Source organism: Crocuta crocuta, unplaced genomic scaffold, assembly GCF_008692635.1.
Source record: "Crocuta crocuta isolate KB4526 unplaced genomic scaffold, BGI_CrCroc_1.0 scaffold205, whole genome shotgun sequence".
Classification (NCBI taxonomy): domain Eukaryota; kingdom Metazoa; phylum Chordata; class Mammalia; order Carnivora; family Hyaenidae; genus Crocuta; species Crocuta crocuta.
In genome coordinates, this window is record NW_027530644.1 from 354,700 (window position 1) to 426,788 (window position 72,089).

At 35.8% G+C, this 72,089-nt stretch overlaps 1 protein-coding gene and 1 non-coding gene across 2 annotated transcripts in view; both read left to right on the forward strand.

The window, feature by feature from the left end:
* Nucleotides 1-34,405: 34,405 nt before the first annotated feature.
* LOC144235565 (U6 spliceosomal RNA) lies at nucleotides 34,406-34,512 on the forward strand. The gene has a single exon (XR_013336254.1). It is a non-coding gene; the product is annotated as a U6 spliceosomal RNA (small nuclear RNA).
* Nucleotides 34,513-63,915: 29,403 nt separating this feature from the next.
* HCRTR2 (hypocretin receptor 2) overlaps nucleotides 63,916-72,089 on the forward strand; it is a 107,523-nt gene continuing 99,349 nt past the window's right edge. The window contains exon 1 of the mRNA XM_077769094.1: nucleotides 63,916-64,138. Coding sequence (XP_077625220.1) covers nucleotides 63,916-64,138 — 223 coding nt within the window. The remainder of the gene's footprint in view (nucleotides 64,139-72,089) is intronic.

Below are 72,089 nucleotides of genomic sequence, written 5' to 3' on the forward strand. Positions count from 1 at the left end.
GGTTTGCTTTCTATTACTCTAAATTATTTACCGTTTCTAGAGTTTCATGTAAATGGAATCCTACAGAATCCTACTGTTTTGTGTTGGACTTCTTTTAGTCTGCATAATATTATTGTTTTCATCCATGTTGTCCATCAGAAATTTGTTCTTTGAGGGACTTCTGGGTGGCTCTGTCAATTAAGTGTTCAACTCTTGGTTTTGTCTCAGGCCATGATCTCATGGGTTTGGGGGATCAAGTTCTGCATTGGGCTCTGTGTAGAGTGTGGAGGCTGCTCTCTCCCTCTCTCTTTGCCCCCCTCTTAAATAAATAAGCTTAAAAAAAGTTTATTCTTGGGGCGCCTGGGTGGCTTAGTCGTTTAAGCGTCCGACTTTCGCTTAGGTCATGATCTCGCGGTTCGTGGGTTCGAGCCCCGCGTCGGGCTCTGTGCTGACTGCCAGCTCAGAGCCTGGAGCCTGTTTCAGAGTCTGTGACTCCCTCTCTCTCTGACCCTCCCCTGCTCACGCTGTCTCTCTCTCTCCTAGAAATAAATGAAACATTTTTAAAAAATTTTAAAAAAAAGTTTATTCTTTGATACTGGTAAATATAGTCCATTGCATTGATATGCTACATTTTAAAAACCCAGTCTAGTTTTTGGTTATTATGAATAAAGCTTTTATAGACATTTGTGTTCAAGTCTTTTCATGAGCATACTTCCTCATTTCTTTTGAGTAAAAAATCTAGAAGTGAATTGCTGGGACATAAGCTAAGTAGATTTTTAATTTTATAAGTTTTTGCCTACTATAGTTATTTTATGGTTTCTTCACAAGTTTTACTTTTTAAGTTACAGCATATAGGTTTATAATCCACATGGTGTAGTTTTGGCATAATGGTATGAGGTAAGTGTTGTGGTTTCATTTTTTTCATTTGGAAATCCAGTTATTCTAGCATCATTTGTTGAAGACTGTCACTTGACATACAATTACCTTTGCAACTTTGTTAAAAAATTAATTGACCATATATGTGTGGGTGCATTTCTGAACTATTCTTCCCATTGTTTCCTTATGTCTAATCTTAAATCACTTTATACTGTCTTGATTACTGTAGCATTGTAATAAATCTTGAAGTCAAGTAGTTCAAATCTTCTAAGTTGATTCTTGTCAAAGTTTTTGGCTCTTCATGTCCCCCTACATTTTTATATACATTTTATAAGCAGTTTGTGTATGAGGAAACAAACAAACTGCTTGCTTTTGAATGGGTTTATACTGAATCTGGAGAGGAAATTTAACATCTTAACAGTTTGAAGTGTCTGATCCATGAATATTCATTAAGTCTTCTTTATTTTTCACAGCAGTGTTCTTTTGCTTTCAGTGGATAATAATTACATCTATCTTGTTAAATTTTCCTAAATTTTCATGAATATGAAGATTCTGTGACAGTTAAGTTCAATTTTTAACTGCTATTACTAGTATATATATGATTTTTTACATTATTCTTGGATCATATGACCTTTGAAACTCCACTTAATTGTAGTAGCTTTTTAAAAACTTACTTAGGATCTTCTATATACATAGTCATGTCATGTTTGAATAAAGACAGATTTTAGTTCTGTCTTTTCAAGTTATATGTGTTTCATTTCTTCTTCTTGCCTTAATGTACTGGTGAAGTCCTTCAAAAAATTTTGGATCCAAATGAGGAGACTTTATATTGCTGTGCCTTGTCCACAGTCTTAAGGAAAAATGAATTCTGTGTTTCACCATGTAATGTTTTTTCTTGTAATGTCTTTGCCTGATTTTGTTATCAGGGTAATACTGGCGTAGTAAAAAGTATTGGGAAGTGTTTCTACCCTTTTGTTACTGAAAGAGTTTGTAGAGGCTCAGCATGAGTTATTTCTTACATGTTTGAAAGAATTCTCCAATGGAACAGTCTGATGGTAATTAATTCATCATAGGAAGATGTTCCCATGATGAATTAAATTACCTTTATTGATGTAGATGTACAGATTTTTCTATTTTTCTTGAACTGACTTTGATAGTTTGTGTATTTCATATAATTTGCTCATCTCATCTTATATGTAAAATTTATGGCATAAAGTTCATAATATTTCTTTATTATCCCTTTAATAACTTTAGAATGTGTAGCAATATACTGATAATTTCTTTCTTCCTTTATATTGGTAATTTGTGCTTCTGGTTTTTTTTTTTTTTTTCTCATTTTCAATGAACAATCTTTCCAACAGTTGATCAATTTTAATGATCTTTTCTGAAAACCAGTTTTCAGTTTCATTAGTTTTCTCTAGTATTTTTGTTTTCCATTTCATTGATTTCTCCTCTTAACTATATTATTTACTTCCTTCTGCATACCTTGTGTTTACTATGCTCTGACTTCTTAACACTGAAGTTGAAGGCATTGATGTTCTTTTTGAAGTAGTTATTTGAAACTATAAATTTTTCTTTAAACACTGCTTTAGCTGTATACCACATTTTTGTATGTTTTTCATCTATATTTAAAGTATTTTCTTATTTTCCTTAGGATTCCTCTTTAACCCAGTTGCTATTTTGAAGTACACTGTTTCATGTCTGTATATTTTGGGCTTTTTTCCAGATATGTTTATGCTATTCATTTCTAATTTAGTTTCACTTGGGTGGCAAAAATATCAATATGATTGCAGTTGTTATTAAGTTTATTAAAACTTGTTTATGGCCTAGGATATGGTATGTTTTGGTGAATGTTCTGTATGAACTAGAGCACAGTGTGCATCCTTCTAGTGCTGGGCTTTGCTATAAATGTCATCTGGGTCAAGTTAGCTGAAGGAGATTACTAAGGTCTATATCCTTACAAAATTTTTGTCCACTTGTATACTAAATGCGTCTATACACATACACATGTGTCCATACAGCTTCATGGATTTATATATTTCTCCTTTCCCTTCTGGCAGTTTTTGCTTTATGTATTTAGAAGCTTTTTTATTTATTGTATACTCATTTCAGATTACTTTCTGTTAATAAATTGGTATTGCAATAATTATGAAATCTTCTTTCTTATTCTTGGTAATATTTTTTGATTTGGAAATCTATTTTGTTGATATAATCCTGCTTAGGATTAGTGTTTGCATGTTACATACTTTTCTTTTCCTCAACATCTATCATTATGTTTAGAGGAGATTTCTTATAGACAGATATAGTTTTGTATCTGTGAGTTCATAAATTGTATCAAATTTGGTAAGTATTTGTTGCTTTTTCAATTTCTTTTCTACTTAAATCCTACTTTTCTTTTTTTAAATGTTTATTTACTTATTTTTGAGAGAGAGAGAGAACAAGAAGCAGAGGAACAGGAAGAGAGGGAGTGAGCAGGCTCTGCACTCCCGAGGTAGGGCTTGAAGATATGAACCACAAAATCATGACCTGAGCAGAAACCAGGAGTCAGAGCTTAACCGACTGAGCCACCCAGGTGCTGCATCACACCCTACTTTTTGATCTCCAATTACAAATACGTTAGATCACTTGAGACTGTTCTGTAAGTCACTATTACTATCTTTAAATCATTTTTCTTGTGTTTCATTTTTAACAGTTGATATTACTATGTTTAAAGTTCATTAGCCTTTTCTTCCCCAAGTAACATCCTATCTGTTGTTAATCTTACCCAATGAATTTTTGTGTCTGCTATTATCTGTGCCATCCTAGAAATTACATTTTTATCTTTTATATCTTTCATTTCTGTCCTCACTGTGTCCATGCTTTCTTTCTATACTTAAACATGGTTATAATAGCTGTGTTAACAACTTTCTACATTAATTTCATCACTTTTGTTATTTCTGCATCTGTTTTTATAACTTTTCTCTTGTGTATGGATCACATTTTTAAAAAGTATTTATTTGTTTTAGAGAGAGAGAGAGAGCACAGGAAGGGGAGGGGCAGAGAAAGAAAGGGAGACACAAAATCCAAAGCAGGCTCCAAGCTCTAAGCTGTCAGCACAGAGCCTGACATGGGGCTTAAACTCATGAGCTATGAGATCATGATCTGATGATCTCAAGTTAGATGCTTAACCAACAGAGCCACCCAGGTGCCTCTGGATCCCATTTTTATGCTTCTTACTATGCACATTCGTCTTGATTGAATTCTGGGCTTTACAGATTTTATGCTATTGTCTGGTTTTGTGATCTTATTTTCAGAGAATTGGCCTATTATCTGGTTGATTATTTGCTGTTTGGTTTGAACCTTTTGGATCCTATTTTAAACTTTTGTTCAGAGTAGGTCTAGAGTAGGTTTTTGCACCAGGAATAGGTTAGATGCACTGATAGGTGTCCTCTGAGTGCACAGAATTGTTTCAATTTAGCTTGATGGGAATTCAACCCGTATAGAATTAAACCCACATATGTTTACCTTTTTGATACAACAAGAATTCTGCTATGGGATTCCATGATGATTTGTGGAGTTAAATTTTTGTTTAACTCCCTCTAGTCTGGAATTCAGTTTTGCAATTTTCAGCTGCTTTATGCTTCCTGAAATCTGATCTGCATCCACTCTATTTAGTGAGACCAACATGTTCTGCAGTGTGAAATTTACTTTCAGGCAGAAAGTTGGAGTGATTCTAGGTCTGTGTTTATTTTCCTTCTTTTAGAGATCACATTTCTGCATCAGTTGTTATCTAACAGATAAAAACTGTTATTTCACTGATTTTGTCTAGTTTCCTGATTAAGATGAGACAGTAAATTCATTCCTTTTTATCTCATAATGGCTGGAGGTAGAAGACTCTAGTGTCTTTATTGCAGATTCTCAACTTTTCTTTCTTTCTTTAACTTTTGCTGTACATTTTTCAAATTCTACAGCTGTTTAATTATGTCTTCTTTTATCTCTGAGTTTTCATCTTCTTTGAACTTCTGTTTTCTTCAGAAAATCTTTCACTGAAACATATTTATCTGTCTATTATTATTTCTTTCTATCTTTTTTTGGTGAAGGGGAAGGTAAATGGCATAGTATTTAAGCTTTTATTTTATATCAAATGTTTCTGCTTGTAATTAATAAAAGATAAAAGATCCTGTTTGGAACACCTATTTTTTTAAATGCATACTTGTATAATGATGATAAGAGATATGACTTGGGATAGCAATGAACTTGGCTATTTAGTCTTGAAACAACATTTTTATTAAATTTCTCATATTCTCTGGTTTGGGGTTCACTTCTTGCTGCATGTGGCCACATTTCACTTTATGTGTTATGATGTATGTGTTAGCAGATCTCGCAGGTAGTAAGTTTGCAGTGAAACTTATGTCTTACAAGGTACAGGTGTTTAATTTGCATTTTATTCATTTCTTTCCAGCCCACATTGATCATTAGTGGCAAAGCTAATTTCCTCTCATTTTGATTCTCCACCCATTTCATAGGCATCCAGCTTATCTGATTTACCTATTCAGACTGAAAAACATATTCAGCAAAATGGTAAGATAAAGACTTAATCTCCTTTTCCTGTCCTCCTTCATTCTTCCTTGCCATAGATTCTTCAATCAGGTAACTTATTCATTTTTCCAATGGATTACTTGTTATATGTCCTTTTACCCTGAATTAAAAGATTATTGCTTGGGGTTCTCAATAACCGCTTGCTTCATTAATAAAAGCTAGATCCTATTGAGATTTGGAGAGGTAAGTACAAATTTTTCTGTCCTTTTTCATTTTACTCACATAGTTGGAAGTCTTTATTTTTGTGGCCTGTAGATATATATATGTATCTTGATATAATCCTGAGGGCTGTGTGCATGCATATATATATATATTCTGTAAATATAGAATTAGATATTTACAGTTAGATATTATAATGTAATACAGATATAATGATATATCTATAGAAATAAAATTTTAAATTTTTGTTTGCTTGCTTTGGATTGTATCTTTTAATCTCTGACATTTATTCCATGTTAGGACAAATGTGAGATTATATGTTTGTACCACAAACTGCAGTATATATAACAGATGAGAAAAATCAAGCTAGATATAAAATATCTTTAAAATACAACTTATTTTACTTTTATCAGATAATCTTTTCTGAGTCATATAAATTGGTAGACACATGCAGAAAGTGAAATTAACTGCTTTTCTTGATTTTGCGATATTATCTTAACAAAGTTAAAGCTGTACTTTTATTTATTTAAGATTTTTAGTGTTTATTATTGAGAGAGAGAGAGAGAGAGAGAATGAGTGGGGCAGGGGCAGAGAGAGAGGGAGACACAAAATCTGAAACAGGCTCCAGGCTCTGAGCTAGCTGTCAGCACAGAGCCCAATGCCGGGCTCGAACCCATGAACTGTGAGATCATGACCTGAGCCAAAGCTGGACATTTAACTGACTGAGCCACGCAGGTGCTCCAAAGCTATACATTTAAATGAAGACTGTATTTGTGTGTGCATGTATAAGAATAAGAGGGGTGCCTGGGCAGATCAATCTGTTAAGCATCTGTTTCCTGGTTTTGGCTCAGGTCATGATCTTGCAGTCATGGGTTTGAGCCCCACATGGGGTTCTGCACTGACAGTGTGTTGCCTGCTCGGGATTCTAGCTCTCCTTGTCTCTCTGTCTCTTCCACACTTGTGCTCTCTCAAAATAAATAAGTAAACATTTTAAAAATGAATAGGAAGCCAGGGATAGAAATTGCCTCAACTACATTAGGGAAGATGTGTGTAGAACTACCCTTGAAGGCCTGTGGTTCTTATTTGTAGTATCATCACAGGCTGTGAATCCACTCTGATATGTTCTTTTGAGACACGACAGAGTCACGTTATCTGTGGTATACTGCAACTTTTTAACCTCTTTAGCATTTATTAAGAATGCTGCCTCTGGCTAGGAGGACTGAATTCCTTGAACCCTCAATTCTTGGGACCTCTTCAAAGAATATCATGTGACTCAAAGGTTATTTAGGTGTCAGGATCTTAGGACTATTTATCATCCAACAGAATATCCCCATGCCCTGGTTGTGGGGATATGTTCTGATCTGGCATTATTAACCTCCAAGGGACTGTTTTTTATTATTTCTGAAAAGGTCATGGTCAGCCACCGTGGTGACTATACGTCACATATCTCAAATCATAAATTACCTAGATTCTGTAGTTGAAGTAAGAAAAGCTTCTATTCTTCTATTCCATTTATACCTTTGTTCCCAAGAGAAGCTAAATGGTCTCTAATTGGTCTCTTCTTTAAATGGAAGTTTTGTAATGCAAGTTGTTGGGTAAACAAAGAGAACTGAAAACCAGAGAATATCCATTATGCTAATACCTAGCAGTGCATAGGTGCAGCCCACATTAAGGATCCTGAGCAAAGGCTGGAGGAAGCGAGTTGGAAAGAGATTTTGCTAGTGTTTGAGTTCGCTTCCAATTTTGTTTTAACTTTCAGTGTATTCACATTTACTATCAGGCCTAGGTTTAGAGTGAACAAAATTTAAATGACCTCTTACTAGTTTTCCACAGTTATATGCAAGTGATGGATTAACAATGGGTGATTTATGTTTGGATGTAAAACTGAATGTAATATAGAATGTAGAAAGGGGTTCAAGGAAAGAAAGAAAACACCAAAGATGGAAATGTAGAGGGACAAGATTCTCATCTTCCACAGGAGGATTGAGCAATTACTGATTAAAGTTGATTTATTAGGGGTCCTTGGGTGGCTCAGTCATTTAAGTGTCTGACTCTTGGTCTAGGTTCAGGTCATGATCTCATGGTCATGAGATTGAGCCCCATGTGGGGTTCTGCACTGTGTGTGGAGCCTGCTTGGGATTCTTTCTCTCCGTCTCTCTCTGCACCTCCCCTGCTCATGTGCATGCATGCATGCTTTCTGTATCTCTGTGTCCCTATCTCAAAATAAATAAATATTTGGGGAAAAAAAGTTGGGACACCTGGGTGGGTCAGTTGGTTAAGTGTCAGACTTCTGCTCAGGTCATGATCTCATGGTTTGTGAGTTTGAGCTTTTTATTGGGTTCTGTGTTGACAGTGTGGACCCTGTTTGGGATTCTCTCTCTCTCCCCCACTTGTGCTGTCTCTCTAAAAATAAATAAATAAACTTAAAAGAATAAAGTTGATAGAACAAAAATAGAACCATCAGAATATAATTTAAATATAGTTAAAAGAATAGCTATATACAGCACTCTCAACAATAGGCAAAACGTGGAAAGAGCCTAAGTGTCCATCAACGGACGAATGGATCAAGAAGATATGGTTTATCTATACCATGGAATACTACATGGCAATGAGAAACAATGAAATCTGGCCATGTGTAGCAACATGGATGGACCTTGAGGGTGTTATGCTTAGTGAAATAAGTCAGGCAGAGAAGGACAAATACCGTATGTTTGCACGTATAGGAAGATTGAGAGGAACTTAACTGAGGAACAAGGGGAAGAAGAAGGGGGGAAATGGTGGGGGAAAGGGAGAGAGGCAAACCATGAGAGACTCTTGAATGCTGACAAAAACTGAGAACTGATGGATGTAGGGGGGAGGGGGGATGGGCATGGAGGAGGGCACTCGTGGGGATGAGCACTGGGTGTTATGTGGAAACTAATTTGACAATAAACTGTTTGTAAAAAAAAAAAAAGAATAGCTGTATATATTATAGATATATAATCTCTATGTACCTGGAGAATGATAGATTAAGAATGTAGTAAAAGAAATTCCTCATCTTTTCTAATGGAGAGCCAATGACCTTTTATAATTTGATGACTTAAGACACACACACACACACACATACACATACTTAAATGATGGGACCAATTGTTTTGGCCTCTGAGAGTGGGGTTTTTATAAGCTTGGTGACATTTTGTTTTTTAACCTTGTTAATATATTATTTTAATAAAACTTATAAATTGTGATTTTACACTTTCAACAGTAATGTGTGCTATTTGTAAAGCTGGCATTTTAAGTCATATATGAAAATGGAAAAAGATATAGTTCCTACCTCTATATTAAGAATATGTATTTTATAAATATATGCATCAAAATATTTACCATCAAAGGTGTCAAATGTAAAGTGAAGAATTAGATGATTTTGTCAATATAATTTTACCAGATGGAGAAAAAAAATATTTTGTAAAGTTGAAAGCAAAGCAAAATAATGAGTCATTGCTGCTAATATGTTAGATTGCTGTTCTGTAAATCCATGCAAAAGGAATAAGCTAAGTCATGAAGAAGCCTTAGCAAGTCTCCAGTGTGCACTTTATTTTGAAATATTAAATATCTCTCTTTGCTTTCATGAGTACATTTATTTAAGCACAGGTTGCAGTGATTAACTTCAGCCTCACAGCTTTTGATGTAAAAGTTAGAAACTATGAGATCAGAATAGATCAAAATATATTTGTAGAATTTTATAAACCCAATGGCCCCCTTAAGAGAGAAAACATATGTAGCACATTGCCTGGAATATGTTTCATTTATTAGGATCTAGGCTTGATGTTATAGAAATAGTGTAGGTGATGGATTAAACTGATTTGAGTTCAACTACTGATTGAAATAGTTGGTATAGAGACCTCATGGTATCATCATGAGGATTAAAGGAGATGTTTCATTTAAATGTCTGGCTTGGTATCACAAAGAAGGTAGCAATTAATATTAGACCTCACTGGAATACAAAGCAGCACATAGTAAAGAAACCTCGTTGGACGAGAATCTCTCATTTAAATGCAGATAAAAATAAATTGCATAAGCTACTGGTGATCAACTTTGGAAAATGTTGGTATATTAATATTTAGCTATGATACAAAAGCAATTATGAAAAATGCAAACACTTAAGTTAATAAAAACAAGGTGAGAGGAAAATAAGAGGTGCATCTTTTTCTCTTTTTCTGAAATACAATATAATATGAATGAAGATGTCTACTTGAATATATTTTATTGCTTTTTATGAAAAATTTTATATAAAAATTTAAGAAAATAAAATATTGAAATACACTCCATTTTGTTTTTAGTATTCAAATTATATTTTGTGTGCATTTTACTTTATTTGAAGAATTACATCTCAAGGCACAGTTGGAAAGAAATTTGATTTTTTTTACTTTGAGGATGTTGAGTTCAACATGATGGATGGATATATTTGCGAGGTTTCTTTTGACAGAAATAGGAAACTGAACCAAAGTCAGGGAGAACTAGGTGGGGAGTGAAGTATCCACAACTTTGAATAGAACCTTGTGGCTCATAGAACCTGAAGGGGGAATAAATGGAGATATGAAGTGTCAGCAGTGCAGGAGAAACAGAAAAGCTTAGGGTCATAGAAACTGCTGGGAGGGGCGCCTGGATAGCTCAGTAGGTTGGGCTTCTGACTTGAACTCAGATCATGATCTCACAGTTGGCATCAGGCTCTGTGCTGACAGCTTGCTCAGAGCCTGGAACCTGCTTCAAATTCTGTGTCTCCGTCTCTCTCTGCTCCTTCCCCATTTGTGCTATCTCTCTCTGTCTCTCAATAATAAATAAATGTAAAAAAAATAAAATGAAAAGAAAGAAACTGAAGGGAGAAAATATTTCTCCAAGTGTTAGAATGTGAATGTGCGATTCAGGAGCCCAATAGCAAAGTCTATAGTTAATAGGCAGTCACAAATCCCTTAGAAAAGTTCTTTCACTGTGGAGACTGTGAGACTTAATCCAGTAAATCACACTTTACTAATGTGTTGTTCTTCTTGGAAATATCAAGCTCTAAAATAAAAGAAAATGTAAAGTAGTTTCCATTGGTATGCTTACCTACTCTCCATTAGAAAAGATGAGGAATTTCTTTTACTGCATTCTTAATCTATCATTCTCCACGTACATAGAGATTATGTATCTGTAATATATATAGCTATCCTTTTAACTATATTTAAATTATATTCTGATGGCTCCATTTTTTGTTCCATCAACTTTATTCTTTTAAGTTTATTTATTTTTAGAGAGACAGCACAAGTGGGAGAGGGAGAAAGAGAGAATCCCATTTCTCATGTCATCAGTCTAGTGGAAATGTGCTGAAAGGAAGCATGGCATTGTTGTTGATGAAATTGACCAGATCTAGGTCCTGGTTATTCCGTCTATTTTAAAATCATCCTGTGTTTAGCATGGCTTCTTGGAAAAGTGTCACAGGTCTGACAGAGTTTGGATACTCCTTAAGAATATCGCTTGTTACTACATAAACCCACCAACTTCATAGTTTCAGAATCAATAGAGAGTGACTGCCAAACTCAGCAAAGACCATAGCCATGTAGCAGCCTGCCACAAGAAGGCCTGTGTATAGAATGAATCCAGAAGTGTCATTGGGTTCTGCCACCTAGGGAGCACACTACTTTAGAGCTGTGCTGAGAGACAGAAAAATAGAAAATAAAATTGTGAACACCATCTGTGCTTTGGAAAGGTATGGCTAGACATTTTTATACCATGTTTATGACAGAATTTTGGTGACAAAATAAACTGCTACAAATATTCTACTTTTTTTTTCTCATTGTTCATTAGGACAAAACTCAACAAACATATTGGGTATCTTGCATGTGTAAGTCTTCTCACATGTACCTAATATCTTAGAGTCTAGCTATTTTTCACTAAATGCTAAGCACAACTTTATATTCTTTTAAAATTCAGTTTTATATAGTATATTGTTCTTTTTGTTTTTTTTAATTCTCTCCACTACCATGCTGATTTTAGGATTTTGTGGTTTTCAGTGACACAAATCCAAATTCCCACTTAGCTCTTCTTTCTGCTGGGTCAGCTTAAAGCTGGCTCTTTTTGTGTGACAGAAAAGATGCCCCAGCTTGGACTTGCATGATCCATAGCATCAGCTTCGCCCCAAGAAGAGAGATCTTTTTCTTGGCATCAATATCAGCCCCTCATAAAGGGCTGATTTTCCATCTTTACCTAATAATATAATTAGATACATTATTCACTCCAGGAGCAATACAGTGATGAAAAAGGTGGCTAGCCTGGTCATCTAACCTCAGGTATGGAAGAATGACTTTAGCTTTAAGCATAAGATTTAGATTAGGAACAAGAATGGGATGTTCCTAAAGAGAGGAAGGACTAAATTAAAAATATACTCTCTATATTTGAATCACCATGATAGTGTCTATACCAATCTCTTCACATCCAGTTTTTCTCATGGTGTATTATCTCAAAATAAAAGCAAACCCCAACAAACCTCAGAAGACAACAACAAAAATTAGTTATGACCTCATTATTCCCATATTTGAAGTCTTTCGGTGATTTCCTGTTATCTTTAATGATCATATCTAAAACCCTGAATGTATTTAAAAGGGTTTTATGGTGTAGCCTCTGCTCTTGCCTCTTCAGCTCTTCTGTGTGCGGCTTCTCCAGTCCAGGCCTCCATGAAGTCATGCTGGCCTTATTTCTGTGGTGTCATATTCTACCAAGCATCTTAGTGTTCAGTTTCAGAAACATTCTCCTAAGTCCATCTCATTCTTCCATTCCTATATCTATTCTTTTCCCTCCACTTCTCTCCCCACTGTGCCTCTTAGCCTGGTCCACATATGTTGACTTTCAGGTCTTAGAATAAACATCACTCTCTCAGGGAAGCTATATTAGTCAGCATTCTCTAAAGAAACAGAGCCAATAGGATATATATAAATATAGAAAAAAACATTTATTATGAGAGATTGGCTCACTACAATTATGGATGCTGAGAAGTCCCACCAATGTCCATCTGCAAACTAAAGGCCCCAGAAAGTTGAAGGTATAGCTCCATTACAAACCTGAAGCCACAGATAGCTGGGGACAGTGTAAGTTCCAGGCCCAGTCTGAAGTCTTGAAAACCAGGAACACTGATGTCTGAGGGCAGCATGAGATGGATGTCCTGGCTCAAGCAGAGAGAGCAAAGTCACTCTTCCTCTTTATGTTCTAATGAGTCCCTCAATAGATGGGATGATATCCACCAGCAGCTGGGGAGAGCAATCTTCTTTACTCAGTCTACTGATTCAAATGCTAAACTCTTCTGAAAACACCTTCACAGATACACCCTGGAATAATGTTTTATCAGTTATCTGTACATACCTTAGCTTTATTAAGTTGGAACATAAAATTAACTATCACAGAAAGCCCTTTCCATTCTCTGGATATATGTTACCACAGTCCTATTCATTTCTTCTTTATAATGCTTATATTTGTTAATTTTTTTTTCTAAATGTCTGTCTCTATTTCCTTTACCAGATTAGTAATCCCATGAGGTTAGGAACTATGACTAATTTTTCTCACTACAGTATCTTCATTGTCTAGCATAGTGCCGAGTGCAGAATAGGACGTGCAGAAATGTTTATTTGATAAATGAATGTGTGAACAAATTTTAATTTATTCTCCTCCTTATGGATAGTTAGTCCACACATTTTTTGAAGATGCTTTTACTTCTTTGTATGTAGAACTTAGCTCTGTGATGAGTTCTATTTGAATGACCTTACTTTGGTTTTTTTTTCTGAAATGCAATTCTAATAAGGTACTTGGTGTGTGCCCAGTGCTATGTATCCTCTGGTAGTGTAAATGGCATGTTAAATAGGTCAATCTGCTTCATTCTTGTGACACCTTTGGGAAGTTGATATAATACCCTGAATTGTTATTTTCAGCTTATAGCTGAGGACTATGGCATTCTATCCTTAAAGAATTTGATTCTGATCTCACAATTAGGTGGTGGTAAGGATTCAAAACTGTATTTCAGCACACTCTTTCTCACCCAGTGTGTTGCTGGTTCCTTCCGCTGTTTAAAGATTCCTTATCTTGACTAAAAATTAGACTATATGAGGTTGGTATTTTGATTTATACAATTCAATTCACTTCATTTAAAAAATGTTTAATAGGGGCATCTGGGTGGCTCAGTCGGTTAAGCGTCCAACTTTGGCTAGGGTCATGATCTCACAGTTCGTGGGTTCGAGCCCCGCGTCGGGCTCTGTGCTGACAGCCAGCTCAGAGCCTGGAGCCTGTTTCAGTGTGTGTCTCTCTCCTTCTCTCTCTGACCCTCCCCTGCTCACACTCTCTCTCTCTCTCTCTCTCTCCTAGAAATAAATAAAACATTAAAAAAATATTTAAAAAAAATGTTTAATAAAATATCATGTCCTGCCCATCATGTTGCTAAATATACTGAAGAAAACATAGTTTGAACCATGGAAAGGTCTGTGATCTACAAGGAACCAGAGAATTAAGGATGGGTAAACAAAAGCTGGTAGAAATAATTAGTATTGTGTCATTAGATAATCAGTGCTAAAGGATCTTAAAAAAGAGAGAGGTCATTGGTCATAGAGGGCAAAGGAGAACCCCAGGTCTTCTGAAAGCTGTCAGTTGCAGAAGGGGGAAAAGAGACCCAAAGTATGTTATGATTCTAAGAATACCTGACATGACTAATAGGCATGCGTAAGTAAATGAAAAGGTAAATTTAGGAAAATTACTCTAGTGAGTTAAGTTGAGGTTCAGTTATGGGAGAGAGAGAATCAGGAACTAAGCTAGGAGTCTACTCAGCAGTGTAGGCATAAAGTCTTAGGTCCTAGATGAGGTCAGTGGTAGTATGTCTTACGGACATGCAGACTCTGACTAACTGGAGATAAATAAAGGATATAAATAGTTTGGGGGGAAAAGACTGCATAATTATTTGAGTTTAAATTATGGAAATATGTGTACAATGAACAGAAATATGAAAATTGGAGGGTAGAACATGAGGAAAGGCAAGAATTTTAAACTCAAATGATTGTAGGAACCAGGGAAAAAGTAGACAGAAGTAAAGCAGGCTGGGGGGAAGTAGGGAAGAAGACAGTGGGAAACTCACAGAGGCAGTTGCTATTTAATGGCAACAGCCCAATGGGTGATCAGAGTTACCAGATCACCTGATGTGCAAAGAAAACCTGAAATATCAGAAATGTTCTTACTTTAAATGTTGATAAACAAATCCATTTTTTAAAAGGCCAACACTGTGTAGTCTAAATAAGAAACGTCCACAGGCTTCCACCACCTTTGTTTGGGGAACAGGTAATAATGTCTGGCATAAAGAATAAAGTTTTTTCTTTAGGATTCTCTGGTGCTACTCTTAGCTCAGTGGTTTTTAGACATGGCTCCTGATGGGCCTCGGGAGTTCCTATTTCACAACTCAAGAAAACAAGAACAAAGGAAAACAAAACCATTTACATGCTGTTTTCTTGTCCTTTGAAGTTCCACAATGTGTTGAGTGGTTTTCCAAGCCTTTGTATATAATCTCAAATGGAATATATTATACAACCTAAGCTTCTCAGATACCTTTTTGTTTGTTGGGTTTTTTGACACAATTTCAGTAACGGCTTTGATATGTATGGTTTGTGTTGATCTGCCATATACATTTAGTGTGCTCTCTTTAATTATCTCAAAATAATAATTTCATGGTGTGAGGAATGCTCTTCTGTTGTTGATTAAGTAGAAACTAATAAAAGCACATGCTCAGGGGGATAAAAAACTTCTTGACTAAGTAAACATTCCTTTCATAGAAAGGTGGATGAAAAGGCCATGTAGTTTTTGTGTTAAAAGAAATGGCTTATTTTTCCGTAATAATGGTACATCTGAAAGGCATGCATTTGAGGGAAGGATGGCTTGTTTCTTTTCATTGTAAAACCATATTTAGGCATAAAGTATCACTCTATGTTCTTAGTACATGCTGTTACATATTTATGCTACCTTTTAAATGCAGCTCAAACTTGAGGTTCATATGGTAAACTCACTAAGACATGTATTTTCATATATCCAATGAAATTATCTATATTTTGATACTTTCCTCCAAATTTGGGATTAGTCAGAGAGGAAGAAAAAGATAGTTAATAATCATGCGAGTAGTAGTGCTTCTCAATCTTTCTACTGAGGTTCTAGACTGCAGAGAAGAAACAGTGCATATCCCTCAATGTTTCTCTAAGGTTTCAAGTTTCATCATAGAACTTGTAGTATTTTGTAATCTCTACAATATAACTTTTAAAAAAATTAAGGAGACACCTGGGTGGCTCAGTTGGTTGAGCGTCCAACTTCAGCTCAGTTTGTGATCTCATGGTTTATGAGTTTGAGCCCCACATCCAGCTCGTTGCTGTCAGCACTTGTCAGTGCAAAGCCGCTGCAGATCCTCTGTCCCCCTCTCTCTCCCCTCCCCTGCTTGTGCTCCCCCCCAAAATAAATATTTTAAAACATTTAAAAAGTAATAAAAATTAAGAATTTGAGTAAAAATCAACTGGAATTGAATAGCACTGAACTAGAACTAGTTAGGAGTATTCTGCCATCAGGAGCTCAGGGAATTTTATAGAGAAAAGACAGAAGTAAGGACATGATTGATTGGCTATAGTGTAAAGTCTCGTTGGCTGTGATTAGTGGTTCTTGCATTTTGATTCTGAAACCTTGAGACATTTACAGGACTAGATTTTGGTTTGCTTACTTAGGCTGCCATGGCATTATAGCCACATCAGTCTAATGGATTTCTTGTTTAATTAATTTAACATTTCTCCCTTTTGGTCATCCTCTCATGGATGGCAAAACATGTGTACATAATAGGGAAGACTAAAAATTTGCTATTAGCACCACTTGCACTCATTCAAGTTAGGTTGCTCTTGTCTCATTGCAAAACTCATAGGTTATAATGTCAGATCTGTGGAAGAATAGATTTTGCTCTTTGTCTCGTTGTTCATCTTGTTTCTGATTCTTCTAGCACAGTGAAGCCATCTGATGTACTGCCAGTGGCTATGACAATGAATTTAAGACCTTTGAGAGGATATTGGATACTGAAGAGGCTATAATAACTATTAAGATAATCCCAAGAGACTGAGGTAAAGTCCTTAGCCAGGGCCCCTATGAATAAAACCAGCTGGTATCAAATAAGTCAAATAACACACCTGAAGGGAGATCAACTTTTCTTTTAGCCAAATGGCTTATTTGTTACTGTGCTGTATTCACTACAATACCAGAGGTATTGTAGCACAGGCTACCCCTTGTTAAGCTAATATGTAATCTTAAACAGCTCTATTATTGAAAACCACTTTAACAAGAAAGCAACTATGGTTTTAGCAGTAGATTCAGCTGATAGTTGCCAGGGTTAAGAAGCATCATCTTCCCATGCATTGAGGGAAGAAGCAAGTGGTAAAAAGGCAAAAGGAATAAAGGTTTCATGTTGGAGATGAAGATCTAGATCTGTGATCTTGAGAGAGCTGTCCACCTGAAGATGCCATCTGTTGCAGGGAAGAGCTTCCTTGGTCAATTGTAATTTTAGATCTCCAGCTGGTATGCAGTTCCCAGAGTCTGGATGAGTCATTTTTAATAGAGGGATGTGGATCCATGATTCAAGGCCCTGAGGTTTGGGTGCAACTAAGTAGTGTGGAAGACCCATTGTGGTCTTTGTCAAGGAAGGTCAAGGGCATTCTTTGTTCTCAGTAATGGAAATTGGAAGAGTGGGAGAAAATTGGAAGTATCAGTCTGGAGAGTTGTAGCCTAATATTTGAGGACAATAGAAGAATTCAGCATCCAGTTCAGCTTACAGATATTTAACAAAACCACAAAGACAATGAACAGGACTGGAATCAGATATTCATAAGGTTGTGTTATAATTTTCTACTGAAACATAATTTTTTCGTCTACAATCACCCTCATTTTTATCAAAGATAATCACAGTAAGGCTAATTTGTTTGCAAAATAAGTCTAACTTCATTAAACGTGGCCTGATTACTTATATAATGTGATGCCTTCAGATTGGATTGGGACTGGTGGTGTGGACAGTGAAAGAATTCACCCAAGGCAGAACAAAGGAAGCAGCAGGCAGGGAAGCAAAGAAGACTTTCTGGCCTGAAGCAGTGGGGAGGGGCTATAGGTGTATGGTGGAATGAGGAAGTATGGAATTTTCCTTTTTTGTAAAGGTGCCTGGTTGTAAGTTGCCCACTAGTCAGTTAGGGCCTATGGCTATTTTGAGGTAGGTAGCTTAATGGGTCTATTTGCATTCAACTTGGGGGTTCTTGTGGGCCCTTTTGCCTTGTTCAAATGTCCATTGTTCAAGCCTGTTATGTAAAAGCAGCCTCTGCATATCAGTGTAGCAAGATAGCGATTGACCATGTAGATTCTTTTTTTTTTTAAATTTTTTTTTTAAATTTATTTCTAGGAGAGAGAGAGAGAGAGAGAGAGAGACAGCGTGAGCAGGGGAGGGTCAGAGAGAGAGGGAGTCACAGACTCTGAAACAGGCTCCAGGCTCTGAGCTGGCTGTCAGCACAGAGCCCGACGGGGGGCTCGAACTCACGAACCGCGAGATCATGACCCAAGCGAAAAGTGGGACGCTCAACTGACTAAGTCACCCAGGCGCCCCGACCATGTAGATTCTTTTAAATCTGCTCTGCTACAACCCTTCATAAGATATCTTAGCTTGAATTTTTAAAAAACTATCCATCTCCAGGTTGAGAAGACAAGCCAAGAACTCACCATCATACTTCCCCTGCAGTACATACAGATTCCAGTAAATGTTTCTTTTCTTGAGTCATAAGACAACCTGAGGCTTCTGGGCCTACCAGGCAGTAACCTTCCTTACTTACCTGGTAAGGCTACTGGGAACCTCATAAGCAAGTTTCTAGGCCGTTTTCTTCCAAAGGGATTTTATTGGCTCTGTAAAATCAACCTTAGCTCCTGAAAGCTGTCTGGTCGTATCTGATTTGACTCAGATTCTCAAATATGACCGGTCAAAGCCTTGGTAATATAACTAGTGTTCCTATTTGTGTCCTTTTACAGGGGAACATATTTTTATTGAACTTATACAATAACTATATTGCCATGAAAAAAAATAATATTCTGTAAGTTTCCCTATTCCAGAGGGATCAGCTAGGGAAAAAAGTAAATGTTTCAGTTCTGTTGACAGAGGTATACTTTACAAAATTACTTTAAGTCACAATAGCATAAGAAAAAAGAAAAAAAAGTTTTCTTAAATCTGGAAAAATAAAATATTAAGGAGCTAGGAATGTTTCAAAGGAAAGATTGTAAGGAACTGTTAATCATCTTCATTAGTTCATTCAATCCCACATTAGTAATCTTTTTTCTGCTTGAATCTAGTTTTTCCATTTGTTCTGGAAATTCCTACCCAGTTCAGTTTTATGTTCTTAAAATTATCAGAAATCTAAGACACAAGGTTTTTCCTCTTCAGGTAGATTACACAAAGGGTAAAGCAAACCAACAAACTGCTTTCATAATATCTTATCGAAAGAAAACTAATGGTTCAAGAAAACTTTGTCCTTTTAACAGAGAGAAAATGAAATTCTAATTCTACACCACTATATTTTTAATACTAAAATCTGTTCTTTAAAAACTTAAATCCATTTCCATTTTAGGCCACTTGACTAGGCATAAAATTCCTTTTCTAAGATTCTGTTTCCACAAACCTTGTAAAACTTTTTAAATATATATCTATTCAGGTTTGTCTGATGAGAATCACCTCCCTGAAGTTTGCATTTTAAGACATGGCCTTTGAGCCCTAGAAAAGATCAGGCAGAATGGCTACATCTCACAACCAAAGAGAAAGGATTTAAGTTTCTCCAGAAAGGCTTTGTTTCCCAAATCCAGATATTTTATAATACCTGTATACCTTTTGAGATGAATAGGAGAGGTTTATGGATTGGCAAAATGGATAGGTAGACTTGGAATTGTTACTTGAGTCACATTTCTGTTCTTGTAAGGACTTCCTTTGTAAGATAAATACATTTGTTTTAGTTCCTCAAAAAATTGAGTTGCCACCTAACTGATCAGGAGACTGACCAAGCCATGCAATTACATGATTTAGTTTATTTCTTTATATCAGGGATAAGAATTACAATTAAGATGCAAATCAAAAGATCATTTTGTTCTATCTAGATTTAGAGCTGCATGTCTGACATATTTTAGCCAATTCTTCCACAATGGTTTCAGAATGTTTTTCTTTCCATCTGGGTGCATAGTTTTATTTTAGCTTAGAGGAGAAGACCTTAAAAAAAAAGTTTCTATCAGTCTCTGAATATCAGTTTCTAATTTAGCCAACTTCTGACCATAAACCTGTTAAAGAAAAATCATTTCATATATCTTGTCAGGTTTCAGCCAGGACAAACAGTAAATATTCCTGGCACCACTGAACAACCCCATGGACCTAAGAGGAATCCTCAGAGAAGATGCAAAAGATGCAACACTTCGAAAATCTAGAGCAACTCACAAAGATAACCAAAAGAAAGAAAGACCTAGAAAACTGTCCTGACAGCTGGCAAGGGTCAGTAGAACCTAGCTGTAACTAGAGTGGAACTTACATTTCTGTCTAGCCATATCTGGCCATAAATGGGATGTAACCCATAGTTCTGTTGAAGAGGCAAAAATTTTTCCCTTCTTCCCTTTTAGGTTTTTTTTTTTTTTTTTTTTGCTGGTCTCATCGGTAAATTGATATAATGCAGATTAACAGAGTCAAATTTTGTAAATACAGGAGCCCCATAAATATATGAGACCCAGAGGGAAGGCAGGTAACATGACATATATAACATCTTGAGCTAAGGAAAGATGTAGGGGCCTGCGGATACAAAGGGAAGAAAGGCCATTGACAGGAAGGCAAGAAATGTTTGGAAAGCAAAGGTTGCCCCCCATTAGGCATCTAAAGGGGTAGAGATACCCCTTAGGTATCTCTAGTAATAGCTCTCTTTCTAGTATAGGCCCCCTTTCCAGTGTAATCTTAGGTAGATGAAGGTGAAGGAAAGAGCTTTTACTCAATCTGTTGGGTTTTGAGTGTGTTTAGCTCAAAATAATCCTAATGCTAAAGACACCTACCTTGAAGTGACAATATCTGTGCTCCCTTTGACTGTCTGGCCACATTCTGAGGGCCCCCAACATGACAGTTACCAAGCCAAGCTCTCAAGACACAAATGAAACAGACAAGAAGGCATGAGCTATTCCTAGGGGAGAAAAAAAAAACCCTCAATAACGAATGTTTTTTTCTTGCCAGTCTGAATTTTGAAAGGGGTGTTGTAAAGTGTTACCCTTCACTATCAACTAGACACAATAGGTAGAGATCTGGGAGAGCTGACTTTGGTAAGAATTTGTACCCTTTGCTGGCTTTTCCCAGGATACTGTCTGCAGGCTCCAGAGGGAGTGGGATGTGCCAAGGGTCTCACTCTGGTCACTAAAAACTGTAGAGGAAGAAAAATAATTTTCCATTTACCCTTTGTAGTGAGTGCCTGGCTGAGATACTTGTTTCTCCAAAGCACTTTATAAATGCATATGATTATATAATAGGGTTAAAAGTTCTCTACCATGGCCACAGAAATTCAAGATTATCTTTGGTAAGTTTAAAGTTAACCCACCCGTTCAGTCTTAAAATTTTGTTTATCTGCAGTCTCACACTGGTCCCAGTCTAGTTTCTAAGTTGGACCCCGTCTGACACAGACATAGTAGGGTTTCTAAGTCAGACCCAGGACCTAGTGGACACTGACTGGCTTCTGGATACAGTTCAGAAAAAGAAATGCTCAAATTAAGTCTGAAAGCTCATAACACAGAAGCTGGGGAGCTAGGATCCAAGATCAAATGGGGACTTACCTCCTCCAGAGGCAACAAGAAAACAGCGAGCTTCAGCGGCCCAACAATTAATGGTTCTGGATGCTTGTTTTTCCCAGGGGTTGCTGGTGGGGGTGGAATGGTCTCATTTGGTTCTCTCTTCTGAGAGAAGAAATGTTAAAAGGTAAACTGAGGCATATTTCAAATTTTAAGAACTTTTTTGATCCAAAATCAATTCCAGTTGGGCAGTACCAACCAAGAGGGATTAGGAATGCTCCCAACAACTTCTTTATTAACAAATCATTGTCTTAAATTATTTATCAGAGCAAAAGAGTTTCATATCTACCTCAAGGGTTCACAGAGTTGCAGGATTTATAAGGTTGGAATAAGTAGTGAAGTTTCCTAGGTTCAAATTCGACTTTATGATTTACCATCTTAGGCAAGTCACTTTAGATGTTTGGGGATTAAATAGTATGCATTACACATGGTTGCTTTTGCTCATGTATGGGAGGAAATGAGCATTTACTGCATAGTAAGTGTTACTTTGAACTTTTAATGGAATGCCACATGCAAATACCTAGTGAACTGCCTGGATCATTGCTGAATCCCCCTTAGAATCAGGTAATATTTCATATGCAGATAACAGAGCCTTCATCACATGTCAGATGCTATCTCTTGCAAATTCCTATTATCTGCCTTCGTGTCATAGTATTTTGAGAATTCTGATGCATATAAATGTATGGATTCAAATTATACTTTCCACTGATTTATGAGTCTATCATAGTAATCACCGTTCAGAATGGCATGTACCAAAGAATAAAGCAATGGTTTTAGGCTATTGTTGAAAATGTCACTAAAAATATGCTCCTGTTTAGAATAGAGTCACATATATATAACAGAGTAAAATGGTATTTGAGCAACCAATTAGCTTTTTCTATTAGCAGAAAGAAATCTCAGTCCAAGTGTTTTTCTCAACAAAGTCACATTACTAATTATGCTGTTTTTTAGCGTGTGAATTAAAACAAATTACTTACAGCACCACAAAGAGTATTCTAGATCCAAATCTAAAGTTTCATTTTCATTGGTGTGATCTTGTTAAATGTAGATTAAAACGAAGAGAAAAAAATTATTATAGTACTTTATAGTGTTGATGGAAATTTAATACTAAAAACAAATCTGCTGAGTTTGCCAACTCTGGGCCACTCTTTATTCTTAAACTGTATGGGGTTACTAACCCCGTATGGCTCATCCCTTTTCACTGATTAATTTCCTTCAAGGAGACAGATAACAATTCAACCTTGAGTTGAAAACTCTTACCAGCACCTTCCCCCATGAAGCCATAGCAAAGTGAGGTTTCAAGGTTCCTGTTCATGTAAATTACAAAAGAGCTCATTAACTCTAACAAAAGTTACTGTTAAACCATTCCTTTTGACTCACTAGGGAAAAAAAAAAAGAGGTGAAGACACTGAAGTAAGGCATTCTTAGGAAAAGGGACACTGAACGTTCAGGAAATATATTTAACTCATTTATTGTGTATATAGTTTTTCCTATTTTCTAAAATGTCAGTTCACCAAATAATTATTGAATAACTGTTCTGTTATAGGAATTATTCTAAGGGACATTCTGATTTTTGAAAGATAACATCTACTTTTATTTAATATTAATTTTAATTACTTAAATTGTTATTAACTGCCACACATTTCACAAGTTTAATTTTTCTCAGATATCCTTATGGTACATATATCAAGCAAGGTTAAAACACCAGGTTAAAGTCAGGCAATCTATTGTATTGCACACATGTCCCTTGTGCATGTTCAGATGCCCCTTTTGCTAGCATCATTCGTTAAGGCTTTAAGAATGCCTGTGCTCAGTTTGGCGATTAAAAAGAAACTTAATTTTTCTTCCCAATTCAAAACAGATTTGACCATTTCCACAGCTCAAGGAGTCATCAAAGTACCTTTTATAGAACTTATTTTTCCTTCCAAGGTGATTCTGCAAGTAACTGTAAAGGGCACTTAAAATTATTGATTGTTGGCTTACTTGTTTTTGTCATTATCTTGCTTTCGGTATAGATGTCTTGATTGTAGGTACAAAAATACTTCTGGTAAGCTTCCTGCAAAACTTAATGATGTTTGTTTATGTGTGTGGTTTTATTTATTATCATTATTGAAACAGACATTAGCATGATTGCTAGAATGTTTGAACACTATAAAAGGCTATACATACAATACAGAGTCTCTTCCTTACCTGACTGCATCCCAGTTTTCTCTCTAATGCAACTGCTGTTAGTAGCCTCTTAGTTGTTGTTGCAGAAGTAATCTATACATCTGTGAACATACAGATTTCTATCTTTGTCATTCTTTTTCTATACATAAGAGGGGTAGACATAAGTAGATACATAGATACATATGTAGATACATACATACATATATAATCTTTATGAATATATTTATTACATCTTTTCCAAGAGGTACCAGTGCATAGTAATGTATGCTATTTTGCTTTTCACTTTTTTTCACTTAAAAATATACCTTAAAAGTGCTAATTAAAAAAATAAATTTATATATTAGTGTTATTGAAAAGGGATAGTTTTACCCAATGTATGCTTTGTTTCAGGTTTCTCTTTAACATCTCAAATTTTATGTGCATTTGAAATTTACAACAATGAAACCAATATTTTAAATATTCATATTGGTATGTCCTTGACTTTCTAAATTTACTGTTGATTATTAGCAAGCACCTACTCACTGGGGTTAGGAGAGTACTTCCATCATTTTATTATGCACATGATCAGCTTCTGGAAAAATACCACGGCTATTGCAACATTTCATGGGTTTTTCTGAATCTCCCTCACGATTTTTGTGCATTTCCATTTACTCAAATCTATGTTTAAAATTTCCTATTTTGAGCCATCTATACATATTTTCAGTTGAAAATATAATTTTAATTATTTTGCTTAAAACATAAATGCTAAATAACACTAAAACCAAAAGTAAAAAAAAATAGATTGATGTAAACATTTGTCTTATTATAAAAAAATCCATGATGTTGAGAGGTAAAATTAAATGAAGTTGCATTTAAAAATATGATTTGAGGAAAATTGCTATATGAAATCACACTACTTCATGGCAGACAGTAATTTCATTTTGGGGGCAGCATTTTTAAACTGCTTTATAAAACGATAACATTATTTTTCTAAGCTTTACAAATTTTAATTCCAGCATAATTAACACACAGTGTTATATTAGTTTCAGGCATACAATAGAGTGATTCAGTAATCCTGTACATTACGCATTGCTCATCATGACATGTATAGCCTTTAATCCCCTTTACCTACTTCATCCATCCCCCCCCCAACTCCCCTCTGTAACCACCAGTTTGTTCTGTATAGTTAAGAGTCTGTGTCTTGGTTTCTCTCTCTCTTTTTTCTTTACTCATTTGTTTTATTCCTTAAATTCCACAGATGAGTGAAATCATATGGTATTTGTCTTTCTCTGAGTATTTCACTTACCATTATGCTTTCTGAACTCTCCCATGTTGTTGCAAATGCTAAGATTTTAGTATTTCTTATGTCTGAATAATATTCTGTTGTATATATACCACATCTTTATCCATTTATCTATATATGGACACTTGGACCACTTCTGTAACTTGGCTATTGTAAAATAATGCTGCTATAAACATAGGAGTGACTGTATCCTTTGGAATTAGTAGTTTTGTATTTTTGAGGTAAATAACCAGTAATATGATTACTGGATCATAGGGTAGTTCTATTTTTAACTTTTTGATGAACCTCTATATATTTTGCACAGTGGCTGCACCAGTTTGCATTGCCACCAAGAATGCAAGAGGCTTCCCTTTCTCCACATCCTCACCAACATTTGCTGTTTCTTGTATTTTTTCATTTGAACCACTCTGACAGATGTGAGGCGATATCTCATTGCAGGTTTGATGTCCATTTCCTTGATGAAGAGTGATGTTAAGCATCTTTTCATGTGTCTGTTGGTCATTTGGATGTCTTTGTTAGAGGAATGCCTATTCATGATTTCTGACAATTTGTGTGTTGAGTTGTATCAGTTCTTTATATATTTTGGATACCAACCTTTTATTGAAAAAGTCATTTGGAAATATCTTCTCCCATTCAGTAGGTTTCTTTTTAGTCTTGTTGACTGTTTCCTTTGCTGTGCAGAAGTTTTTTATATTGATGTAGGATGAATTTAGTTTTTCAAAAAATGGAAATCACACCAAAATAACCAACTAGCTAGGTGCACTGCAAGGAGTCCTTCAACAAACACTCATAAATCCCTTTTTTTTCTTCGTGTTAGTTATGATTTTTTGGCACATTAGCAGTACTGTCTCCTCAGTAGTGGTCCCTCTTCACTGTGGCTTGACTACTGATCAGAAGATAGTGCTTTCACCATATCCCAGGTTATTCAAACATTTAGAATACACTCAACTTTTTTACTCTTTATTCACAATACCCCATGAACCAACAAAAAAGAATTGATGTGGAAAAACCATTGGTTTTATTGTGCATAAATAAAATCTTTAAAATGACTTATAATTTATCTTCTTAAATCTATAAATGATAATGGGAAAGTGGTGATGTTACAAGGAGCACTCCACATTCCACTAAGGGAGACTTGATCCTTTCATACTTTGACCTGTTGGATAGTTTCAGATAGGCTGGTTGTCTAATACAGAAATACAAGACCTGCTCTGCAGAGAGTGGAAGATGCCTATCCTACTCAGGGTACAGACTCTAGGGGTCAACTCAGCTGTTCGTCTGAGAATGGTGGGTCGGGGGCATTAAGGCTTTCATGCCTAAAGGACCATCTTTTCCAATGACAGAAATGCATTTCAGAGGCAGTAGCCTTACAAATTAGAAATATGCATGTCACAGTCTTTGAACTGTAGTTAGGTGGTGGAAGTAAGAGCTGTGGGTAAGAATTCTCCACTAGTGTCTGCAGAACTAAGGATTACTCTATCAGTATACTGCCTCCTGCCTTCTAGCTCTATACTTTATCATGTAAATCTTTCTGTTGCATTTATCTATATATATTTTACTGATTTAAAAATCAGAGCCTGACACGGGACTCAAACCCACAAACCATGAGATCATGACCTGAGCCAAAGTCAGAGGCTTAACTGACTGAGCCACCCAGGCACCCCATATATTTTACTGATTTTATTGGCTTATGAATATATAACCCTCCCTGCTCAATTTTGACTATAAATGCCTTGAGCACAGGATCTAGGTGCTCATCATTTCCATAGTCTTAGTTCCTGGTACGAAGTAGGGACTTTTTTTGTTTAAAAGAATAATCAAACAAGCCAGTGTTCAAATCAGTTTAATCATTTTTTCTAACCTCAGCTTAATTACCTGTAGCGTAAAGATAGTAACATCAAGTTCATTGTGTTGATGAAATTGTGTGTGTGTGTGTGTGTGTGTGTGTGCAAGGAGGTGGAGGAGGAGGAGTAGGTGGTGAAGTGCCTGGAATCATGCCAGGCATAATCTCTAAAATGGTAGCTCTCATTTTTGTCAGTGTTATTATTATCTATAAATCTTTACTAAATTAGATGGAAAGTAATTGATATGTCAACCTAGTTTATATGTAAATTTTAGTAGACTTATATATACTTCAGCTGTTGCTGAATCTGAAAAAGATAATAACTAAAGTCAAGAGAGCATAAAACCTAAACAATAAATAGATTTTGATTGAAAATATTACTCTAACTTCAAACTCACCTCTTTCCCTTTTCAATTTCATTTGAGGCCAATGTTGATCAATTCTGTGAGGTGTAATATATTAAATTTTCTATGTCTGTGTTCCCATAGAGCTTCAAAATGTTTCAGATACCCAAAAAGTTTTTTTTTAATGTAAACTAATATTCTAATTTAAAGTGGTATATATTTTTTGTTTCAGGGTGTATTTCCTATATTTTTTAGCTAGTAGAAAATGTTGACAGCATGTTTGTGCTGTGATAATGGAAATGCACTGACTTTGAAGATAAATCAAGTACGTGAGGAGTTTGAGAAGCTCCAGACTCTTTCCTCCTCCATCATCTATTGTTTAAATCCACAGGTTCTTCTACTTATGAGAAATGGTCAGTGAAACAGGGAGAAGAGTATATGCACTTCATTGGTACATATGGGACTTTGATTATTTGTTGGTGAAAATTCTTTTCCTTATAAATCTGACAAATTTTAAGTCTGCGTAATCTTGAAAATACTTTATGTGTTTAGATTTAATTACAGAGAGTAAATATTTTTTAATGGTTAGTCCTTTATTAAAAAAAAATTAAATGGGGTTAAAGGACCTCTAAAAAGAGAAAGAAAAGAGAAGAAAGAGTGGGGCAGGGGAAGAGAAAAAAAAGAGCAAGAGAGAAAAATGAAGAAGAGGAGAAGCAGGACGAATAGAAGAAAAAAAGATGAAGAAAAGGGAATAAAAGGGAAGTGGAGGGAAAAAGGAAAGGAGAGAAGGGATAGGGAAAAAAGTTCCAATTTGTGATTACAATTGAAATTATTTCTTTTTGAAATACCCAGAATACAACTGATCTGAAAGGAATTCATAGTGCTATATTCAAGTAGGCCTGGACATCTGCCTCTAAATGATTATATCAAAAACTGCTATTATTCCAAATACTACTATAAAGAGCAAAATTTAAGCTCTTCTTCCAGTGACACTGGTTTAGAAACTCAAAGGTCATAATTATGAAAGGTACTAACAGTCTAAGTGATATGAGTTCCAAGTAATTAAGTTGGTTCACAAACCTCTCAACTATAATTATGTGGAAAAAGGAAAGTGTGAAGATGTCATAGGCCATAAAGAACAGATTGCCATCACTGCTAAATGGGTTTCCCCTGCTCATGAGACATGGAGTTTTAAATAACACATCTGACAGACAAAGACAGGAACCCTGCATCTATAATTGTACATAAAGAATAGATAGAATTAAGGAAAAAAACTACATTTACAGTATGATGTAGGGTGATAACATAACAGTTGCATTGAATGCACTGAGATAAGCTAAGTCGTGGTAATTCTTTGAACTTGAACACTAGATGATGTCCAGAATGTGGACATCATTGGCGGTTCTCAAACTGCCAGAGATTATAAACCAATAGAAATATGAATCTGATTAATAACATATTAAAATACAAATTTATGATCTTTTAAAAGCACTTTTGAGTACAGTGCTATATTTGATATTTAACACATTTAAGAGAAATTAAACAGAAAAGTGTCACGTTAGCCATTTTTTCCCCCATAGAATAATGTAATTGCTTGAAGGGGTTGAATCAAACAGATCTAAATTAGTGAACTACACATTAGAATTGGGTCTCCTGAATCTCAGATAATGGCTCTTTTCAATGATGAAGAATTTGAACCTGTCATAATCATTCTCTGCACACTCTCCATGCACAGAGTTCCAATTCCTAGTCCTTCTTGTAGAAACTGGAGCTTCTATTGGGTTTTAGCTGTGCCACTCTATGACTAGTGTCTGTTCAGTGGCATAAAGCCTGAAGAGAAAAGAAATGTAAAACTCACTCCCGTGTCAGTTGCTTCTCCAAATGTCGACTCCCCCACACAATCTGCCTGTTTTTATCTTCAAGTACTTAGGTAGTAGGTGTTTTGATTTTTTTAGCTGTAATCCACAGGATTACAGGGTAGGAGGTGGGAGGTTTACACCAGGGTAGCATACTAGAACTCCCCATCATTGCCTTAACAGCACAATATCATCATAAAATCATTTAGAAACATCCAGGATTGACAAGATACATCAGGTGCCCCCTACCCATTCTTTCAAGGCCAACACTTCTCTTCTGTATCTGACACTCTTGACCTCACATTCCTGGAAAATTTTGTTTTTCCAAGACTGTCTTCAACAGCTCCGTTTTTTATTTCATTTTGTTTTTATTTTGTCATCTCTTTGTTAGCCTAACCCTTAAAATCCCTAATAAATTGTCTTTGACTCATGCTCTGTTGTTACTAGTTCCGCCATTCCGTCAACTCTCTTACTTTTGAAAACTGCTTATATGCTCATGACTCATGAATATGTCTCTCCAGCCCAAACCATGTCCTAAGTTTGCTCCCTCAAGTATCACAATGTTTGCGACTCATTATCCCTTGATGATCCCATATTCATCTCAATATCATCATGTCCAAAATAGAAACCCCACCCCACATGTGCCAAACTGTATAAATGGCACCATAATCCCTTAAAGACCTGCATGTCATGGTATAGTCTCTTCCTGCCACCCCCCCCCATTCCCCAATACACAGTATCATGTTTCATAAGTATTTTTCAGTCTGTGTTCTCTCTATTCCAATTATCCCTTCTTTCAGTATGTTGTCCAGATGAATTCAGTAGATACTTCTCAGGTTTTCCTCATTCCACTCTTCAGCTCTTAAATACATCCTCTAGGTGCCCATCAGTGTCATGCACCTTTCTCAGCCAATATTCTTCAATTTCACCACTTCACCTGTAAGATGACATTCAGACTCCCACGCAAGTTGTCTTTGTGAGCAAGTTCTCTTTAACTTTAACACATTAATCTACTTACCCACATCTAGTTTTAGTCCTGTTCCCTTACTTTGTATTTTCATAACGCCAACCCACGTGTATTTTGCAGGACACTTCATAGAGTTTCATGCTACCATGTCTTCATTTGATTGACCCTTACAAATGTTTCAAGCCCCATTTATTTATTTTATTTATTTTTTTAAAGAATTTTTTAATGTTTATTTACTTTTGAGAGAGAGAGGGGCAGAGCATGAATTGGGGAGGGGCAGAGAGAGAGGGAGACACAGAATTTGAAGCAGGCTCCAGGATCTGAGCTGTCAGCACAGAGCCTGACACGGGGCTCAAACTCATGAACCATGAGATCATGACCTGAGCCAAAGTCAGACGCTTAACCAACTGAGCCACCCAGGTGTCCCTCAAACCCCACTTAATGTGTCAAACAGTGTAGACTCAAATAGGGCTTAATCGTAACCATCAGAATTTAACCAAGTCTAGGTAGTGAAGGAAAAACTGGAAAGGACTAATGTTAGCTCAATTTCAAAATGCAAAATAAAATTCTAAGTGGTGACTTTAAACTGAGGATTAAGAAGGAGTAGGGTTATTTGAAGAAACTATCACCATACCACTAATTAACAAGGTTTAAGAAATAGCTTATAAAATATCTAATGATATACCAGCATTTTCTGCATTTAAAATATCTCTACTTTGATAAGATCAAGAAATCTACATCTTTATGGATGATCTGTAAGTAGTTTTACATATATTGTTATTGATACTAAATACATTAAAAACCTTTTACAAGATTCTGACTTTTCAGATCTTTTCTGTTACGGAAATATATTTGGGTTGTAAAGAGAAGAGTGAATGTAATCTATTTAAAAATATTTATCTTATTAAAAATTCAACTTCTAAATACTTCTCAGAAGGTCCAAAAATGATTTAATTAATTTGAAATTGGTTTTGAACTCCTTCAAAGATACTTTCAAGTTCACATTCTTGTGTGAGTTTGAGAACATTTGCAGCCTCCTATGTCAATATAATTACTTATACAGTTTAAGGATTATAGCCGTTAAATACTAATTTCATAATTTAAACTAATTACTAACAGTAAATTGAATGTTTAAAGAATGAGCACAGGTCAGTTTATGTAGTATTGTAACAAGCAAAAAAGAAAGGGGTGGGTTCCTAAAGTGAAATATAAATTTGAAAATAGACATTGCACAAAATTTCACCGGGATTAGAAAGTTAAAATGCTTTTGAAGTGGTAAGAATAGAATTAATCTCATGAGAGCAAAGTAATATAAGATTATTGGTTAAAACATATATTATTCATTCAATCACTTATTTATTCTATAAGTAGTTGTCACACCAATACTGAGTGGAAAACCTTTATAGTGTGCTGACAACACAAACAGAAGTGAGGTTCTCTTGCTTCCAGAGAACTAGTCAGTGAAACAGGAAAGGAAGCAATTAGAAAACAATGTGGTAAGTATTATAATCAAGCTAAGTACAATGCATTTGGAGAGCATAAGATAAAGAGTTTTGCCTTAAATCCATACTCTGGTAGTTTTTTCTATAGACTGAATAAGTAACATAATATGTACCTGTATTTATGGCTATTAAAATATTATAAGAATACATACATATATGCATTCTTAATATAATAAACATCTGTAGCATTTTCATTTCATAGTATTTTTGAGTAAACATGAACAAGAATCAATGCCTGTCATAAGGATGAACCTGTATAATTACATAGATATGTACACATATATACATATGGAGTTAATAAGGATTACTTATAAAAATAAATTTGAGATCCATCATTATTCCTCCTGAACTAATACAATACATGGGTCTTAAATGAGGATGAGTAGCCCAGGAAACAAGTAGGTTTTAGCCATAATTGACTGCTGAAGACCATCTGAAGTTCAATGAGGGTAAGACTTCCAGACATGTCTAGACTCAGCAGGAAAGAATGTGGCTATTGATTATATGTGCTGTGGGCACAGAAAAGGAGAATGTTGTCTCACTGCATGCCATCCCAAGTGGGTTAACAACAGAGATATTAAATGGTGGTTAGCATTAGAATGAGGAAGAAGAGGGAGTGTAGCACATTAAAATTAAACGCAGCCAGGAAAATTGGGTGTGAACAGTCATTCAAAGATGAGGTACTCTGATAAGACACCTGTTATAGACTAGAGTCAGCTCTCCTGTCTGAACGGAGGAAGAAGTGATTGAGGGACAGTGGAAGGGGGTAGTGGAACTTTGCTGCAGACCAACTCCAGTTTTGTTTAATTTGTGTTCAATTTGCAAATCATGAGGAAAACAAGAGTTTTGGAATGTATTGTTTTATGTTTGGTTGAAGTTGATTTTCAAGAGTCATCCTTTAGGGGGGAAAAGGTTTTCACCTGGAAACAACAGATCTATTAATGACAATAACTTTTAAGGCACCGGAGACTTTTGGGCAACAGTAGGCCACAAGATAGTGTATTATGTAGTTACATTCATGCAGTTTTTAAAAAACTGTCCTGAATGACAGTCACAGATTAAGAGCCTTGAAATGCTCAGCTCCAGTGAACAACAAAAGTCTTAGCTTGATAGGATAACAATCCAGATGTAATCGCTGATAGACACAACATATTTCTGCTGAATATAAAGTCAAATTAACACCAGCAGGTTAAATAGTAGGACTTATTTTTAGAGTAAATCTTTTCCCTCGGTATAACCTATCAAGCTTGACATTTCCTCTCTCTTTGCTCCTACGTTTTCATCCCCTTCTCTCATGCATTTTTATGTATACAAAACTGAAGCTGACAAACACATTCTGCCTACTTGTTTGCTTTCCATAAGTGTGTGTGTGTGTGTGTGTGTGTGTGTGTGTGTGTGTACTGTGGAGGCCCTTATAAAATTCAGAAAGGGAATACATCAAGTCAAATAACAAATGTCCAATGTAAAAATATATCCATTTCAACATTTTCTTCAGATAGGTAGATCTATCAAAGCTCTCAGACAAAGAGATATCTGTCTATTGGTGAAGAAGCATTGTGCCTTCTAAGAAAGAAGACATTAAAATGTATATGTAAATTTGTGTGTGTATAGCAATGCCACAGTATTATATGTACATACATATACACACATGCATATGTATGTATATATGCATGTATGAGTGTGTGCCCAATCAATTTATACGCATTATATATAGAACGGAACATTGCTATTCTTTTAAATTTGTACATGGCTTACTATATTGGGGGAAAAAACCCTACCACTTCATCAATTATTTCTTCTTTAAATAATTTAATAATTTTAGTGGTACAAGAGAACCCAAATAGCTATTTTTTCAAAACAGTATTGTTGAAGAGAAATATAAGACCCGGCTCTTCTATCCACTCTCGCAAGGGTGAGGTGAAACTCACTGATAGGAAAACATGTGGTAGAAAGCCCAGAGCATTAAGGCAATGGGAAGATGAGGGCCTGGATTTGTGAAATGTAACAAAAATGAGAGTGGAAGAGACTGCATTGTGACCAGTTTTGGCTACTGGTGGGGTTTGAAAGGAGATGTAAGTACAGGATCAAAACAAAAACAAAACAATGACAACAAAAGCCACATCACATTGAGTTCTCAAGAAAAAAAAGACTTTTATCAGAAGTAAGGATAATTTTTTGGTAGATTACATTTCAATTTAGATTTAAACCATAATTGGTCCATTTAAATGTGGTGTTCCATAGAAAGAAACTCAAATTTGGACCCAAAATATTCAGGAGTTTTATAGACCTCTAGTCAATCAGAAAATCAGAAAATGTTTGTAACAGCATCTTCACTCATCTTCTTTTGTGTCAACCTGTTCATGAAAGTTGCTCATAAGCTCAGTCCTCTCTTCTCACAAACTGCCCCCATCTTTTAGAGCATCCAGTTTGACTTGTGTTAGAGTAACTCAGAGTTGGATTAAAAGGAGATAATATTGAGTAAGCCATAGAGTATTCACTAGGTCATTGGCCTTTTTCTAAACACTACATAGATGAATTCGCTAACTTTTAAAACTACTGTGTAAGTTATGTTTGATTATTATATCACATTTATAGATGAAAAAACTGAGGCATAAAGAAGTTGCATACTCAAGGTAATTCAGTAATCAGTTCAGCCAGGTTCTGAGAGCCCACTCTGTCATTACCTGGAGCATCTCTCTAATAACTGCACTGTCTTTGCTTATTCAGTGAGAGATGAGGTGATAACTTGAAGTCACACCATATTCCCATCATCTCTTTCATGGGGAGGACTCAAAACGTGGTCAAATTTCATAGTGCAAAATGTAGAAAGTTACTTGTACATTGGTTTCTCTTCTCAGTAGTGCCCATTCAGTGAGCAAAGGAGATGTACAATCAATGCGTACTGGCTTTGCTGGTGTGTTTGTTTTGTTGGACTGGGCAATCAGATTTAAGAATTCAAGAAAAAGTGCTCACTTTGGCAGCACATACACTAAAACTGAAGCAATGCAGAGAAGATTAGCATGGCCCGTGAGCAAGAATGACACACAAATTCATGAAGCAGTTTATAATTTTTTTGTGCTCAATAAATAATTTATTTTTTTTAAATTTTAATGTTTTTTACTTATTTCTGAGAGAGAGAGAGAGACAGTATGGGCAGAGGAGGTTCAGAGATAGAGGGAGATAACAGAATCTGAAACAGGCTTCAGGCTCTGAGCTAGCTGTCAGCACGGAGCCCGACACGGGGTTTGACCCCATGAACCATGAGATCATGACCTGAGCCGAAGTCAGAGGCTTAACCAACTAAGCCATCCAGGCGCCCCCTCAATAAATAATTTAAAGCATAAAAAAGAATCTAAGAAATAATAGAAACTGGTTTGATGTTCTCTGTACACATAGTTTACTTTGTACTTCACCTTGTGGTAAAAGAAATTCAAGAGAGTGTCTTGGTTTTCTGATGCTCAAAGCTAAAGAGGAAAAATGCATAGACAAACTTAAAGCAGCTGAATGTCATGGAATTAAAAATGAATCTGGAATACCTGATTCTAAGAAATCTTGAATTTAAATGCCAGAGCCACAGTATGCCTATAATAGTAGATTAATACAAAGAATGGCACCTTGTTTACTTCTATACTCTAACTTTGGTCTTCTTATCAACTTTTTCTATGGAGTTGGAATGTCAGTGATTAGGAAAAGAAATTCCCTTAATCAGGAAATCACAATATCAAAAAAATTTTAAAAATGGCACTTCATTTATGAATCTAGATTGCAGAGTGACTCTACTTACACTATGCAATTTGATCTTCATAGTCACTCTTTCAAATAGATAGAGAATATTTTTTATCATCTCTGTTTTAGAAAGGAAGCGTAAGAAACTCAACAGATTTAAGGGACTTACCCAGGCTGACAAAGCCATTAAGCTGGATGTCATCCAAATCTTCTGAATCCAGTCCCTATGTTCTTTTGATTCTCAGGGTTTTTAATTATGATAGGCAGTAACAAAACCCCCAAATCTCAGCGTACACCCAAAAGTTTCTCATTCTTGCTTATATGGCCCACATAGTTTGGCAGGGTGTCCTCCACATGGGGACCCTGGCTATAAAGCTTCTCCATCTTGCAACTACACCATCTGAAACTTGATGTCTCCTTAGTTGCTGAATCTTTGGAAAGAGTACCGAAGGGTCTCACACCAACAATTAAATGCTTCATCATTTCTTCTCGCAAACCATTAACCAAAATTAGTCATGTGGAGGGAAGTCTCAGCTTTGTGTGAACTCAGAAGGGAAAGATAATTGGATGTGACTCAGCACTGGAAGTCTTCTGATATGGTGACCTTGAATAAGTAATATTCACAGGTAGGAAAATGAGCATTAAAAACAATTTGTGAAATAATTTCCCATACCAGGGGTTTCTTCAATTTCTATTTCTATAAATGACAGAATGAAAAAATAATATCCCTTTAAATTAAGTCCAAAACACATTGTGTATGCTAGCTAGCTGCATTTAAAGTGCCAACAGTCTGAAAGCCAGCCAGCTACAACATTCCTTACCCTCTGTGAAAACAACAGCCTGTATTGTCCTGAGAGTACTGTCAATTCTTATTAAGGAACTTAGATTTTATGGGCATCCAACCTAATATCAAAATGAGAGAAGAAATAAATACAGCAGATTTGCTTATTAATTGATTTTTTTTCTTGGTAGCAAGGCATTAAAAACTTCCCAAGATCTGCTGTATTACTTCAGAGAGGTAGAGCTGTGCATACATTTTTGTAGTTAGAGGTCTCTGACAATTATCGAGATGCATAATCATTCAATCCTGCTCTGAAGTCAGGAAGCCTGAGAGAATAGTGAGGGAAATGACCAGAACAATTTTATAGCTTAGAAATAAAAGAAATAATATAATTTAATGGAAAAAGAGTGAACTGCAGAGTCAAATGTCCTTTCTTTGGTTTTTGACTATGCCATTCATTCAGCCTCAAGCTTGTTGAATGTAAAAATAATACAAATGTTAACACCTGCCTTACTGGATAATTGCGAGGAACCAATGAGATAACTTTTTATGACAGCAGTCTCTAGACTGTAAAGCGCTGAAACCAAGCTTAGTTGTTACTGACAGTTTGTTGGGTTGATACAGAGGGAATGAAAGACCAAATTCTCTGACACCAAAGAACCAGGGTTGGGCCATTGAAAATGTAGCCAGAGGAACTTTCTGCTCTCAGGTTTCTTCCTTTGCTAGCTTTTCTTGCTGATGATCTAAGCATGGTATACTCTGTTCTTCCTTCCTCTATGCAGGTACAAGAGACTTAGATCTCATTTTATGTTTAGATACAGTGATCATTTTCAGAACCTTTTTTTTTTTCTAAATCCATTTTACATTATCAGTGAAAAAGTATGTGCGTAGAAAAAATATCAAAGAAGGCTTAAATTTTCAAGCATACTGGAATGATAATTTTTTTTCCGAAAACATTTGCCTATTAAGATATTCCATATGATTGGTATAATGAGACTTAATCCACTTTAAGGAAGATTGTGTATTTGTCTTCAAGTAACATGTGCCCTTTTGCACAAAATGTATGTGGGTGAAATGCTGCAATTTAAACTGTAGAGGTGAACTTGATCAAATAAATGAATACCTTAAATAAATGAAGAAACTAATCATTAAAATTCAGTTTCTACTGGATAAAATGTGTGGCCAGTGTTGTAAAGCAATATGCCTGTGCTACCATGGTACTAGTATTTTAGTTCAAGCTAGCAGGTTGAAGAATTGATGTTGAAAAACATTGCTTTTTGTTTATAAACACTACTTCATATGAATTAATTTCTTCTAAAATATAATCCTCATCTTTAATTTTTTTTCTAGTGCCAGAATTTTAAACTGTGTCATTTTAAACTGTCTACATAAAAGGAGAGTTAGAAATCTCCTGTAAAGAAAGTGCTTGAAGGGGTGCCTGGGTGGCTGTGTCTGACTCTTGATTTCAGCTCAGATCATGGTTCCAGGGTTATGAGATCAGCTCTGATCAGGCTCTTTGCTGAATGTGGAGCCTGCTTGAGATTCATTAATTCATCACCACCACCACCCCTGCCCTCTCCCCCTCCCTCTCACCACCCGTCCCTCCCTCCCTCTGCCCTTCACCCATGCTCGCACATATAGTCTCTTCTCTCTCTAAAATAAAATTTAAAAAATTTTCACCAGCAGGTAATTCCTCATGTGTCTAGTATACTTATGAATATTTTCATATTAACAGCCTACTATGGACAAAAACCCAATCTTGGTATATTGCAAGATTCTGTTGTTTATTTAACATATATTTGCTTGGATTTATTACTGACAGGTACTCTTCCAGGTGCCTGTAATATGGATGGTAAGGACATAGAAGATGAGTGTGGGTGAGGGGTTCTCTTTAGAGATAGTCTCTCTGAGGAGTTGAGAGTAAGCAGAGACCTAAATCAGTTAACCATTCCTAAATTTGGAAGCACAAATTGTATTTGTGTCTAGGAGAGCACTGCATACAAAAGCATTGCATACAAAAGTTAAAGGGCCATTGGTGTTCTTTCTATATGGGAAAGAAGCAAATGTGGCTACTTTGGCATGAGGAATTAAAAGAAAGGTCCTTGAAGCTAGATCATGGAGAGTTTCATAAGTCAGAATGAGAACTGTAGATTTGCTTTTGGCAAAATGGCAGCTATTGGAGATTCTGGGTTAGGTCAGAGGGACATGACTCAGTTTATGTTGTAAGGACTTCCCTGGCCACAGTCTGGAGACTAGTTTACAAAAGGTTAGTGTGTCAAGCAGGAAAAACACTTAAGACATCTGCAGCAAGCCAGAAGCTCACCTCCATGTGCCAAACACATGTCATGATTGCCATTTAAGGAACAAATTAAATGGACTGGAAGTCCAATTTTGATATGGCCGAATTTTGTGACTATTTGGTGACTGGTTTAATACTCCTTGATGAAGTTGACAAGTTCTGAAATCTTTAAAGTCTCAGTTCCACTTATCAGTAAAATAGAATACCTGACTTCCCCTCTGCATGCAGTGGGGCAGGATCAAAGGAGATAATATGTACTGAAAGCCCTGAGAAAACCTTGAACTTCAAAGCGTAGTACTCTACAAATGCTGGGTATTGTTATGCATAATTATTGGTGCTGATTTGATTTCAGGAAAGGACTGTTTGTTTTCCCTAAGTTGGTCAAAGAAGAACCACACATAATTCTAAACTACAGCTAAATCTAGTTGTACCCAAAGTAAATTCAGTGGAATCTAAAGATGGTCATTTAGATTTTTTTTTTTATAAATGGAATTTTTCCTTGAAATTTAGGTGGCATAATATTGACCAACTTGGAGTACTTAAAGCTGGTAGGGTCACTTTTAAAATATATCTCCGGGGGCACCTGGGTGGCTCAGTTGGTTGAGCGTCCAACTTCAGCTCAGGTCATGATCTCATGGTTTGTGGGTTGGAGTCCCGCGTCAGGCTCTGTGCTGATGGCTAGCTCAGAGCCTGGAGCCTGCTTCAGATTATGTGTCTCGCTCTCTCTCTGACCCTCCCCTGCTCACACTGTCTCTCCCTCTCTCAGAAACAAATAAAACATTAAAAAAAAGTTTAAGAAAATATCTCTGGGCACCTGAGTGGCTGAGTCCGTTAAGCATCTCACTTTGGCTCAGGTCATGATCACATAGTTCATGGGTTTGAGCCCTCTGTGGGGCTCTGGGCTGACAGCTCAGGGCCTAGAACCTGCTTCAGATTCTGTCTCCCTCTCTCTCCCCCTTCCCCTCTTCAAAATAAATAAACATTAAAATAGAATTTAAAAAGTATGTCTCTGTGATGGGGGACCTGGATATCTCAGTCGGTTAAACGGCTGACTTGGTTTCAGCTCAGGTGATTTCACGGTTCGTGAGTTCAAGCCCTACATTGGGCTCTGCACTGTCAGTACTTCACCCTCTCTTTGCCTCCCTGCTCCTCCCACTCTCTCTCTCAGAATTAAATAAATAAACTTAAAAATAAAAATAAAAAATAACTATGTCAAATGTCATTGTTATCAGTATGAAAATGAGCCATGGTGGTTTAATCAACTGTATTGAAGCTTATAGCTCTATCTCAGGACACTTAGACACCTGTCTATGCCTGGAGAAGTTAACCTTTTGTTCAGACAAACCATAAAGCATAATGAAGCAGTGCTCCTGATTTTTGTAGATTTAATCTCTTTTTGAGTGACAAGAAAAGCAACGGGATGTCTCCCTCAAGTCTCTCCATTCTTTCATCCATCTTACTTGTCTATTCTTTTTTGTCATTATATTGAAAATATTAAGGCCTATAAATAAGTTACCATGTCTAGTTAAGGAGTTCAGCCTTGTTTTTGAAAAGTTCTTGTCCTCATTCTAAACTTCATCATTTGTCTACCTTGTCATATTTGACTAATTTCTACCTCCTACTTCATTTCAGTCCTTTCTCTAAACCCCTCACTCAGACCTTCTTGCCATGGTTTTCTGGGACATGATGTCACAACCAAAAGCCTTTCTTTTCAGGAAGACACAGGAGATAAAGGCGGGGAAAGGAAAAAAGAGAAAACCATTTTTTAAAATGTTGCCCTTCTTTCCTGTCAGGTCTTTTTTCGATAATGTTGCAACACATTATTTGTGATCACAACTAGTATTTATAGAGATCTAGATTTTACAAAATGCTTTTTATATATTAAGTGTGAAAAAAAACATGGGCACACATAGACACACACACACAGTAGAGCTATCATCACTTTTGGGGCAGAAACTGAAGCACATATGCAAAAGCACTTTTTGGAGCAAAAGTATTGACCAATATTTTTCCATTTTAATTCCACTTTTCTTAATTCAGAGGTGCCTAGAAAAAGTATGTGAGTGTAGTTTTGCAAATATATACTCACAAGAAATCTGATATGTTAAATCAGATACAAATGAAACTGTCCTGACAGGGGTTAGGAGCACAGAGGAATGGACGGTTTTAGGAGATGGACCCTTATAGGTTGCATTTCTCACTAGCTGCTTAGTAAGTGCCCATTTAGTCAGCGAGTATTTATTGATCTCTTATCAAGTGATGGGCACTGTGACAGAAATAGGAGAAAACCAGAAACACTAAGCAGATGACCTATATTTACAAAGTGAATGTGGTTGAAAGAGGTAGTACTAAATTCCAGTTTAATTTTCTACACATTGTCATACTGTGTTCCAATTGCTAACAAATATACTGACTTTGTTTAAAGATTCTGACTTTTGTGAAAACGATTTCTGTAGAAGAGGTTTTTGTTTCTCTAAAGGAAGATATAATTCAAATGGATGAAATAGCATGTGAGATGTTTGGATCAAGCTGTTGGATGTTTAAAAATCTATAATATTGGGGCTTATATTAAAACGGGGTAGCTCAGTTGGTTAAGTGTCTGACTTTGGCTCAGATCATGATATCATGGTCTATAAATTTGAGCCCCACATTGGGCTCTGAGTTTCAGCTCAGAACCTGGAACCTACTTCAGATTCTGTGTCTCCCTCTCTTTCTGCCCCTCCTCCATTTGTACTCTGTCTCTCTCCTCAAAAATAAATAATTTTTTTAAAATATAAAAATATAAAAATCTATATTACCTATTCCTAAACAAACATTAGTAGATTGAAATTGAAGAAATAAGTCAGGAAATTAAAAAAAAAGATTTTAACAGATAATAAATTGGTGGTAACTGTGTACTTATATATACATCTTTAGAACATGGCAAATAGAGATATGTACAAAGAAAGTATTGCCAAAAACAAGAGTAAAAGCTATCAAAAAAACATTTAAAATACAAGAATTTTTCTTCATATCTTATAAGGAATAAATTAAGAAGAGGGAAATACATTGTAAAATTATGTCATTGAAATGTTTCACATTATAATCATCAAAGAATAGGCAGAAAAATCCAATGTGGGTAACTAAAGAGTAAGTAGATGTAAAAACAATACATAATTTTTTTCAGTGACATGAATGGCATATTTATTTTCTTGAACAAAACCTGTGTGTCAAGGACTTTTAAAAATAACAACATATAAGTAGTTTGATGGAGGATGAACATGTCATTTTTTCTTGTTTTTCTGCAGCGTAATTCTCCAGGTATTAGATTTTGCATTTTTTAAATTAAAGAAGTAGCACGGAGCTAAAATGGACACACTAAGATTTAATAAATATATTTTTCCAGCTGTGTATATTATCAGACACATAATTCTGAGTCATCCACATTATTCTTATTCAAGGAAGCACCTATGATTCAAGCCCATTAAAAGTGGTCAACAGAAAGAGTATTTTGAGGTATGGAGATGGTATTTTGAAATGCACATCTATTCCTACAACATCTCTGAACTTGGCATAATTTATAAACAAATAGAGGCAGATTATAGCTAAGTAGATAGGAAGGTAGGTAGGTGACTATATGAATAAAGAGATCCTTGCATTATATGTCAAATGTTACATATGAAAAATTATTAGGCAAAATGTACTACTATAAAATTATTTTTTAAGTTAATAAACTAGCAATTTTCAGTATTTATTAATTACTATCTAATTAAAGGTTGTGCTAAATAGCTTGAAAGACCATCTCTCAAATTCTCTTAAACAGCTTTTTTGAGGTACTATTGATTACAAAAACTGAACATATTTAATGTGTACAATCAGATGAGTTGGGGGTTCTTGACTTATAGTATGTTGGGGACATTTGGTCTTCTAGTTTAGATCCTCTGCAATTTTTATCTACCAAGTCTTCTTCTGCATTTTTCCTTAGGAGGCAGAATAAGATTCTCTCATCCAGTTTCTGTAATTATTTCAAAAGACACAGACTCACCATTTGGGGCCTGCTATTGACACTGCTGTCTCAGATATTTCTGCCTCTTCTAATCCAAGGTTAAAAAATAATAATTAGTTCAAAAGAAGGGTTTGCCAGAAACTTACCCACTTGCTTAACAAACGCTTTCTATTTCTTTTTCATACTTTTTTCCTTCCCCTTCCTCTTCCCCTCCCTCTCCCTCTCCTCCTTCCCTTTCTCCTTCTGAATTTTATGTTTGACTGATACCACCTTCAGAGATCCTAGCCAAGCTAAAGAACATTTTGTTTATGATAACAGCTAATAGTTATTTAATGCATATGCTTTGTGCCAGCTTTTTTTTTTTAATGTTTAGCATTTAGCATCTCATTTAATCCACACAAATACATTCCCTAGTATGGGATTTGGGAATAATTGTATGGGATTTGTATCCATTAACATGGGAAAAGGGGTCATTCAGAGAGGTAGGTTCTATACTCAGATATCAAACTCGGTAGAGCCAAGCCAAGAATGCAGGTAGCCAATCTTCTCACCTAATGGCCTCACTCTACCCATCCTGTGATGTGGATTAAAGCCAAGCTTGAGCAGCACTTAAGTCATTAACACTTGAGTCAGTCATTAACAGTTTTTGTTATATATAGACTCTTGTATGGGTTTTAAGTAATTATCAGTCCCTTCAGAAAGGAATAAAACTCACATATGGGTTGTGTATCATGTTGGGAAAACTGAACAGCAACAGATCTTGAATAGAATCCATTTCCTCTTCGTTGTCTTCTAAAAATTCACTTGTGACATTACTCTGTCCTCTCTTATTTTTCAGAAGCTCTTTCTCAGTATCATCTGTAGAATCATTTTCTTCCACATGCTCTCCAAATATTGATGGTCTCCTTTCTGTCAATTTCTGAGTGATATGAGCCATTCAGCATGAGTGACCACCTGTGTGTGTGAATGACTTGTGACTCCCCTTGGCTAGACCATGTTTTCTGTGTGCTCTGGATTAATATATACCATTGTGTCATTAAGAGCTATGCTAAGATTTTTCCAAAGGGATAAAATTAAACTCACCAATGTCCTTCCTACCCCAATGCCTTTCCCTTGTATTTTTATGTATTGTTAGCCTCATCATTGGCCCCAAAGAGAAGCCACCAATGAAATTTGGTGGTTCTCCCTTTAACATTCTCCTAGTCACTAAGTCCTGTAGATTTTGTTTCCCAAATGTTGTTTAAATATGCTTCCTCCTTCCCATTCATTTTATTGCTGGTGTACTTTGTGTTTATATTCTGATTTATAGGCTGTTATAATAAACCCCTAGTTGGTCTTCATTGATTTTTTTCATCATGTTCCATTTTCCACTTTAAAACCCAGCGTTCTTTCCAAAAAACACACTCTCTTAATGTTGCTTACAGGTTACAACCTTTGACAGTTCCACACACCAGTGGAAAATGGCTGGCTCCTTTATGTAGTATATAAGGTCTCACAACAATATTTTAAAAACTTGTTTAATGTTTGTTTATTTTTGAGAGAGAGTGTGTGTGAGTGGGGGAGGGACAAAGACAGAGGGAGACACACAGTCTGAAGAAGTCTCCGGCTCTGAGCTGTCAGCACAGAGCCTGATGTGGGACTTGAACCCATGAATCGTGAAATCATGTCCTGAGCTGAAGTCAGACACTTAACCACTGAGCCATTCTGGTGCCCCAAGGGTCTCATAGCAATCTTGCCCACTGTCTTTTCCCACCTCCTTTATTACCTACATTTTCCACTGTGCTATACCCACCCCAAACTTCTTTCTTTCCCTACAAATATCTTTTTCTCATTAAAAACAAAACAAAACAAAATAAAAACTGGTATTCATTCTCTCTGAGCTCTCTCCCTTGATTACTTAAACCAGAATAATTCTACATCTTTCATCCATGGTATAAATTGCAACCCCTTCATAGAAGAATAGCCATTGGTAGGGAAATCATTCCCTTTCTTTGTTTGATAATACTCTCTTCTTACATCTACTGTTGCAGTTGGCATGCTGAATTTTCTTTTCTTTTCCTTTTTTTAAGTTTATTTATTTTGAGAGAGAAGAGAGAGCACAAATGGGGGAGAGGCAGACAGAGAATCCTAAGCAGGCTCCATGCTGCCATAGCAGAGTTCCATATGAGGCTCAAACTAATGAAACTGTGAGATCACAACCTGAGCCGAAATCAGGGGTCAGATGCTTAACTTACTGAGCCACCCAGACATCTCTAAATTTTATTTTTCTTAATTTAATAGTTCTCCAACATAAATTTCTTCCTTCCTTCCTTCCTTCCTTCCTTCCTTCCTTCCTTCCTTCCTTCCTCTTTCTCTCTCCTGGATATGAACCTGTAATTTTCTTTTCTTATAGTGTCCTTTTCTGATTTTTGTATCAGGGTAATGCTAGCCTCATAAAATGAATTTGGAAGTGTTCCCTCCTCTTTTATTTGCTTTTTGTTTTTTTTTGTTTGTTTGTTTTTGTTTTTGTTTTTGAAAAGTTTGGGAAGAACTGGTATTATTTATTCTTTAAATGTTTGGTAGAACTCACTAGTGAAGCCATCTGGTACCGGTCTTTTGTTTGTTGGTAGGGTTTGATCACTAATTCAGTCTTCTGACTAATAATGAGTCTATTTCTTCATGATTTAGTCTTGATAGTCTGCATATGTCTAGGAATCTGTTTATAGGTTGTCCATTTTGTTGGCCTATAATAGCTCATAAGATTATATTTCTTATGATCTGTTGTATCTATGTGCTATTCAGCATTCAAAGTACTAGGTATAGGGGCGCCTGGGTGGCTTAGTCGGTTAAGCGTCCGACTTTCGCTTAGGTCATGATCTCGCGGTTTGTGGGTTCGAGCCCCGCGTCGGGCTCTGTGCTGACTGCCAGCTCAGAGCCTGGAGCCTGTTTCACAGTCTGTGTCTCCCTCTCTCTCTGACCCTCCCCTGTTCACGCTGTCTCTCTCTCTCTCCTAGAAATAAATAAAAATATTAAAACAAACAAACAAACAAAAAAAACCAAAGTACTAGGTATTTACACAGAGAATATAAAAACACTAATTCAAAGGGATACATGCACTTCCATGTTTATAGCAGCATCATCTACAATAGCCTAATTATGGAAACAGCCCAAGTATCCATTAATTGATGAATAGTTAAAGAAGATGGGATATAGTTATATGGTGGAATATTACTTAGCCATAAAAAAAATGAAATCTTACCATTTGTAACTTGGATGGAACTAGAAAGTATTATGCTAAGTGAAATGAATATATATCAGAGAAAGAAAAATACTATATGCTTTCACTCATATGTGGAGCTTAAGAAACAAAACAATTCATTTCTGGTTTTATTCATTTGAGTTCTCTTTTTTTGGTGAGTCTGTCAAAATAGATTTACTCTATTTTATCTTTTAAAAAAAACAGATCTTAGTTTCAGTGATCTTTCCTGTTATATTTTAGTCTCTATTTAATTTATTTTTTCTTTGAGCTTTTAATTCTTTCCCTCTAATAACTTTGGGTTTTCCTTGTTCTTTTTTCCCTAGTTCCTTGAGGTTGTTTATTTGAGATCTTTCTTGCTTCTTAATGTGGGCACTTATCACTATGAAGTTCTGTCTTAAAACTGCTTTTTCTGCATCCCATAAGTTTTAGTATATTTCCATTTTCATTTGTCTCAAGATGTTATTAAATTTATCTTGTAATTTATTCTTCAACTCATTGGTTGCTCATTAATATGTTGTTTGATTTCTGTAATTTGTAAATTTTCCAGTTTTCTTCCTTATGATTGACTTTTAGTTTCATACCATTGTGGTTGGAAAAGCTGCCTGGTATGATTTCAACCTTCTTAAATTTATTAAGACTTGTTCTGTGACCTAACATATATTATATCCTGGGGAGAGTTTCATGTGTGCTTGAGAAGCATATGTATTCTGCTACTTTTGAATGAAAATGCCTATAAATGTCTGTCAGGTCCATCTGGTTTAATGTGTCAATTAAGTCCATTGTTTCTTTGTTGATTTTCTGTCTGGATGATGTATCCATTGATGAAAATGGGGGTACTAAAGTTCCCTACTATTACTGTATTGCTGTCTATTTCTCCTTTTCAAATCTGTTCATATTTGCTTTATATAAGCACAATTTCAAGATGAATAGTATATGGTATTAGTTGTACAGACTTTATAAAATCTTCCCCTGTAAAATGTTTTGGTCCATAATAGATGAACAGCAAATATTGCTAAGCTAATAAATGATGAGTAGAGCATAATTATGAAATTTGTTTAAAATTGAAAAGTATTCAATATTTATCTTAGAAAGCATGACTACACAGTGTAAGATATCTAGTGTGAATGCCATACAACCTGAAAAGAGGATACTTGCATTAATATAAAGCAATGATTTATTCACATAATAACAAAACATCGTTATAAAATTCTTATTACTACACTGAAAAAGACTTTCAGGCATTAATTTTCACAATACAGATCGGTAACAAAACGGACATTTTAAGGTCAAAAATGCTAAGTTAGACTTGGGCAAATGTAAGATGGCTTATTGGAAAGAAGTTGGAATAATTAATCTTGCAGACAAAGTACCTGACATTTGATTAATAAAATCAGAATATCAGGTTAGGGTAAAGGTTAGTTAAAAAAAAAAATGAAGTCTTTTCTTTTCTCCTTAACATTACTTTACAGACAATTTTGATGCCAATAATTTTACCAATACTGTTTTCTACATATATTATTCTGCTCAGGAATTTTGTTCAATTTATCTTTTAAATTTCAAACAGTATCTTTCAAACTTCAGCATGAATATGAGATGCTGGTAATAGTATAGACTCAGATGAAGTGGGTCTGGGTAAGGCCCATGTTTCTGCAATTCTAGAAAGTTCCCTGGTGATTTCAGTACTGCTTGTCAGAGGACTACACTTTGAGTAGACAGTATTTATGGCAGTGTCTCAAAATTTTGTTGACAGTGATATTGTCAGAAAACCATTGATCATCAGGAAATACAAATACAAACTACAATGAAATATCACCTCACACCTGTCAGAATGGATAAAATCAATGCACAAGATACAACAGGTGTTGGTGAGGATGCAGAGAAAGGCAAACCCTCTTGCACTGCTGGTGGAAATGCAAACTGGTGCAGCCACCCTGGAAAACAATATGGAGGCTGCTTAAAAAATGGAACTACCCTACGATCCAGCAATTATAGTACCAGGTGTTTATACATGGAATACAAAAACACTAAATCAAAGGGATACATTCAGTCTGATGTTTAAGCAGCAGCATCTACAATAGCCTAATTATGGAAATAGTCCAAGTGTCCATTGATTGATGAATGGATCAAGAAGATGTGGCATATTTATATCATGGGATATTACTTGGTCATAAAAAAAGAATGAAATCTTACCATGTGTAACAATGTGGATGGAGCTAGAGAGTATTATGCTAAGTGAATTATATCAGAGAAAGACAAATACCATATGCTTTCACTCATACGTGGAGCTTAAGAAACAAAACAAATGAGCAAAGGAAAAATAAGAGTCAAACCAAAGGGAACATCAAAATGACCAATAAGCACATGAAAAGATGCTCAACATCACTAATCATCAGGAAAATGCAAATAATAACCTTAATGAGATATTACCTCTTACCCTATTAGAAGGATTATCACCAAGAAGACAAGAGACAATAGGAACTGGACGTGATATGGTGAAAATTTTATACATTATTGGTGGGGATGTAAATTGGTCCAAGAAATATGGACAATAACATGGAGATTCCTTAGAAAGTTAAAAATAAAATCACCATAAAATCCAGCAGTTTCTCTATTGGGTACAGACATACATTGCTTTATTCGGCTTTACTTTACTGAACTTTAAAGATACAAATCGAAGGTTTGTGGCAATCCTCAGTTGAGTACATCGGTTATCACCATTTTTCCAAAAACATTTGTTCACTTTGTATCTTTGTGTCAAAATTTTGGTGATTTTTACAATATTTCAAACTTTAATATTATCATATATGTTAAGGTGATCTATGATCAGTGGTCTTTGATGTTATTATTGTAATTATTTTGGGGTGCCACAGACCACACCCATATAAGATGGTAAACTTAATCCATAAATGTTATGTGTGTTCTGACTGCTCTGCTGAGGGCCACTGCCTCATCTTAGTCCATTTCTTCAGGCTCCTCTATTACCAAAGAGAGGTAATTAGGCCAATTAATAATTCTAGAGTGGCCTTTAAGTGTTCAGGTGAAAGGAAGGGTTGTGTATCTCTCACTTAAAATCAAAAGCTAGAAATGATTAAGCTTTGTGAGGAAGGCAAGTGGAAGCCAATATAGGATGAAAACTAGGCCTCTTGTATCAGGTTTGAACGAATGCAAAGGAAAAGTTCTTGAAGGAAATTAAAAGTGCTACTCCAGTGAACACATACATGATAAAGCAAAGAGTCTTGTTGCTAATATAAAGAAAGTTTTTGTAGTCTGACCAGAAGATCGAACCAGTCACACCATTCCTTTAAACCAAAGTCTAATCCAGAGCAAGGTCCTAATTCTGTTCAGTTGCATGAAGACTGAGAGAGGTGAGAAAGCTTCAGAAGAAAAGTTTGAAGCCAGCATAGGTTGGTTAATGAGGTTTTAGGAAAGAAGCCATCTTCATAACATAAAAGCACAAGGTGAAGCAGCAGGTGCTGATGTAGAAGCTGCAGCAAGTTACCCAGAAGATACAGCTAAGAGAATTATTGAAGGTCTAGACTAAGTAGCAGATTTTCATTGTAGACAAAACAGCCTTATGTTGGAAGGAGATTCCATCTGGGACTTTCATAGCTATAGAGGAGAAGTCAGTGCCTGGACTCAAAGCTTCCAAGGGATAGGCTGACACTCTTGTTAAGAGCTAATGGAGCTGGTGAGTTTAAGTTGAAGTCAGTGTTCATTTACCCTTTCAAAATTCCTAGGGCCCTGAAGAATTATGCGAAATAGACTTTGTGTGTTCTCTATAAATAAAACTACAAAGCCTGGATGATAGCAAATCTGTTTATGACATGATTTACTGCATATTTTGAAACCACAGTAGGTCTCCTGCTGAAAAAATAAATTCCTTGAAAATATTACTGCTCATTGACAGCACACCTGGTCTCCCAAGAGCTCGGATAGAGACTGACAAGGTTAATATTGTTTTCATATCTGCTAATACAGCATCCATTCCTTAGTCCATGGATCAAGGAGTAATTTTGACTTATGAGTCTTACTTATTATGTAAGAAATACATTTCTTAAGGTTATGACTGCCATAAAGAGTGATTCCTCTGATGGAACTGGCTAAAGTTAAAAACCTTCTGGAAAGGGTTCATTATTCTAGATGCCTTCAGAATATCTGTGATTTATGGAAAGAAGTCAAAATATCAACATTAACAGGAGTTTGAAAGAAATTGAATCTAAGTTCATGGATAACTTTTAGAGGTCCAAGACTTCATGGAGACAAGATGCGGTAGAAGTAGTGAGAGATTTAGAATTAGAAGTAGAGCCTGAAGATGTGACTGAATTGCTGCAATTTCATGATCAAAGTTACTGGGATGAGGAGTTGCTTCTTATGAATGCACACAGAATGTGGTTTCTTGAGATGAATATACTCCTGGTGAAGATGCTAGAAAGATTGTTGAAATGACAACAAAAGATTTAGAATATTACATAACTTAGTTGAGAAAGCAGTGGCAGGATTTGAGAGCATTGACTCCATTTTTGAAAGAAGTTCTACTGTGGGTAAAGTGCTATCAAATAACATCACATGCTACAAATTGTCCATGAAGGATAGAACAAATTGTCATGGCAAATTACAGTGTTGTCCCATTTTAAGAAATTGCCACAGCCACCTCAGCCTTCAGCAACTACCACCTTGATTAGTCAGCCACCATCAGTATCAAGACCCTTCACTGGCCAGAATATTATTACTTATTAAAGCACAGATGATGCTTAGCATTAAGCATTTTTAATTAATGCATGTACAGTTTTTTAAGACTTAATGTTTGGATATGAGTATACTGCAATCAACCACCTAGTCTTTTAATAGCACATCCAGTAAGCTTATATTTCATGATGCATTTGCTTCTCAGATTAAAACACTCTAAGAACCTACAACAGTAGCGGATAGCTATCTGTGGAAAAAATTTTTTAACTTGAAGTATATTCTAAAATAGGCATCCTCATCTGAGTATATAAAACCTCTTTCATTGTTGTGTGCACCCCAATTTGCAGTTTGGAAAACTTGCTGTATTAAAATTCTGTCAGGACATATTTCTTTGAATACGGATGTCCTCTCCCAAACACTGGTTATTGCAATAGCATTTATCAAGTATAAAAGAAGAAAAGCCACTAAGGCCTGAAGTTTTAAAAAATTCTCGAAGCTTAGTTTAATTTAACATACTGTTTTCTCTTCAATATGTGATGGCACATGAATGTCATTAAATGAAGGTGTAGTAATACAGGGAAGCATTTAAATTGCAGAAGTAAAAAAAAGTTATATTTATAATTTTGATGGGTTTATTTATAGGGAAGATTTTTCTTCCCTACAATTATTTCTGGAATGTCAAATTGCTTCCATTATTAAAAGTTGAAACTGTTAGTTTAAAAAACCCTTAATGCCCTTGCACACTTAATTAAAAGACTATAGTAGGTAATATGAACAGAACTTTCATATATGCTAGAAAACTGAAAAATTCACTTGATTTGCTTTATTGCAATATTTGCTATATACTTCAGTGGTCTGGAATCAAGCCCACAATATATCTGAAGTACTCTTGTACCATATTCATTTAGAAAATGAGGGAAAGTGAGAGCATTGGGATGCCTGGGTGGCTCAATTGGTTAAGCATCTGATTCTTGATTCCAGCTCAGGTCATGATCTCATGGTTTGTGAGTTCAAGCCCTGTGTTGGGGTCTGTGCTGACATTACAGAGCCTGCTTTGGATTCTCCTTCCCTCCCTCCCTCTCTCTCTGCCTCTCTCCTGTTCATCCTTTCTCTTTCTCTCAAAATAAATAAAAACAATAATAGCATCTTCATTGTGATGTAATGAGGAGTAAGTAAGTTAATAAAAATCAGGCAATATGCACTCATATGTACACTATTAGTAATATATAATTTTGTCACTATAGTTATATTATTAATATTATAAATGTAGTTATCATAACACAAATAGAATAAGTGTAGCTTATATTATGGATGCTGTGATGAAAACCAATAGAACTAATCAGTATATAATCCTAGTAAAGCTACATATGTTTCTAGTTCTACCCTTGCACTCACTGCTGTTATTCTTAATTCCTACACCAACACTTCTTGTACAATTTGTATTCTTACAGTATTTATATTGTCATTGACAGTTTACAAAGAACACATAATAAGCTCATTTAACTCTCATAACAATTTTTGTGGAGTAATTATTAACCTAGAGATGAGGATTCTAAAGCTTGAAGTTGTTTAGAAACTACCTCAGTTTCAAACAGCTAGTAAATAGTAAAACTGTAGTCAAAACCAGAGTCTCTCTGTGAAGCTGGTACTACTCTGATATCCAGACAAAAATATCACAAGAAAGAAAACTATAGACCAATATCTATTGTAAATGTATATGCAAAAATCCTCAAGAAAATGGCAGCAATTTATAAAGAGTATTATATACTGTGAACAAATGAGGTTTATGCCATGAACACATGATAGGCTAAACTTAATCAACCAATACAGTACACCATAGTAATAGCATAAAGGGGAAACATAACAAAAAGCATGACATATGATTATCTTAATACATGTAGAAATAAGTTGACAAAATCTGACATATTTTCATGAGAAGAATACTCTGTGATCTAGGAATAGAAGGGAACTTCCTCAATTTGACAAAGAGCATCTTTGAAAACCCACAGCTAACATACTTAACGGTGAAAGACTAAAAGCTTTCCCTATAAGGTCAGAAAAAAGACAAGGAGGTAGACTCTCACTCTATTCACCATTGTACAGGAAGTTCTAGACAATTTGGCAAGAAAAATAAAAAGTGATCCAAATTTGAAAGGAGAAAGCAAAATTATATTGCAGATATTATATATAGAAAAATGCCAATTTTCCACACACACAAAACTACCAGAGTTAAAAGAGTTCTAAAAAGTTTTAGGCTATAAATCAATATGCAAAAAGTAGCTGATTTCTATATACTAGCAACGAAAAATTCAAATATGGAATTAGCAAAACAATTTTTGGTATTATTTACAATAACACCAGAAAAAATAAAATGCTTAAGAATGCAAATTATAAAAAAAGAAAGAATGCAAATTATATACACTGAAAAAACAAAAAATTGTTGAAAGCAATTCAACCTAAACAAGTTGAAAGACATGCTGTGTTTGTAGATTGGAAGACAATATTAAGATAGTAACACTCTGCAAATTGATCTACAAATTCAATACAGTCTCTATCAAAATTCCAAAACTGCCCCTTTTTGGGTCTTTTTTTTCAAAAATGGACAAATTGATCCTAAAATTCACATGGACTACAAAGGATTCCAAATAGCCAAAATAATCTTTTTAAAAAGAACAGAATTTGTGGACTTACTTTTCTCAATCTCAAAACATACTTAAGAGCTACAGTAATCAAAACACTGCTATACTGGTATGAGGATAGATTTATAAATCAAAGAAAGAGAATTCTGAGTCCAAAAATGAACCCATACATCTATGGCTAATTGATTTTCAATGTTACCTAGACCATACAACAGGTAAAAAAGTTTTTTGTTTTTTTTTTTTTTTTTTAACCAATGATACTGGGACAAGCAGATATGCATATTTAAAGAAATGACTTTGAACCTCTTTTTCACACTGCATTAAAAATTAACTCTAAACAGACCAGACCTAAATGTAAATGCTAATACAATAAAATCTTAAAAAGAAACATGGGTGTAAATCTTTGTGACCTTCGATTAGGCAATGGCTTATTAAATATAATACCAAAAGCAAAAATAACAAAACCTAGATAAATTGACTTCATTAAAATTAATTTTTTTTTAATTTTACATCAAAGGACACTATTAAGAATGTAAAAATACAATAGATAAAGAGTTGCAAATCAGGTGTCTGATAAAGTTCTAGTGACCAGACTATATTTTTAAAAATGCTTACAAGTCAACAAATATATATATATTTAAGAGGTAAACAACTTGAATAACTATTTCTCTAAAGAAGTGGCCAATAAGAATGTGAAAGGGTGTTCAGCATCATTGGTTATTAGAGGGATGGAAAGTTAACCCACAGTGAGATACCACTTAACATCCATGAGGACAGTGACAATAATAAAAACAATGGAAATAACAAATATTGGTAAGAATGTGAAGAAATTGGAAAATTTGTCCATTGCTAGTGGTAATGTACAAGGGTATAGCCATTTTGGAAACCAGTTTGGCAGTTTCTTAAAAAAAGGGAGGGTTACCATATGAAACAGTAATTCTGCTAGGTATATAGCTAATATAACTGAAAACATAAGTTCACACCAAAACTTACATATGGATGTTTATAACAGCATTATTTATACTAGTCAAAAAGTGGAAACAACCCCAAAATCCATCAACGTCTGAACTGATAAAATAAAAGTGATATGTCCATACAGTAGAATATATTCAGTAAAAGAAAAAAAAATACTGGTATATGCTGTAACATAGATGAACCTTAAAAATACTATGCTTAATACAAGAAGCCAGAAACAAAAGCCCACACATATCCTATGATTTCATTTATGGGAAATTTCCAGAATATTTAAATCCAGTTTCAAGCACGTGGGAACGCAGAGGAATGGGAAGGTATGGAGTTTTTCTTTTGGGTGATGGAAATATTCTCAAATTAGGTTAATATTGTAAATAAATTTAAAACCACTGAATTATGTACTGTAAAAAATTTTAAATGGTGTCCTTTATGTCACGTGAATTTTATCCCAGTTAGAAAATAAATATAAACAATAAAACAAAGGAGATACTCAATGCAAATTTTCACAGTGGCACTGTGTAGTTCAATGACTGCATTTTTACCTAAGTAAAAGCTTGTAGAGTTGCTTTTAACATTGGAATTCAATACATGAATATCTTTTACCATAACCATATAGAGTGCATACCAAGTATGTTTGTAGAAATAGCATTCTCTACAATCTCTTTCAGAGAATAAAAGCATAGAAAACATGTCCTAACTCATTCTTTGAGGCCAGCATTCCCTAAAATACAAAACTGGACAAACACGTTACTAAGAAAGAAAATGACAGACTAATGTTTCTCATGAACTTAGATGCAAAAATACTAACATAATTAGTGAATTAAATCCAACAAGTATGAAAAAAAACTTATGCTACAAATAAGTGGGATTTGTCCCAGGTATGCAAGGCTGGTTCAACTTTCCAAAATTTAATTAAAGTTAACCATCACATCAGTAGTCTAAAAACAAATAAAAATCATATGATCATATCAATAGTTGCAGAAAAAGCATTTGATAAAATCTCACATCCATTCATGATCAAAACTCTCAGTAAACTAGGAATAGAGAAAAACTACTTTAAGGCTGTCTATTAAAAAAAAAAAAAAACTTAGCAGCTACCATCATACTCAGTGGTGAGAAACTGAAGTTTTTCTCTAAGATCATGTACAAGGCAAGGATATCCCCTTTCATCTCTCCTTTTCAACATTATAATAAAAGTCCTTGCTAATGTAATTAGGCAAGGCAAGGAAATAGAATGTATACAGATTGGGAAGGAAGAAATAAACTGTTATTGTTCATTAATGTTCACAGATGACTTTGTCTACCTAGAAAATGCAAAAGAATCAACAACAACAAAAAAAAACTCCCGAAGCTAATTAGCAACTACAGCACATTTTCAGTATATGAGTTTAATATTCAAAAGTGATTGCTTTCCTATAGGTCAAAAATAAGCAATGGAAATTGAAATTAAAAACATAATTACATTTACATTAGCTCTCAAAAAATGAAATACTTGGATATAAATATAACAAAATATGTACAAGATTTATATAAGGAAAACTACAAAATGGAATCAGAGAACTAAATAAATAGACATTCCCCGTTCATGGATAGGAAAGTCCAATATTGTCAAGATGCCAGTTCTGCTTACTTGATCTCTACTTTCAGTGCAATCCCAATTAAAATCCTGACAAATTGTTTTATGGATGTCAAGAAAACTGATTCTAAAGTTTATATTGAGAGGCATAAGGGGAATAGCCAATACAGTATTGAATGAAAGAACAAAGTTGGACTGACAGTACTTTAAGAATTACTCTAAAGCCACAGTCATTAAGACAGTCTGCTATTGTTGAAATAATAAGTGTCACGGAACAAAACAGCCCAGAAACATCCTTTGATCTTTGACAAAGGAGCCAAGGTGAAGCAATGAAGCAAAGACAGTCTCTTCACAAATGATGCTGGGACAAATGGACATTCACATGCAACACAAGACCAAAAAATAAAATAAAATAAAATATGGATCTAGACACAGGCCTTACACTTTGCACTTAAAATTAACTCAGAAAGCTATCACAGATATAAATATAAAACTTAGATCTGTTATACTTGTAGCAGATAACATAGCAGAAAACCTAGATGACTTTGTTCATGTCTATGACTTTTTAGGTATAGTACCAAAGGCATGATCCATGAAAGAAATAATTGATAGATTGCATTTATTAAAATTAGTTACTTCTACCCTGTGAAAGACAATATCAAAATAATAAGATGAGCCACAGATGGGGAAAAATTATTTGCAAAAGACACATTTGATAGAAGACTGTTATCCAAAATATACACAACATTTCTAAACCTCAACAAGGTGTAATAAATAACATATGAAAACAGATGGTGACTGCATTTATTGTGGTGAGGATCGAGTAATGTATAGAATTGTCAAACTGCTATACTCCTAAAACTAATAGAATATCATATGCCAACTATACTTCAATAATACAATTTAAAAAAAACACATAACCTGGTGAGGGGGGTGGGGATCACAGGAAAACAAAAGAAAACAAAACTCAACAAAACAACATACAACCTGATTTAAAAATGGCCCAAACACCTTAGCAGACACTACACCAAAGAAAATACACAGATGGCAAAAAAAAAAAAAAAAAAGGTATATGAAAGGATGGTCACATCATATATTATTAGTGAATTACATATTAAAATAATTAAATACCACTACCCACCTATTAGAATGGCCAAATTCTAGAACACTGATAACACCTAATCCTGGTGAAAGTGTGGAACAAAGGAACTCTCATTCATTGTTTGTGGGAATACAGAATGGTATAGCCACTTTGGAAGAGAGTTTAGTGGTTTCTTGTAAAACTAAACATAGTCCTACTATATGATTCATTAATTTGCTACTTGGTTCTTACCTAAAGGAGTTGAAAACATATGCCCACAAAAACACCTGCATACAGATGTTTATAGCAACTTTATTCAAAATTGCCCAAACTTGGGGCACCTGGGTGGCTCAGTCAGTTGAGCATCTGACTTCGGCTTAGGTTACAATTTCACAGTTCATGGGTTTGAGCCCTGCATTGGGCTCTGTGCTGACATTTAGCTCAGAGCCTGGAGCCTGTCTTAAGATTCTGTGTTTCCCTCTCTCTCTGACCCTCCCTTCTTCACACTGCCTCTCTCTCTCTCTCTCTTTCAGAAATAAATAAAACATTTTTAAAAAATTGCCCAAACTTGAAAGGCAACCAAGATGTCCTTCAATAGGTAAATAGGTAAGTAAACTGTGGTACATCTAGACAATTGAATATTTTTCAATGCTGTCAAGTTATCAAGGCATAAAAAGACATGAAAGAATCTTAAATGAATATTCCCAAATGAAAAAAGGTCATAATATATGATTCCAACAATATAGTATTCTTAAAACCACAAAACAATGAAGAAAGAAACTGAGTTAAAGAATATATGTGCTTTCCAGGAGTTAGGGGATAGAGAAGGATGAACAGGTAGAGCACAGAGGATATTTAAGGCAGTGCAAATACTCTATATTATAGTATAATGATAGACACATGTCATTATACATTTGTCCAAACTCATAGGATTTACCATACTGACAGTGAGCCCTAATGTAAGCTATAGATTTTGGGTGATTATGATATATCAATGTAGGTTTCTCATTTGTAAATAATGTACCTCTTTGGTGGAGGATGTTGATGATAGGAGAGGATGTGTGTGTGTGAGGGCAGGGAGTATGGAAAGTTGTATACTTTCCTTTCAGTCATGCTGTACACTTGAAACTACTCTCAAAAAATGAAGTCTTTAAGAATAAATAAAATTAATTTTGTGACACGGTAAAGTGGATAATGTATCTTATATAGGAAATCAGATCATGTGCCTTAATGATTACATGCCAAGTCCACTGCTTACCGAAGAGTGAATTGCCACTACAGCCAAGTATTATTTTTAAGGAAGAGAGACCCAGTAAAATGAGCTTAAGAAAAAAAATAACATTCAATAAAGAACATAGGGGTATCTCAATGAACTCAAGCCCAAAAGTATAGCAGGATCTCATGCAGCCCAGAGACTGATGTTTGGAAAGGCAGGTATTGCACTAGTACTCTCCTTCTTCATAGGCCATCTTTCAGTGTGGCTGAGAGTAATGTGTAGTTCTCCCCAGAAGTTACAGTCTGTACTTTTTATAGGATTGCTCTGAAACTCATTATCTTTCTCTGCTCCCTGTTATTTTTCTATTTTAGCCATTTGCTACTGTAAACAGGAAAACGAACCTTTACATTATGGAAAGAAATGAATTAATAGAGTAGTACAATAGACAAAAAGATTATGTCCTTTCTAAGCTAAAGATTTAGTAACAGGCAACAATATGCTTATGTCTTCAGGAATTTCCGTGGTTTTACATAAACCAAGATGACACAGGTATAATTTTTCATAAAAATCATTTTTTTGTAAAGGACTCTTCTGCAATTCAGTTCAGTCTATCAACAGGTAGTGATTGACCAATAGCTACATGCCAGTACTAGGTTCTAGGTACAAAAAAAATTAGGCACATTTATGCCTTTAAGCATATAATAAGAATATTATGTATAGCATTTACACCTAAGAGCACATAGAAGGATATTTATTTGCTTTGGGAAATAATATCACCTTAAGGGTATAACAATTTCCCTTCAATTCTGCTCTTCAACACAGCTTAAAAGTATAATCAGAATTTTTTAAATATATGAAATGTATACAATTTTACAATTGTGTTCTTTAAGAATCCAAATTTTATAACATTATTACTACTAATAAAGGAAAGAGCTGGCCATACTGAAAACTTTTTGGTTCTTTACTGTGGGGAAAAAATAGAGTAATGGTAAAAAAAAAATGCATATTTCTAGAATTGGATCATGACCACTCTGCTCAAGGATTCTGCCATTTTCTAGCTTGGGAAAATTACTTAACTAACTTCTACATGTCTCACTTTCTCCATCTGAAAAAATGGTGTGATAACTAATAAGACCTACCTCATAGAGTTGTCAACATCAACTGAGTTAATAAACATAATGTGCTTGGCACAGGACTTAGCTCATGTAAGCACTCATCGAATGTTGACTGTTCATGTTGTCTCACAAACAAGTCACTTGCTTCCATTCTGTCATCAACTCTCATAACCCTTCCACTGGAGGCTATCAGTCTCTATTCTTCAGTTCAGAACTTAGATAACATCCTCCTCCATTGACCCCACTTTGTCCTAGTAGATGTCTCTTCCTGCACTTTCAGACCATTTTAGATGTACACATCCACACATCTGGGCATTAGCTTTATTGAATTGAATCACTTACTTACTCCTCTATGCTTCATGTGACAAAAATTGAACGAGAGAACACTGTTTGTCTGTGTTCAACATGGGAGAGAAATAGAGCATGACTTCTAGAGACTGTGGAATAAAAGAACCATTCAGGGAACGTATCAGATCTGATCATACAGGATAGGAGGCAAGAAGGGACAGAGAGAACCTAGTCTGAAATAAGACGTAAGTAAATAAAGGAGGGAGTAAAAGAAGAATGGGAAGAAAAAGAGTCAGAAATGATATGGAGTAATTTGCATCATGCAGTTTTGATTATTAACATCTGAGTCTTCTAGGCATGAGGTTATTTCACCTCAGTAACCCACTCCAGAGTTTCCCCTAAGAGGAACAAGTTATCGGAAGTAACTTCCCCCTTTTTTCCTGAAAAATAGATTTCTAGCCCCTCCCATGATTCAGAGACTTTTCCAGAAAGATTTAGCAAGGCTGTCTTATAAGAAAATATAGTGTTTGGAGTCAGATAACTTTCTGCAAAACTAATGCATTTATTTGGGGAATATGTAAGCTCAGCACAGTCATTACCAAGAGTGCTCATACTTGATTTTATTTTCATTCCAACAGAAAAGAAGGAAGGAAAACAACTTCTTTTCAAAACCTGAAAAGTCACCTCTCTGTTCCTTGCTTCAATTTATTCTTCAAACTACACAGCAAAACAGAGAAATAAACTTTAAACATACTATTACCATGTAGTCAGCCTTCTTCAAGAAAGTAATAAAATAAGATTGCTGCCTTCTGGATGATGTCTATTCAAACCACTTTTTTTGTTTTGTTTTCTTTTCTTTTAATATCACCCATCTCCTCTCCTCTCAATCCCCAGAACTGCTGCCTTTCTTATGACAAAAGGATCTTTATACTAGTCTCCCACCTAGTACCCTGTCCTCAGTCTTATTGTTCTGTAATCCATCTTCCACACCATTGCCAGAGATGTTGTGAAAGCCTGACCTTGTTCACTTCACCTTGCTTTTGTCTATGCACTCCCATGTTTTCTCCTGTTTCCAAGTTCACAAAATACTTCCCACCCCNTCAGCAAAAGAGTGCCTTTCCCTGTGGGGAGCCATTCATTTTGGTTTTCTCCAGCCTGAATTAGGTGTTGTTTCATGTTCTTGTGATACTCTGCATCCTTCTACCCAGAAACTCACAGGGTGATTCTATAATCATAACACTTCTAATCCACTGGTGTACTGTACGATCATTGGTCTGGACTATGTCTTATTGATCTTTTTGCCTCCAGCTCTTACTAAACTCCTGGGAACATAGGGAATACTCAGAAATATTTAATGAAATAGGTTCATAAAGTTATTATAGGCTGCAAAAAGTATGGTCTGGAATCAGGAATAAGAATATAAAAACTGGGACAGCCCATGTAATCTGAGATCTCTGAGTAACTTAACTACAACTACTGAGGGGGCAAAATCTGGTTTGGGGTTTTATTTTCCTTTTCTTTCAAATTGTTAATATTTTCAGGTTAGAGAGTTAAAAGTGACAGAAAAAAAACTTAAGATGGGTAGTTAAACAGAATTACTTAGACTATTGTGAGTTACATTTCTTTAAAAATATGTATTAACACTTAGAGGAATTGATATGTAAAGCAAATAATATTCACACCAGGAAATCACATAGTTCTAAATCTTATTCAACAACGTTTTCAAATCTCTCCTATATACCAGACACTGTTCTAAAAATATTAATTCATTTAATTCTTATAACAACCTTAAGAGGTCATCACTAGACAAATTTGGAACTTTCTGTACTGTCTTGTGATACTGGGCTGACTCCTTTCCTCTCCATCCAGAAGAAAGATTCTGAATTGAAGGAAACAATATCTACCGATCTAAAAAATTATGTCTAAAATGATATCTAAAAGATATCAAAGCATCTAAGGAAAGAGATCACATCAAAATGAGTACTGCAATATTTATCCTCTCTAACATGCTTGCAAAAAATAAAATAATACTTTGAAGGTCTGAGTGAAATTTTTGTATGGTAATGGAGTACCACATACAAAATAAATCACCTATAAATTATGGACAAAAAGAAATGGAACACTCTTCAAGATAAATCCAGGCTTGTCACAACATAAAACACATATCAGAAAGAGATATATTCTCATTTCTCCTTATTTACACTTCTAGTAAAGAGTGATGATTAGTTGCAGGTAGAAGATTTAAAGAGTGGACTGAAGTATAGGTGACTTGAAGTGTCACACACACAAAAACACTGAGTACTTAGAAAATAGCCTCCTGGGTCCATATTTGTATACTGTCAATAACAAGAAATTTAAAGACACCAAGGAATATAGATTGCAACTAAAGTAGCAACAGACTTTCCTGTGTTGAAAATAATAGCACATGGAAGAGGAAAAAACAGACATTAATAAATCAGAGGGACACATTATACCTTAGGATAAAGTTAGCAGATTTGTATCAGTGAACTTGAATGAAACCACAGAAGGCCTGCTTGTCAAATTTACTGATGACAATAGGTCTGGTGAAATGGCTCATGCTTTGGATAATAGCATCAGCATTTAAGATCTGGTTAAACTTCAAATTAAAAAAATTAAACTAATGTGTGCATATATCATGGGAGCATCCTGCTTACATGTCATCTCTTCACACGGACCTTTTGATCATGTTTCTAACATGGCCTTTAGGATTCTCCTCTCCCCATCACTTCACTGGATTTTGTTTTAAAACATAAGATTTATCCCTTCCTAATATTTTCTTATGTATTTATTAGTTGATTTGTTCCCTTTCTGTCTTCCCTAGAAAGTAAAGTACATGAAAGCAGTAACCTTGTTTAACTTGTATCACTGAGAGTGGAATAGAAACATTAAGTAAATATTTGTCAAAGAAATCAAATGCCTATTTATTTTCCTTCTCTTAAATGACTAGTGCAGACTGGAAAAATAGAACAATAGTATTTCTTGTGAAATATGACATCTGTAGAATAATGGAAACCCCAAGCTGGGATGTGAAGAACAAAATAGTCTTGTCACAGATTAGTCACTCAACCCTTGGTAAATCGTTTAATTAGGAAATGAGAACCATTTCCTCATCTGTAAAACAGGGCTAATCACAGTCAACTCCTCAGTGGTTTTAAAATGATGAGTATGAAAGAATTTTGCCCAATGTAAAGTGCAAAACAAATGGTTAATATAAGTATGACTATTGTAGGGTTAGGGGGATTGACTTAACATTAAATGGGAACCAGCAGTGTCTTGTGACAGTTGAAGAAAGTAATTAGTCATAGGCATTGGTTGCATCCACATGATAATGTATATTTTGTACCAGCAAGACCCAGACAAAATTACTGTATCTCCTAGTTTCATATCATGCAAGACATTGACAAGTATCTAAAGGAAGACCCAATGAGTAGAGGTCATGGGGATAGTGTCACTTGAGAAACAGTGGAAATGTAGAGGAAAATGGGAAGAAAAGAAACAGGGCTGTGATACTTATTTTGAGTATGTGAAGGATTGTCACGTGGAAGATTTATTCCATTTAGGACCAAGATGCAAACTAGGAATTGAAAATAAAAGACTAAGAAAGTTATATGTTGGTTTAATATCTTACTTTGATGTAAAGAGCAGTTCTCTAAACCTTAGAGCAGCCCCGTGATGGTGGAAATCAGAAATTGAGGTGGTCCATCCAAACTAGGTGGGGAGATCATCAGCGAAGTTATGAGAAGGCTTCTGATATTCAGCTAAAGTTCAGGCTAAGTGATGTCTGAGATCCTTCCCCTGTACAAAAGTATAATCAAATGTAATATTCCTATCACGGTTATTGAGAATGAAAGGATCCTGAATTCATACTATGACATATCCCAAAATACCATTTTTAGAGACAAAATCAATTTCATTAGAGAGCGTCAGGTGACACCAGTCCTGAGTCAATAAGAAGAAAGACCAGTGGGGTGTGGTATTCATCAGAGAGCGCTTCTGCGTATACCACTACATCCCTACATCCTGCTAAGAATCTTGTTTCACCCTGTTTGATATGTAGATGTCTCCTTTGCTTGACAACATTAACTAGGAGCACATTTATGACCCTAGTGTCCTTCAAGGAATTGCTGCTGTATTTCCTATGACACTTGGTAGTGCAAGTGCAATTCCAGCTAAGTATATCCTTCAGTTCAAAAATGGTCTCATTTCCCAGTTTGGAGAAGGGGGAGAGGAGGTGCTATCCTTAAAATTCAGCAAGTGCTAAGTTGGCAAAGCCAAAGAAACCTTACAGTGTTTGCCTGAAATGACTTTTGCATGGTCCTCCTCGAGGAACCCAGTGGCCTCTCCTCATTACTTTTATGTTTACATTAAAAAGAAAGAGGCATCAACAGATCCTGTATTAACCATGTGTTGACATGAGTGTCATGTCCACAGACCTACACACGTCTGTGCATGGGTTATGGGAACTGCGCGTGAGAAATGGAGGAGAAAAGTAGAAAAGAGTGAGAAACAGGAGAAAATAATTTTCGTAACTNTGCTGGAATGAGGAGTAATTGAGCCTGAGCGGAGCCCGAGGTAGCTTTCTCCCTCGGTGTCATTGCTGCAGCCTCCAGTGCCCTGTCCCTAGTTCCTCAGCCGCCTCTCTTGAAAAATCATCTGCAAAGACAGCGAAGCCGCCGCAGAAGTTGCCGGGCACAAGACTCCGGAGGCATTGGCTCAGGAACTTTTCACGTCATTTTCTGCTCGGAGCCCCTTCTCGCGTCTCCGCGCCGCCTTTCCCACCGCAAATCACAGCGCTCATGGGGCAGGGGAAGAGCGGCTTGCGGCACTGAGCGGAACCGGACTCGAGCCCGTGATGTCCGGTACCAAACTGGAGGACTACCCCCCTTGTCGCAACTGGTCATCTGCTTTGGAGCTGAATGAAACTCAAGAGCCCTTTTTAAACCCCACCGACTATGACGACGAGGAATTCCTGCGGTACCTGTGGAGGGAATACCTACACCCGAAAGAATATGAGTGGGTCCTGATCGCCGGGTACATCATCGTGTTCGTGGTGGCTCTCATTGGGAATGTCCTGGGTGAGTGTCGTCCCGGGCAGCCCTCCAGAGGGCTGTCAAGTCCCCTCCGCCCCTGGCTGCAAAGGCTCAGAAGACCCCTCCCTCCCCTTGGGATGCAAACAAAGAGGTCGCTGCTCTCGGGGTGGGGTTTCCTATTAAAAAAAGGAAAAAAAGTTTTCTGATTTTTGGAACCAGGACCCAGCCCCTGGAGTGGTAATTCCTTTTTGCATTTGCAGGGAGAAGCAGGGAAGCGCGTTTCTTTTGCGATCACCTCGGTTACAAGCGCCAAGACAGGGGGCAGTGACGGGGTCTCAGGTGGATTGTGTTGAGTATGGGGAAATTAGTCATCCTTTTGTGTAAAGTAGCCGGTGTTTCGGGGGGTTTTCCCCGAGAGGTAAAGCTGACAAAATGCAAAGCTGTGCTCCTGAGTAGCAAGCTCTCTTTGGCCCCTGGAATCATAAAGCATTTGTGAGCTAGGTAGAGTGCCCTTTGGCGAGGAGATTTAGGCTCTGTCTAGAGGTGGTAATGAAAGGGCAGCGAGTGGAGACAGAGGCAAAGCACAGAGATGCACTCACGCACTGAAACAGAAACCATGCCAGGAGCAAGCAAGAAGGAGGGGCATCTGAGAAAAGTACCAAAGAGATCGCAGTCATTCATCCAGCCATCCATTCATTCATTCATCCACTCAACCAATATATATATTTTTTCCAGAACATGCTTGTTGCCAGGCTAGGGAGAATTTTGTAATATTTTTTTTCCCCTCCCAGAGGAGACGGCAAGCTTAGTGCTAAGCTCTCTATTTGTTCCTGTCTGTGTTCCTATGCAAACATAGATTTCCTCGTCCATTTCCCACCTTGGCATAATTTCTGAACGTTGGGGAGGGGGTGCAGTGTGGTATGATGGTGGAGTGTATTAGGGCAGCTGGGGAATCCACTTAAAGAAAAGGAGCTTTGGAAGGGAGGGATGGACTTAACATGAATTGTGAATGGAAGGAGCATGTACCTTGATGAATGGAGAGTGGGAGGCGTTTCAGATGCAGAGGGCAGTGTAGAGGCAATCTCTGTTGAAAATGACAGTAGGAGATGAGGGAGGCTACAAGATAGATGCTCTTGATTTTTAGTTATAAAAAGGGAAGAAGATGGGTGAGGTGAGGATAGGCTGAATGGTTTTGAAGTCCAAAGCAAAGAATTGGTAGCTGCAAGGGAGGATGATAAGGAACTTACTAGGCTTTCAGCATGAATCTGATTTTTACCTTTCCTCCCCAAGTGTGTCAGTCTGGGTAGGAAGCATGCAAAGTAGTCTCTTACCAATTCATCAGGCAGAGTAGTTGCTAAGTATGTGACTGAGAAGCATTCCAGAGAGAGTTGGTAAAATATTATTTTTGAAGAGAGGTAAGAATCCTCTGAAAACTTTGTTGTTGTTTTTTAATTCTTGCCGTATTATTTTCAGGATACTTTCCTTTTGTTGAGTTTTTAAAGGTAGTCATAAAGGGAATCTTCGGGCGATGCAAATAAGGTGGATGAAGGTGAAAATACACATGCTTAGGGTACTTTGCTATAAACATTGTCTGTTAATAATGATCCCTTTCTTGTTTCCCTTCTTGGACTCCATTCTTAGAGTTTACACTTATTAAAACACATGGCCACTAGCATAGAAACCTATCACTGTATTATTCCAGCACTTAATGAGAAGTAAATAATCTAAATTGAACATCCATTGAGTACCTACCAGTATGCCAGATCTCTTTGCATATACCCTCACTTAAACCTCAAAGTAACCCACACTTGACAGGAGAAGACACAGGACTTAGGGAAATGAAATGGCTTATTAAAGAACATGATTCAGATTCCACTCCATTTCTTCTGACCTCAGATCCAGAATTCTCCATTGATATTCCACTCTAGAGCTAGAAAGCATAGAGAGAATGAATTCTTTGCTCCTTGTTGTCTGCAAGCTTATTAAATGTACTTCCTGTTCTCTCTTGCATCTATGTCCACTGTTAATAAATTAACATGAAGGGTTAATGGCTCTGTCATTGTCTCAAGAAAAATCCTATCCAGAGAGGAATGTTAATGCATTGCAGTAAAAATTTGACCTGTTTTGCAGGAATAGCTACTAATCATAACTACTTCCCTTCCCTAATATTTATTTCATACTTAATCTCTGTGATAAAATTTGTTTCCCTTTGCTTTCACTTCATCCAGGCCTTACACAGGATGTTGATGCATAGTCTCCATATTCTAACATAGTCTAGCATAGTTTAGGGATATAGGTTTGTTAGCCTGGAGAGTGTTACAGTTTCCAAAAGGAAACACCTCTACAGTAAGACTACGTGTTTCATAATATGAGGAAGAGAGCACTGTCCACAGCGCCAAGTGCTGAAATGGCCAATTCCATTCAGCTTAAAAAGAAAAATTTACTCAAAGCATTATGCTCTCAAGCTAACAGCTATTTTCTTCAGGACTAAATGACACTGAAATCCTCTCTGGCTGAACGGAAATCTATTCTTTACTGACATATTCTCTGAAAGTTGATGAAGTTTAAGTTTGACATTTAAACAAATGATCAGTGTCATTACTCACAGACAACTTCCTGCTCTTTAATGTCACTGTCAAATTTGCAAAACGGATTAGATTGAGAATTGCCTTTTTGCCCCTTTAGTGTAAGTAATTTTACGCATAGAGTAGCAGGACAAGGAATCACATTATTCATGTAGGATAAAGAGGCAACATTAGGCATGAAGGTGAAAGACCACAGTGTAGGCAGCAGATGTAATCCCTGACCCTTTGGGTCCATTCACCATTTGCACTTTTATGTAACTGACTACTTGGAAAAATCTCAACCTTGTTGAACTTACAAATATAATGTGATCAGTTAGAAGTCATTTCCCCCACACTGTCATTTTGTAAAGTGATGTAACAGGATATGCCCTGAGCAGAATGACAAATTCTTGATCATATCTATGTTTTTTTCTTCTTTCCACAGTTCAACTCTTTCATTGCGTACCTTCTCCCATATGTATCAGGTATTTCTTCCCAATGATGGAAAGCAGTTTTCCGAGGAAAAAACAACTGCAACACAAGTCATTCAAACTAAGACAAAAGTTACTTTACATGAAATTTAATGAGTATATGCATTCTAATAAAAGACTATAGGCATGTCTGCTTATAGAATTTTAGGTCATGGGAAGAAAGGACAGAGTTCTTTTTGGAAACAGTGTTTTTCCAGTATCTTCAAAATTATTCCATATCTAACCTATTCCTAAGTATGTCTTGTACTATAGCCAAGTAGATGCATTCAATTATTTGACCAGTGCATTTTGAGCAATGTTTTTAAAATTAATGTGCATTGAGGGGAGGGCTTTTGGGGAAACTAAAAGTAACATATTTGATGTTATACCTATTTCTTTTCCCTTGAGTTGAAACTGTGTGGAGTGATGGTTTCTGGTCAATTCAAACATTAAACATCTGGAGGAGATGGGCGAGTCTCTGCCTCTCTTACTTCTGCATTCAAAGATATCATGATTTTTCACCTGGAATGCTTCTAGCTTCCCTATTGCTATCCCCATGTGAAAAATGAGGAGAACATTCACCAAATGACATCAGTCCAGCTGTGCTTCTTGTGTGACTATTAGCAAGTTATTGAACTCTCCAAATCTCTCTTTTTCTAATTGAAAATTAAGGTTAATAATCCCTGCCTTGTAGAAATCTTATAAGAATATAATATATTCAGGAGTATATACACATACATATGTGTGTGTGTATTTTACCTGGCATATAGTAGACATTAAACAATTTCTGTCTTTTCATTCCCATTATTGAAATCTCCCCCTGATGTAGTTTGCAGCCATCTTCTTCCTACACAGCCAGTCTGTAGCTCTTTGTGACCTCTGTCCTAGCCTTTTTATCATTTCAGAGGTTTCCTAAAAGCTATTAGTAAAATAGAGTTGGCACATGTTGTTCTCCTTCTCCATACCAGCTCCACCTACTGACCCACTAACCGGTGTTTAGTGCCCTCATACTAACTACTTAATATTACCTTCTCACCTCTCAGTGAAAGACATTGCTAACTATCATGATAATACTCTGTCCTTCAGTTTAAATTTGCCTGCATAGGGTTCCATATACTGAGTTATGGGTTGTTGTTGGGTTGTTGTTTGGTCTCTTAATGTTTCATATAGAATGTGTGCATGCACGTGCGCACACGCACACACACACACACACACACACAATATGTTGATTTGACTCAGTTGAAGCACAGGGCCTATTAAGAAATTTACCCAGTAATGGTTAAGCTAAATTGGATGGATGAGATGGAGGAATATCTGTAATGGGTTGCTTCTTACAGAGCTAATCATATGTCACAGATATGGAACTGGCAGAGTTACAAGTTCCCACTACTCTTAACCCTACAAAACATTTCTTTCCTGCTTATCCTAATGCCCAGTTCACAGTTGTGGGTGTTTCTAAACCCACCCTTTCCTTCACAGGCAACAGAAAGAGGTTAGAGATAATACATTACTCATTTCTACCAAGACCTGATAGAAGTCATGAATGATGCCTATAAAAGCTTATATTAACCATTGAGCTTTAAATTTGTGTGTTTTCATTACAGAACGTCAAATATACTTATCTGAATATGAATTAAACAGATGCCTCCACACTTTTACTAAACTCATAACCACCTAGTTTTATTGGGTAAAATAAATCATGTTTTTGATTTGAACAAAATCTCAGTGGTCACTTTTTAAATGCCTGTTTCATAGATAACAGCAACATTTATCATGTTCAGAAAGAATGAGATAACTTGTCTTACTGATAATATAAATGTAATGAATTCTTCCTATATTTGAAAAAAATGAGGAAAATTGAATAATGAAAATACAAACTTTCAAAAGAGGAAAAATCTAGCACTCAAATACAAATACAATATTCTAGTTTTTAAAATTGTATTGATTTCATTAGGACATATATATTTTTTATATGTTTACATTAATATTCATCCTTTTGTATTCTAGAATATATTTGCAAATCCTCATGTACTCCAGCTATATTAGCATTCCAAAGTTCCTAAATCCTCATTCAGCTCCCCAGAGTATCTGTTGCTGGTGTTATTTTACAGGCGAAAGAAGATTTTGCCATCTTTCTTCTTATAACATTGAGACATAGCCTGCTCCCATAGGGATTCAGATTCTGTTAAGTACGGGCTCACTAAGAGGAGTCAGTCAGTGACCTGTGATGGGGGAAGCTGAAGATTCATCTCTAGTTCCTTTTCTCACTGCAAAGGAAAATGAAGAATATTTATTTAGTACTATATGCCAAGATCTGAATACTAAGCTCCACAATGAATGTATGTATTTTATTGATGCCTCATAACAAACCTATAAGGAGGAGATTAATAGCTTTGCTTTACAAATAAGCAAAATGAAATTCAAAGCTATTTTAACTTGTTCCAAAGTTTAGTCAGACAATAAGTGACAGCACTAAGTTTCAAATATGGATTGAGCAGTTCCCATGGCCCACCTGCTTTCCATTACTTCATCCTGTCTCCTTTACTTCTATTCCTGACTCAGAAACACAGACAAAAGAAGAATAGAAATGATGCTTAGATGTGCCCTCTAGACGATTTTCAGAGTTGTTCTGGCATGTTGCCATGCTATATCTCTGGTAGACTACAGTTCTTCAGCTATGGGGATGAGCTCATTTGATAAGCTAATCAAGGGCAGGCTAGGGTTACTTTACAAGAGAAAATTTCAAGGTAAAATAGGTGCTGCCAAAAATGCTTTTGCCTGTTCAGGTTGTGTGTGGTGGGGGTGACTCATTGGATAAATGCTAGATAATTGTGGCCCAGGATTATTTTGTTATTGAATGTGCTATCTTTAGAAACACCTTAAGACTGAGAACCTAAACATTTAATATGTCAAATATTCTAAAAATCTTTTTTATTTCTTTTTGGTTTTCAAAAAGAAATATGTATTTTATTTTTTCTTTTTCTGATATAATAATTGTTAACTTTAAAAAATATCTTATGTTTCTACTGATTTGAGTGAGTAGGTCAATCTTTATGTCAAATAATTACGTTCCTGGAGCATAATGGTGTTATATATGTCCAAAAAACATTGCTCTTCACACCAGACATGAAATGACCTTTAAACACAGACAAGAGAACACTTTGAGATGCTATTGGATGAGATATATGGCATATATGACCAGTGTTGAATTGCTGACTCTTTGAGCTGAATTTATTCATTTTAATTTTGTTCTCAATGAGAGATTATCTTTTAGCCAGGTAAATGGATATAGGTTATATATTTTAAATAGCATTAAGTTTGTTTCCAACAGAATATGTACTTTATTCTTAAAAATATTTTGATATTTCTTCACTGAGTTTTTTCTAGTAATTTTCTTTCAATATAAAATACGTATGAACAATATTTAATAACTGTATAGTATTTTACTCTTCAGAAGACACTGTTACGTTTATACTGTCTCCTTTACTCTCTGCAACAGTATTATGAGGTAGGTATTACTTAGTGGATCAAGTACTTGAAGTGAGTTAAAATTACTTTGAAAGAAAAGTTTGAGTACATGGAAATATCAAGGGGTTATGTTTCAGCTTGGGAACAGCTTTCCAGTCATGTATTCCAAGAGTCCAGGATGAGGGATGCTAACTACTTTTGTCTGGCCTTCAGCTGTAATGTGTTTGATACCTGATTTTGTCAGTTTTCCGAGTAAAGATTAACCAAATTCATGATCCTGGCACAAAAGAAAGAATGGGAAGGATTCCAGTGTTTTGATTTAAAATAAGAACTTACTTTTTATAAATCTTAGAATATTTGAAGTTCTTTCAATCATCATATCTCTTTCAATAGTCATAGGTACAGGAAGAGCTTTATTGCCTAGAATAGCTAAGCTATGCTATGGTAGCAAATAAACCCTGAATTTTCATCGGCTTAATGTCACACAAGTTTATTTATTGTTTATTTAACATTTAATATGGATGGGAGAGTCTGTTTCATACAATGACTCCTGGTTGAGCGGTCCTTCATGTTTCATGCACCACCTCAACATGTGGCCTCTGTCGTGACCAGCCTCTAAAATGGTTCCCAGGGATTCCCCATCAACTCATCAACTGCAACACTGTGTAACTTCCTTTCACATTGTGCCGGAATTGGTCTGGGTGGCCAACAGCATACAGCAGAAGTGATAGTATATCAGTTTCAAGATTACATTATAAAATGTTACAGCTTCTGCCTTGAGTTCCCATTCTCTCTCTCATTCTTGGATATCTTGCCTTGGAGAAAGTAAACTGCCTTGTTATAAGCCACCCACATGGTGGGAAATTAAAATATCCATCCAAAAGCCAAACAGGAAATATGCTCTACTAACAACCACATGTATGATTTTGGAGACAAATCCTTCAGCCAGAGTCTGAGATAATATAATAGCATCCTCCCCCAAGCCCCTAGCTTAACTGAAACCTAATGACATACTCTGAGACAGATCTCACTAAATTCCCTATAGATCCTTTAGAAGCTGTGAGATAATAAGATTATCTTGTTTTGTGGAAAGAGCCTAAATGTCCATCAACAGATGAATGGATCAAGAAGATGTGGTTTATCTATACCATGGAATACTAGATGGCAATGAGAAACAATGAAATCTGGCCAGGTGTAGCAACATGGATGGCCCTTGAGGGTGTTATGCTGAGCGAAATAAGTCAGGCAGAGAAGGACAAATATCATATGTTTGCACGTATAGGAGGATTAGGAGGAACTTGACGGAGGAACAAGGGGGAGAAGAAGGGGGGAAATGGTGGGGGAAAGGGAGAGAGGCAAACCATGAGAGACTCTTGAATGTTGACAAAAACTGAGGACTGATGGACGTGAGGGGGAGAGGGGGATGGGCATGGAGGAGGACACTTGTGGGGATGAGCACTGAGTGTTATATGGAAACTAATTTGACAATAAACT